This window comes from Orcinus orca, chromosome 6 (assembly GCF_937001465.1).
Source record: "Orcinus orca chromosome 6, mOrcOrc1.1, whole genome shotgun sequence".
Classification (NCBI taxonomy): Eukaryota; Metazoa; Chordata; class Mammalia; order Artiodactyla; family Delphinidae; genus Orcinus; species Orcinus orca.
In genome coordinates, this window is record NC_064564.1 from 48875412 (window position 1) to 48947500 (window position 72089).

At 42.5% G+C, this 72089-nt stretch overlaps 1 long non-coding RNA gene across 1 annotated transcript; it reads left to right on the forward strand.

The window, feature by feature from the left end:
• The first annotated feature begins 11518 nt into the window (after positions 1-11518).
• On the forward strand, positions 11519-44404 carry LOC117203373 (uncharacterized). The gene is made up of 6 exons (XR_004486106.2): positions 11519-22845; positions 27595-27686; positions 32349-32380; positions 32625-32804; positions 36487-36538; positions 44030-44404. It is a non-coding gene; the product is annotated as an uncharacterized LOC117203373 (long non-coding RNA).
• Positions 44405-72089: the final 27685 nt, after the last annotated feature.

Consider the following 72089-nt stretch of genomic DNA (forward strand, 5'->3'; position numbering starts at 1 on the left):
TATCACAGATGAGGAAGTTGAAGTTTAGAGAGACTAAGTTACTGTACTTGACCAAGGTCAAACAGCAATAAATTCAAGGCTCCTTTTAAGTCACAGTATAAATCATTTTACAAGTTAAAAATACAAGAAAGTATATTTTACTTAATTGTCACTTCTTAGAAGTAGAATCAGTCAGTCAATCATGTTGATTCAGGACCCACTACTCAAAAGGGTGCCCTAGTCCCTGACCAGGCTCAGTTCTGGATTTACCTCAAGAAAGGCTTCTATTACCCCCTTATGCTGGCACCTCCCTCCACCCCCCACGATCTCCTCCATATCACCGTGTATTTTAGCATCTCCACACTGTGCTATAATTGCCTCTTGTTCAGACAGCCCCTTTAGATTGTGAGCAACCTAATGGTGGGGTAGGGATGGGTCCTGTTCATCTGTCTGTCCTAACACTGGACACAAGACCTATAATATAGTAGCTGATCAGCAAATGTTTGTTGGATGGAAACAAAGTGCTCAGAGAGCCAGCCAGGTAAGTCTTAGGATGAATGAATTCCAGATTATTTAAGTACAGACGGGCCAACAGGAATTTAGCACAAAGTATTAGGAAACAGAAATCTCTCCTTTTCTGAAACTATAATGGACCCACAGGTGCCCATACGGAAGAGATTGTTGATTTTTTTTTAATGGAGTTTTATGGATATATGTGAACGCAAAGTTCACATTGTGTCATTCTTTATCTGATGCCTTCTCTAAGGGAATGTTGGTATGTAGCACCAATCAATAAGCATTGTATGCTAGACAATTTCTGGGAGATACCAGGAAGTATAGGGGGTTGCTTGCCCTCCTCAAGATTTGTGCTAGGACATTGTCTTAGTCTGTTCAGGCTGCTGTAAAAAAATACCGTAGACCAGATGGTTTATAAACAACAGAAAGTTATTACTTACGGTTCTGGAGGCTGGAAGTCCAAGATCAGGACGCCAGCATGGTCGGTTTCTGGTGCGGACCCAATTCTGGATTACAGATCCCAACTTCTCCTTATACCCTCACATGGTGGAAGGGGCAAGGGATCTCTCTGGGCCTCTTTTATAAGAGTACTAATCCCATTCATGAGGACATCACCCCTTATGACCTAATCACTTCCCAAAGACCCCACCTCCTATACTATCACCTTGGGGGTTAGGATTTCAACTTATGAATTTGGGAAGGCCACAGTCGATGTAGTTTTCAAAGCACTATCTCAAAATGACTAAAATTTTTCGCATCAGTCAGAAAGGGACCTGAATAAAAGATGTCTTTCTCTGGGTTTATACAACTGCTCTGGGATTGGGTTTTAAGTATCAGCATAAACCTGGCCAGATTCTGAAGAGGGACTCATGCCAAGTTTTATTAGTTCAGCCGTTTGTCATTCGAGTGTCTGCATCCTGTCTGTCACCTTGGTTTAAGAAATAGACATGGAAGCCTCAGGAAACTGAATATCAAGAAATCATTTATGGCGCTAGAGTGTGATTTCATTCTCCTTATCATTTTTTCCAGGTACCTGCTACACTGCTGTGGAAACGGAAGTAAACACTGTCCCTCTGTTTGGCACAGGATCTTGACATATATCTATTTGCAGAGGATTGATTGGGTCTAGAGTGTTTCATTATCACCAAGGGTTTCAGGGTTTGAAGTGTATGTCCTGTTAGGATAAAGTTTTTAGGACCAAGATCAACTGCTTGCTAAGAGGCCACAGGAGGAGCCTCTCATCTTTAATAATGGCCTTAAAGTAGAGTCTACTAGGGTCTGTGTGTAGAAAACATGCACCATGTGGAATAAAGAACCGTCAGTATTTATTGTTGGCAGAGTCACATTCTGTCTGTTTGTTCTCTTCACAAACACAGATTGTTTAGAGAAGAAGACTGACTTATGGAGGAGTCTGACCATCTCATGCACTTCTACCTTTTGGCTTCATAGCTGGGGCTAAAGACATCTGTCCTCCTGCTATTCCAGGCATTTATACCCTTGACCAGCTGTACTGTGAGTTCCATAAAGGTGGCAACTTATCTTTGATTGCTTATAGAGTTCTCCACCTATTATAACATTCTGAATACAGAGAGGTGTTCAGTAAATATGGTGGCCAAATGACCAAGATATTTGGAAACCCATTTTCAGTGGAGACACAATGTCAATATGACCTTTATTCTATAGTGAGGAACAGACAGTAACTAACTATTGTTTCCCTAGGTGTTCTGGTTTACACTAGTTGTTTTGCCCTGCCCTCCGTTCCCATCCCTTTCTGTTCTTTCCCTTCCCCTTCCTTTCCCTTCCCTGTCTTTCCCTGCCCTCCCTCCTTCCTATCCTCTCTTTTCCTTTTCAAGAAAATATATTTGAACTGATCCAGAAGGATTTCTTAAGGAGATGAGCGTTGAGAGTTTAGAAGAGCAAGATGCAGGAAAAAGACACAGGTTCTGCATTGTTTGCCTCTCAATCTTTGAGTTTTAGTTTTGGTACTTGTAAAATGGGGATATGATACCTATCTTGTGAAGTTGGTCGCAAGAGTTAGAGATCTGTATAAAGTGCCTGACATTATTAATAATTGGCATCAAAGGAACTCAATAAATGGTATAAATTACATTGCTGATGAAAAACTTGGAATGGAAATTTACAACCCTTTTTTTTTTTTTTTACTAAACTGAATACTATGTTAGTCATTTTACCAAACTCTTTAAAAAGGCAGTAGAGTACCACAGAATGGCCCCAATTCCCATCCCAAGAATGTCTTCCATACACTTTTGCAACTGACAGGAACAGACCCCCACAAGGAGCACACTGCAGTTTGTGGTGTGCAAGTAACTCAAACTGTAATCATCTATTTTCTCACATTATTCATTCAGTGTTTTACATTTTTGAGTGTGATAAACCGAATTCTTCTTGCTTTTAAATGAGTGTTTGGAAAGCAAATATTTAAATCCCCAATATTTGACTGTATATGGGTGGATCTCTGGGTGAATGACAAATGTGAAAGTTGCTGTGAAATATTAGCTGGATCCTTAACCTACAGTTAGTAACAAACAATTGATGGAGAACAAAGGCCTTACCTATTTGACATGCTTTAGCCTTTGAAGGGTAAATATGACAATGAAAGCGCTGAGCATGATTATATTCAGAATAAGGAAAACAAATTTCTCAAGCCTCTTTTTCTTAATTACCAGTTTTCAGATGATGTGACTTTGACACAGGATATTTCTACTCAGTGCACGTCTCAAAATATCTTGTACTAATATAGCCTTTCATTCAAACTTTTAAAAGATTTGATTCATCAGAAGGAGGTTTGTTATAAGAGAAGGATATGGAATTCAGTGATGGGCAGACCTGAGTTTGAAATACGGCTACACCATTACTAACAATGTGATCTTGTGGTGTAATAAAAAATAAATAAATGTGTGGTCTTTGCCCACTGTTCCTAAGGCAGAGCTACTAAAACCCTTGGAATTTCCTGTCTTTTGTAGGCTACTGAGATGACTTGTGGGAGAGGGAAAGCCCTAGATAGTCATTACAGGGTTAAAACTTTCATCCCCAATCCCTCAACTTCCTGGGAGGGAAAGGGGCTAGAGATTGGGTTCAGTTACCAATGGCCAGTCATTTAGTTGATCAGTTTTACAAGACGTAATGAAACCTCCACAAAAACCCCTAAGCAATGGGGTTCAGGGAGCTTCTAGGTTGGTGATACATTGATGTACTAAGAAGGTGGCAAGCTGCAGAGGGCATGGAAGTTCTGCAACACCTTTCCCCTCTCACCATACCTTGTCCTACGCATCTCTTCCATTTGGCTGTCCCTGAGTGGTGTCCTTTAAGTATAGCATTTTCCCGAGTTCTGTGAGTCCTTTTAGGGAATTATCAAACTTGACAAGGAGGTAATGGGGACCCTTGAATTTGTCATTGGCCGGGCAGAAGTGTGGGTAGCCTAAGTACCCCATTTATAGGTGGCATCTGAAGTAGGGGGAGTCTTGTAGGACTAAGCCCTTAACCTGTGGGGTCTGCACTAACTCTGGTAGTTTGTGTCGGAATTGAATTGATTGTTGGACACCTAGCTGGTGTTGGAGAATTGGTGTGGAAAAATGACATGTGTGGAAAAACACAGATCTTAAGGAAGTTTGTTTTTTTTGGTTTTTAACAATAGTGAACTTTGTTTTATAATCTCTAAAAAAACGGGGGACATTATAAAACCTCAAAGTGTAGTACCATGTTTGTTATTTAGTAACTGTACATAAATGTTAACTCCCCTGCTTCATTTTTCTACCTGATCTTTTTTTTTTTTTTTTGTGGTACGCAGGCCTCTCACTGTTGTGGCCTCTCCCGTGTGGAGCACGGGCTCCGGACACGCAGGCTCAGTGGCCATGGCTCACGGGCCCAGCCGCTCCACGGCATGTGGCATCTTCCCGGACCGGGGCATGAACCCGTGTCCCCTGCATCAGCAGGCGGACTCCCAACCACTGCGCCACCAGGGAAGCCCCACCTGATTTTTAAGGGAGTGTCAGACATCTGTACTGTACTGTTTAGAATGTGGTGGAGAACATGGCAAATAAATGACTTATGACTCTAAATTACCTAGTGGAGATATGGAAAGGAGAACTACAGAAACTTGACATAAAATAGAAAAATGTAGAGTTATCTTTCAAAGTACATTAATGTTTTAACAACAGATTGACCCAAATAAGAACTTGATAACTTGAAGGGAAAGTTCTCATTGCATGTTATCCCAATCTTGTTGAACTTTTTTTTTCTTTTTCTAATGACTTGGATGCAATTATGAAGGGCTTACCTGGCAGATATATTAGGAGAGAGAACATGTGTGTTTGGTCAGTGAGGATATGCAATAATTCTTCTTAGGCCCAGAGCTATGGACCAAAATCAAAAGGGCAGAATTTCTCTGCAAAACTTTTAATGCATGTCTTGACACTAAGGTTTGTTGTAGATTCCTACTCTGGTGTGGTCAGAGCCCATCCAAAGTATTGTCTCATAGTAGGGGCTGAATACTAGGACAGAGTGCCCAGAGAAGAGCAGCTAGGTTGAAGAAGGGGTGGAGGAGGGGGGCTGTGGAAGCTACACCAGTTAAGGAAGAGTCCTAGGCCCTGAATTCTTTGACTAAGAGAACAGGTATCTTGTTGATTTATTTAAATGGCTGTCATGTGCAAGGAGAGACAAGCTAATTGTGGTCACTCTAGAAAACAGTATTAGAACAAATAGGTTAATAATATTGAGAGATAAACCCAGTTCTAATTAGGAAAATGACTTTTCTGATAATTGGAGGAATTCAAAAGTTGAATAGGCCACCTCAGAGTAGAAAGCTCCTCATTGCTGAAAATTTCCTACAGAGGCTGCATGATACAATGAAAAGGAGGCTGAACAGGGTCCCCTCCAATTCCCACTCTATGAATCCTCTGAATTATTTTTAATATGTTGAACCACATTAAGAACAAACAAAGACAGACATTTATAATTCAGCTAACTTCGGCAAATCCAACTGGTTTAAGTTCTATCCTATATTAGATTCCCTTCCAAAGAGAGGATATCCTGACATACAATGGGTTAAGTGCACCACTCAAGGCATATACATTCTCATTTCTTGATCGACTTCTCTCTTGAACTATTCACTGATTCACCAAATCACTGTCATTGAAAGCACCTGTCAATAAGTGATCATCCCTAAAGAACCTTGCAGTGAAATATATGTTCTTTTATTGTTTATCTTACACTGTTTTCAATGTATGTATATTTAGACTTTTAAAAAATGGGGAGGAATATTTGTTGAGGCGGACAATGCTAGTTGCCCATCCAGTATTCATTTCTTCCTTCTTCCTTGCTAACAGAATCCAGATAGTTTTCCCAGCTCCAGAAAAGAGAATAACTTTCCCAGGCTTCCTTGCAACTGGGGGTAGTCAGGTGATACTGATAATGAGATTTAACTGGAAGTCAGCTGGGGACTTTTCAAGGCCCATTCTTGCCTTGAGCATGGGTTCATGACTGGAGCTAATACAGCTATCTTGAGACCATAAGGGGAAGGCTAAGAGAATTTTAGAGACATCAACCCTGACATGGCTGAGCCATTGAACAAACTTCAACAGCTGCCTTGCTCAGGACTTCTTGCTATATAAAAACAATAAACACCGATTTATGTGTTTAAATCACCACTTTTGTGTTTTCTGCTATTTGTAATTGATAGTTTTCCTAATTGATCATTTGACCATGGCCTTTATTCAACTAAAAGAGCTTTGGCCAAGTGCTGTATGAAGTGCCAGTCACTGGATACAAAGGTGAATGACACATGGGCCCTTGAGAGATCTCAGCCTCAGCCTCAAGGTCTAAAAGAACCTTGGGCAGCAGCCTGATGTGAAAAGTTAAACGCTCTGTGTCTTCTTTCCATTTCTTTTCTTGTGGGCTAGAACTGTGAGATGGATCCACCAGAGGGATTAGAGAACAGCTGGGTCAGGGAGGGTGGCCTGGGATAACTTAACACCTGAACTCTGCTCTCATCCTGTGTTGCTCTGAGGGTGTGGTGCTGAGATTTTGGTGGCATCGGTACTTGGTGCTTTAGCTGTTGAGAGAGAAGAGATGTAGGTAGTGTTTACATCGATTTGATGAGACAAATATCATTAATTTTCTGAGTACTTTATTTAGCTTTATTTATTTAAAAGGTACTTTACCACTGTAAACTGTGAATAAGATATTTAAAGATTTGTGTTTAAAAACCATATTTTTTGTAAGATGTGTTTTTGAAGTGACAGTTTATTCCCAAATACCTTTATGATTGTATATTAATTTCTTCAGGGAAGATGATAAATAGATTCTTTTCAAAAATTATATATAAACCATATGCTTAAATACCCTCTAAGAATAACAATTTTAAGAGAAATCCTAAAATGGAAATACACCAAGTTATCATCTAATGCCATTGAACGTTGAAATTTTGTGTGATCAAGATCTTCTTTCTACTTTTCTGACTTTATTCTAATTTTATTGTAATTAGGAAGTGTTATTTTTATACTCTAAAAAGCATGAGTGTAAGGAATTATGTACCAAGTCATGACAAATGAATTGACATAGAAACAGCAGAACCATTTTTAATGTATTTATATAAACAGATCTGTGTAATTATCATTAAGCATCATAAAGAACAGTTCTGTTTACTCAGATTTAAGTTGAATTTTATTACAATGTACAACATCGTAAGTTATATCACATTCTACAGAGAATGAGATAATGGTGACATGAAAGCCATTACATTTAGTTTATCTGTATATTACGTATCTGTGCATTAATACCTATCTATTAAGCAGATGGTGCTACATATCCAAAGCTTTGGTATCAGTAACCTACAAATGCTGACACCTTGTTTCTGGGACCTTGAAAGCAGAGAGGTGACTATATTCTCACTTATCCTTTTCATGTAATAAATTCCAGAATCTTCTGTTGAGTGAATCTTTCCGTGAATTTGATTCCTGAATTGAATTCTTTTTTTTTGCTGTATGCGGGCCTCTCACTGTTATGGCCTCTCCCGTTGTGGAGCACAGGCTCCGGACGCACAGGCTCAGCGGCCATGGCTCACGGGTCCAGCCGCTCGGCGGCATGTGGGATCTTCCTGGACCGGGGCACGAACCCGTGTCCCCTGCATCAGCAGGCGGACTCTCAACCACTGCGCCACCAGGGAAGCCCCCCTGAATTGAATTCTTGATCCTTGAATCCATAAAGCCATTCTAAGATCATCATGAAATCATGTATTTTAGAGTTTGAAGTCCAAACTTTTAAATTGAAAAGATTAAAAAAAAATAGGGCTTAGTGATAAAAAAACATCTTATTCAATTATTTTTTAAGCACTGATTTCACTCTTGTTTGAGGTACAAAGATGATTGAGTGATGGGTCCTGCATTACCAGAATTTAGTACTGGGGAGTGGTTCCAGTGGAGGAGAAACAGGTAAACTTGGTTCATGGGAAACCAAAGGAGGAAAGGGTCCCATGTTAAGACTAAAAATATCCATTGATGGCAAACGTGGCAGGAAGGAGTCACTGGGGACCTTCACTTGAGTAGATTTGTCAGAAGGGTGGAAGCAGAAATCAACTTGTGGAGGAGCAGAGAGGGGAGGAAATGCCAGCACTGAATTTGGGAATCTTCTCCTTCAAGGGTGAAGGGGGTGCTAGGACCAGGATTCAAGTGTTCTAACTCCCAGGTTGTTACTCATTCTACTAAAGCATGTTGAAAGTTTATTGAATGCAGAATTCCATCAAGGTTAGAATTTAGTAATATGATTTTATATTCCTCAGAAAGAGCAGCATGTTCGATCTTTATAACCCCTTGACAGAGTTCATGGACCCCATTTCCTAACCACGTGCCAGGCTCCACAGCAGCAGGCATGGAGAGCTCAGCACAAACAGGGACTCTAGTTTTATGTACTATTTACAGGTTTATGTGCATGGTCATCTTCCAGCCCCAAGTAGTGTTTTATTTTCTCTAAAAGTAAACCACAGACCTCTTTTCTGCACCTGCCAGTGCATATACTTCCAATGCATGGCAGTTCCCACTCTCTCTCTCTTGAACTTTGGAAAGTTTAGCTTATTGGCCAAAGTAAGGCCAGTTAAGCTAGTCACTTCCAACAAGCCATGCCCTTCCATTCCTGTCAAATTGTCTATCCTCTCTAAAGCCCAAATTCCCTGATTACTCCACCGTTTCTTACCTCTGGTTCCTCCAAATAGTAAAGCTCCTCTGGACTTTTTCCATTGTGCACTCAGAAACGTTTCCTTGCTTTGTTAACAATTACTTATACCCCCAACCTTTTATCAAAATGCTATTCAGCAAGAATTTATAATCATCATCTTCCTCAGGGTAGCTTCTGCCAAATTGTTCTGCCATGAAGGTTGGTCTTCCCATCAACCCCCAATTTCTTGGACCAGGAAGGAGGGTGGCCACTCTCCCGAATTTCCAAAGAATTTCTAGGCTACTCCAGTCTCCCTCATTGAAAACATCTCCTGCTTTGAGGATCGAGTTTCCCAGTTCTATACCCTCGACCATTTTCCTTCACTGTTGTCCACCGGTGTGCCTCTCTTCCACTGAAACTTTGAGATAGGGGTGTAGAGTTTTTTACTTTCGTGCAAGCTCTCTGAGTATCACTGTCCCCAGCTGCTAAAGAAGCCTGCAGTGCGAAAGCCGATGCTTCCGTTGGCCACGCAGGCATTTCTGTTCCCATTTTGAGCCGGACTGTGAGGGGGAAGCCAGTTCTGGGCAAGCCCTGTATGCTTTCAGCAGCACGCTGTATGCCAAATGGCAGATCCTAAGTCACTTTCTCTCTGAAACGGCCCTGGGGCTCCAAGGAAACAGGAGACTTTTCACATAACTCCAGCTCTATTCAGGTGGGCTCTTCAACTCTCCTGGACCACAGTGAGAAAAAGAAGCTGTTTGTTTCAGGCTGCCTCCAGGGCTCAGATGGAGCACTATAGTATGACAGCAGGTTTTGAAAAGAGCAAGAATATTCCAGCTAATCAGGGAATAGTTGGTTAGCAAGTTGAAAACAAATCTTTCAGTAATAATATTATTAATAAGGAAAAGCCAGCGAGTTCCAGGAGGCTCTGATAACAAAGCACGAATATGTTACAATTTTTGGTGAAAGGAACTCAAAATAGTTTCTCTGTAGTTTCAGCTGCTTGTGAGTCTGCCTTTTCTCTCGCAGCTCAGCATTATCTGTGTTGTGTCAGTTAGGTTTGACCTGTGAGGGAAGATCTTTGCTTTTCATTTCTGCCAGCTGCAGGAGTTTCTTGCTGGGCAGTGCTTTTGCTTCCTCCCTTTTAATGGTTGACCAGAAAGATAAGTGTTGGAGGTGAAAGAAGGAATCATCTTATTCAGAAACCAGAATAATTCTGAGAGTCCATTGAATGGAGAGGCCAGAAAAAGGGTCTGCCTTGGACCTTCCCTATCTTGTTGGCTTTTATTATCCAACAACTGGACTGGGGCTGGGGGGAAAGCAAGGAAGAGACGGTTTTTCTCTCCAAAATTTTAAATTTATCTCTCAGGCACATACAGCAATTCCAAAGAGAAAACAGCTCTTTAAAATGTCGTAATCAGACAACTAAAAAGCTTGAACTCTAAGTTCTAATTTTAGCTTTGATTTAATTCATACATGTTATAGCCAGAAAGAAACTTAGGGGTACTCACACAGCAGAACCCGTCCATCATTTTTTTTTAGAACATCTTTATTGGAGTATAATTGCTTTACAATGGTGTGTTAGTTTCTGCTGTATAGCAAAGTGAATCAGCTATGTGTATACATATATTCCCATATCTCCTCCCTCTTGCATCTCCCTCCCACCCTCCCTATCCCACCCCTCTAGGTGGACACAAAGCACTGAGTTATCTCCCTGTGCTATGCAGCTGCTTCCCACTAGCTGTCTATTTTACATTTGGTCGTGTATATATGTCCATGCACTTCGTCCCAGCTTACCCTTCCCCCTCCCCGTGTCCTCAGGTCCATTCTCTACGTCTGCGTCTTTATTCCCATCCTGCCGCTAGGTTCTTCAGAACCGTTTTTTTTTTTTTTTAGATTCCATACATATGTGTTAGCATACAGTATTTGTTTTCCTCTTTCTGACTTACTTCACTCTGTATGACAATCTCTAGGTCCATCCACCTCACTAAAAATAACTCAATTTTGTTTCTTTTTATGGCTGAGTAATATGCCATTGTATATATGTGCCACATCATCTTTATCCATTCATCTGTCTAGGGACACTTAGGTTGCTTCCATGTCCTGGCTATTGTAAATAGAGCTGCAATGAACATTGTGGTACATGACTGTTTCTGAAGTATGGTTTTCTCAGGGTATATGCCCAGTAGTGGGATTGCTGGGTCATATGATAGTTCTGTTTTTAGTTTTTTTAAGGAATGTCCATACTGTTCTCCATAGTGGCTGTATCAATTTACATTCCCACCAACAGTGCAAGAGGGTTCGCTTTCCTCCACACCCTCTCCAGCATTTATTGTTTGTAGATTTTTTGATGATGGTCATTCTGACCAGTGTGAGGTGATACCTCATTGTAGTTTTGATTTGCATTTCTCTAATGTTTAGTGACGTTGAGCATCCTTTCGTGTGTTTATTGGCAATCTGTATATCTTCTTTGGAGAAATGTCTGTTTAGGTCTTCTGCCCATTTTTGGATTGGGTTGTTTGTTTTCTAGATATCAAGCTGCATGAGCTGCTTGTATATTTTGGAGATTAATCCTTTGTCAATTGCTTCATTTGAAAATATTTTCTCCCATGCTAAGGGTTGTTTTTTCATCTTTTTTATGGTTTTCTTTGCTGTGCAAAAGCTTTTAAGTTTCATTAGGCCCTGTTTGTTTATTTTTGTTTTTATTTCCATTTCTCTAGGAGGGGGGTCAAAAAAGATCTTGCTTGGTTTATGTCATAGAGTGTTCTACCTATGTTTCCCTCTAAGAGTTTTTATAGTGTCTGGCCTTACATGTAGGTCTTTAATACATTTTGAGTTTATTTCTGTGTATGGTGCTAGGAAGTGTTCTAATTTCATTCTTTTACATGTAGTTGTCCAGTTTTCCCAGCACCACTTATTGAAGAGGCTGTCTTTTCTCTATTGTATATTCTTGCCTCCTTTATCAAAGGTAAGGTGGCCATATGTGCATGGGTTTATATCTGGCCTTTCTATCCTGTTCCATTGATCTATATTTCTGTTTTTTGTGCCAGTACCTTACTGTCTTGATTACTGTAGCTTTGTAGTATAGTCTGAAGTCAGGGAGCCTGATTCCTCCAGCTCCATTTTTCTTTCTCAAGATTGCTTTGAGGTCTTTTGTGTTTCCATACAAATTGTGAAATTTTTTGCTCTAGTTCTGTGAAAAATGCCATTGGTAGTTTGATAGGGATTGCACTGAATCTGCAGATTGCTTTGGGTAGTATAGTCATTTTCACAATGTTGATTCTTCCAGTCCAAGAACATGGTATATTTCTCCATCTGTTTGTATCATCTTTAATTTCTTTCATCAGGGTCTTATAGTTTTCTGCATACAGGTCTTTTGTCTCTTTAGGTAGGTTTATTCCTAGGTATTTTATTCTTGTTGTTGCAGTGGCAAATGGGAGTGTTTTCTTAATTCCTCTTTCATATTTTTCGTTAGTGTATAGGAATGCAAGAGATTTCTGTGCATTAATTTTGTATCCTGCTACTTTACCACATTCATTGACTAGCTCTAGTCGTTTTCTGGTAGCATCTTTAGGATTCTCTATGTATAGTATCATGTCATCTGCAAACAGTGACAGCTTTACTTCTTTTCCGATTTGGATTCCTTTTATTTCCTTTTCTTCTCTGATTGCTGTGGCTAAAACTTCCAAAACTATGCTGAATAAGAGTGGTGAGAGGGGCTTCCCTGGTGGCGCAGTGGTTGAGAGTCCACCTGCTGATGCAGGGGACGCGGGTTCGTGCCCCAGTCTGGGAGGATCCCACATGCCGCGGAGAGGCTGGGCCCATGAGCCATGGCCGTTGAGCCTGTGCGTCCGGAGCCTGTGCTCTGCAACGGGAGAGCCCGCAACAGTGAGAGGACCGTGTACTGCAAAAAAAAAAAAAAAAAAAGAAAATAGTGGTGAGAGTGGGCAAGCTTGTCTTGTTCCTGTTCTTAGTGGAAATGGTTTCGGTTTTTCACATTGAGAATGATGTTGGCTGTGGGTTTGTCATATATGGCCTTTATTATGTTGAGGTAAGTTCCCTCTATGCCTACTTTCTGGAGAGTTTTTAAGTATAAATGGGTGTAGAATTTTGTCAAAAGCTTTTTCTGCATTTATTGAGATGATCATATGGTTTTTCTCTTTCAATTTGTTAATATGGTGTATCACATTGATTGATTTGCATATATTGAAGAATCCTTGCATTCCTGGGATAAACCCCACTTGATTATGGTGTATGATCCTTTTAATGTACTGTTGGATTCTGTTTGCTAGTATTTTGTTGAGGATTTTTGCATCTGTGTTCATCAGTGATTTTGGCCTGTAGTTTTCTTTCTTTGTGACATGTTTGTCTGGTTTTGGTATCAGGGTGATGGTGGCCTTGTAGAATGAGTTTGGGAGTGTTCCTCCCTCTGCTATATTTTGGAAGAGTTTGAGAAGGATAGGTGTTAGCTCTTCTCTAAATGTTTGATAGAATTTGCCTGTGAACCCATCTGATCCTGGGCTTTTGTTTGTTGGAAGATTTTTAATCACAGTTTCGATTTCAGTGGTTGTGATTGGTCTGTGTATATTTTCTGTTTGTTCCTGGTTCAGTCTCGGAAGGTTGTGCTTTTCTTCGAATGTGTCCATTTCTTCCAGGTTGTCCATTTTATTGGCATAGGGTTGCTTGTAGTAATCTTTCATGATCCTTTGTATTTCTGTGGTGTCAGTTGTTACTTCTCCTTTTTCATTTCTAATTCTGTTGATTTGAGTCTCCTCCCTTTTTTTGTTGATGAGTCTGGCTAATGGTTTATCAATTTTGTTTATCTTCTGAAATAACCAGCTTTTAGTTTTATTGATCTTTGCTGTCGTTTCCTTCATTTCTTTTTCATTTATTTCTGATCTGATCTTTATGACTTCTTTCCTTCTGTTAACTTTGGGAACCCCTCCATCTTACCCCTCCATGAGCAAATTGAGACCCCAGGAGAATATAGCGACTTGCTCAAGGAAATGCAGCTATGCTCTTTTCTCATCAGTATCATCTTTGTAGCATTTTCCTCCCAAAAGCAAACTCAAATTCTCTAAGATTCATCCCACTTAAATGGTAAAATTCTTTTATCCGTATTAAAACTCTTACAATTTTTATAGACTAATTTTTCTGAGAAGTCAGGACACCTTATAGTCCTTTTCTCTCATTTCACAACATATTAAGTCAGGGACATAGGCTCCTGGGGACAGTTAATACTCAGAAGGTGTGGTATGACTTGTTCAAGATAAAAAGGAATTGAGAACATGAGCTGGAAGTGACTTAGAAACCAAATCTATATTTAATAGAAGTGACTTTTCGGAGGACACCCAGCAAAGAAAAGGCTTTAGATGTGCGAAATCACTATTAAAATCACACTATATGTAGGTTATCAGGGAGGAGGGCCTATTTGACTCTGTGAAACTTAGACCCAGTTTATTTTCTTACCCTAATCCTTCTGCTTCCACGTCTAATCAAGGCTAAACCATGCCACATATATCTTTGCTTTTAAATGATTTCCTCACTGTTTGTACTTAATACTTCTATTTTCTATCTTGTGTTACATAAACCAACCAAACCAACAAACAAATCGATAAATGAAAGGCCAATATCTAATTCTCATCTGTTTTGCTATGATGTATGTACTTTCTTCTGTCTTCAGTTGAATAGGAAACAGGGTCTCCATAAACCATCTGGTCTTTCGCTGGACTTGGCCAGGCAGACAGAATGCAGGGTCACTTCTCAGAGACAGAGCATTTGTTCTTTCGTACTTTCTTGACTGTTCCTTGATGAACTATGTTTGTTAAATCTTTCTGTTTTATTCCATATCTTTGTATTTGACCCTAAAAGCCAGTATTCTGCTTTGTTTTATGTTTCCTGTTAACAATTTCCCCTTGGTCTGAATGGAGAGTGCCACAGAATTAAAAACAATATGGGGATTGGGACAAAACATCAGTTGTAGGAACTGGAAGATTTATAATCTTAGGTAGAAAGTAATAGGAAAACCTTGCTGCAGAAAAAACAAACAAACAAACCCCAAAATAATCCCAGAAAAGTCATACAGTGATTTGAGATTTGTGAAACTGTAGCAATGTGAGTGGACATTACACTTGAAGAGAAGGTTACTGACCAGAGGATATGAGTGATGGATAACCTTCATTTTTAACTTCAGTTCTAGTTTCCTCTGGCATACATGTCAGAGTAGTAATACGCTCGTGGTGGTTTGTGTTGAGGGAGCAGTTTTGGCTTCTCTCTACTTTATTCTTATATGAAAAGGTCATTTCCTACCACTAGAGATGAGAATATGTCGATGGTGTTCTCTCTTTTATTTTCAGCAGTGTATCTATGATCTTTCCAAATGATTCATGTAGATAAAACATTAACATTATGGGGCGGGGGAATGTTCTTTCTTTCCTTTTTTTAAAGAGTTTTAAGTAGCAGTGGCTCCCAATTCTATAGTGTGACTTTGGGTGGATAATTGCTATAGACTACTGTAGACCTTTGTTTTCTTCCCCCTGTAGGGGATTGACTTTAACCGTTCTCCTCTGCCAAACCTTTGATCCGTGCATGACATTTCAACCCCACCACTTCCTGTGTTCTATTCTGCCAAAGAAAATTGCATTTTCTATTTCTGGATAAAGCATGGTTGTTTGTGTCAGTCAATTTAACACAATACAACAGTTCTTATCTGTGCAGAGGAAGCACTAATAAGATTCCAGCAGGAGATGTGTCCTGAGCCCATGACCAAGCCTCCCATTGGGCCCGGAAGACGGAAGCCACAGTAATCCATTACCGACAAGGCTACTTAGTGGTGATGTAGCACCTTTTTGTCTTGGAGACCTCCAGGTAGTAAGAAGTCCCATTTCCTGCCCTATACACTCATCCCACAAATGATACATGGGTGTGAAAGAAATCGGTTGTGTGGCAGAGTGGAAAGGGCAGGTATTTTGGAGAGTCTCACCTTGCTTTTTTGATCCCTGCTCTGCCATTTACCAGCTCTGAACCCTTAGTCATGTTACATACCTTTTCTGAGCCTCTGGTTCCTCATGGAAAATGAGGATAAAGATACAGTTTCTCACTTGCAGAGTTAGTAGGAAAATGAAATGAGGTAATGAACACAAGACTCTTAGCACAGGGCACACTCCACTGCAGGTGCTCTAGAAGTAGCTATTGTCATGAAAGTGCTCCTATTGGTAAGAATATATTGCATTTTGATGAAGTAAGCAGTTCTTACTGTGAGATGTCTTTTGGTTAAAATGGAGGTATGGACCTCCCACCTTTTTGTTCCATTGAGTAGATCAGCTGTGGGAAAAGTTTGATTTTTCAAAGAAATCAAAGAAATATTTGATTTCCCTGCTACTTATACCTTAATTCATTAAATCGTTTAATGAAGGCCTACTGGATGCTGTGCACTGTTCTGGATGCCTGAATCTAGAAGAAACAACAAAAAAGCAAAGAGGCGATGTGATGGAGAGGAAAGAACATGGGTTCCGGCATGGGCGAATGTAGCGTCCCATTCTGGCTCTGCTATTTACTAGTATTCTGTGATTTGGGCATGTTATTTAACATCTCTGAGACTAGTTTGTGGATTTCTAAAATGTGGACAATAGTACATGCCTCACAAGGCTGTGATAACAGATAAAAGGCAGTTGTAATCTGGGATGATATTCAAAATATTTACTAACCAGTATGGGAAGGGCATTGACTAATCAGAAAGAACCAGCTTGGGGCTTCCCTGGTGGCGCAGTGGTTGAGACTCCGCCTGCTGATGCAGGGGACACGGGTTTGTGCCCTCGTCCGGGAAGATCCCACATGCCGCGGAGCGGCTGGGCCCGTGAGCCATGGCCGCTGAGCCTGTGCATCCGGAGCCTGTGCTCCGCAATGGGAGAGGCCACAATGGTGAGAGGCCCGTGTACCGCAAAAGAGAAAAAAAAAAAGAAAGAAAGAACCAGCTGTAGAAAACCAGTAAACTAGTAGGTATCAGTGTATCAGTAGAATACAAGCCCTTCTAGACACCCTGCTAGAAGCCCAGTGCCTAGCATTTAGTAGGGAAGAGCCCAGGTTTTAGTTTGGGGGTTGTACTGTTTATATTTTTAATTTTCTATATATTATGATATTTTGACATCTTAAAAACCCTTCTGGCTGGAGAGAGACTGGCCCTTCAGGGACTAGCCAATTCTTAGAGATAGCAAAGGGCTCAGCCGGGAACATGCCTTTGATAAAGCAGGCTAACCAGTCCAGAGCCATACCTCCTCCATCTGACCTGGACACCCAGGATGCAATATTCTCCTACCCTAATCATCCCAGAGCTCCCTACCAGACAGCTAGGGACTGCCGTATAGCTTAAAGCCTGAAGATACTGTTCAAAGTAGCCAATCCTAAAATGTTTTCCCTGCCTTGCCTTTCTTGAGGAAACCCCCAGTTAAGACTCTGTTCTAGACTTTTCCTTCCTCCTGTCTTCTGCCTCCTGACTGACACCCAGTGCTCCCGCCTGAGACCCTGTGCAGCACATGGTGCCTCCTGTTTCTGGGTCTTGTAAGTATAATCACCTTAGTTTTCCTGAGCCTCTCCTGACTGACCATCACATAAAGAACAAAGAACAGGAGTGGATGTATAAACGATTGCCACACAGTCTGAAACGTGCTATAATGAAAGTGCATAAACGGGCAAAGTGAGCGCAGTGTAGGGAGCCACTAACCTAACTGGGGGAGTCCAGAAATGATAAAGAAAAGAAAAGCTGAGCATTGAAGGATGAGGAGGAGGGTGTGTCAGGACTGAGATAACCGTGCAGAGAGAAAAGCGTGCCCCACAGCATGAAAGTACACACACATACGACATGTTTCAGGAGGAATAGGGCATGGTGGGCTGGGAGGGGGTTCGAGGCTGGGCAAAGGATAAAACTGGAGATGTAGGTAGGGGCTTGATCTTGAAGGACCTTTGAAGCGACTTTGTTGCAGCGTGAGAAGCCATTGCAGAGAGGGAGATGGAGGAGGGAGGAAGACCAGTGAGGGAGGTGGCTGTGTCAGTCGGCGGTGAGACACGAGGCACTGAACTGTGGAGGGCATCCCATAGGCAAGCAGGGCACAGACACCTGAGATGGAGTCTAGTCATGGACTAGATGGAACCAAGTCAGTGATTGGATATAGTGGGGAGGGAAGGAAGCAGCTGAAGACAACTCCTGGGTCTAGCTAACGTGACAGCTGCACGTTGGCATTCCAGAAGAGAGAACAGTGTTGGGGTAAATCGCTTCTCTCCTGTTTGTGTAACTGCATCATTCCCCTGCCTACCAGGTCAAGGGACGCTTTTTTTTTTTTTTTTCATCTCACAGCTGTAAATATTTCATGCCAGTGGCCATGTTTCTGTTTTATTTTGGGAATAGCACTTCAACTGGTTTCTCAGTTTAAATGACTCAGGGACTGAAGGGCCATTTTTGTCTTCGGGGGTATGTTTGGTGGCGAAGATGGTAGACAGTTGGGTGTGGGTGAGGACAGGTAGCGCCTGAGGTCTTGCAGCTTAGAAGTAACATCTAGTCATTTGAGGATTACACTGCCAAAGGTGTGTGGGTGTATCTTTGAAGAAACAAAACAAAACAAAAAGCATGACCAGCAATCTGATCTATGCTAGGTGTCTATGAAAATCATTCTTTTATTTATTGCCTTACCTCTTGGAACTGCCTTACTGGCCTCAGAAATGACCCCTTTGTTAAAGTAAACTTCCCCATTGCTCTCAGGGGGTGGTTGGTCAACTTGTCAGTTGATGGGGTTTGAGGGGAGGAGTTTGGGGTCACTGTTCTGTTACACCGATTCATTTAAAAATTGGCCTTTTGAAAAAAAAAAAAAAAAAAATTGGCCTTTTGTTTCCTCTCTTCCCCATCCTTGGTGGCAGCCAGTAATCGTGCCTTCCCAGGGCTGAGGAGTGTGCAGAAAGCCCCTGGTTTGTGTGATCCGACAGGATCATTTCTGAACAGAGAGGCTGCACACAGCCCAGGCCCTGCTCTCCCCTTCCTGCTCTGAATGCTGAAACAATTTCAATGAGAAGATGGATTTATAAGAGGGTTCCTTTCTTATCATAATGGGAGCCTATCCAACTTTTTGATTCTAAAGAGGTTTGCAGTGGTATCTGGGGAATGTTCTTGATGGCACAATTTTCAGTTGTTTGAAGTTTCCATTTTTTAAAAAGCCTACTAAGAGCCAGGCTTCTTATGGCTGTATGTCATTCACTCCTCCTGCGGTGACTCCTGTGAGCTACATTTATTGAACTCTCCTGTGCGTCAGGCCTGCGCTAAGCACTTCACGTAGGTCGTCGGAATTCACCTTCACAGTAGCTCTGTGAGGTAGGACTGGGATCACCTCCAATCCTCCGACGAGGAGCCTGGAGTGTAGAGAGGTAAAGACACTTTGTTCAGGGTCACTTGGCTCTCAGAGGTCAGCTCAGGAGTCCAACCCAGATACTCTTAACTGCAGAGTTTGCACCCTTAGCCTTGCCGGGTAGATAATACACATGTTATCAGTTCTAAAAAAGATGAACCTGAGACTTAGAAAGGCTTAGAATCCAGAACCCAGGTCTCTCTGACTTTATATTGTTGTCCCAGGATACCAGTTGTCTCTGCTTATACCCTGTGAACAAAGCAAAGCTTTATATGAACTGTTTTATCACAAACTGGCCCTGAATCCTGGGATCTTCAGAGGGAGCTGATGAAAGTGGTATTGGTTTATGATGTGGTGATGCTTCTGGTCTTACATCTGATTGCACCATTCTTTCTCATCCTTGCTGATAGAAAGGACATAAAGTGAGAATATTCGCATCACAAATTATTAAGTATTAAATCTCAAAGTCAGTTTGGGCCACATTACTGATCGCTGCATATCAAGGGCTGTGTCATTAAGGCCAATATATGGGAAGATTGCTACCTCTTTCTTTGGAGTTTACAACCTTCAGAGAAACACCGGACAGCTATTTATTTTTGTATTTATGCAAATTACATATACATACAGAGTGTTAAAACATAAAAACAACATATGGGTTAAAAGAATTTCTGTAAGTGCTCCAGGCACCTCCAGATACAGAAATAGCATGGCTGCTAATAACATGGGCTCCTCAGCAAACAGAGATCGCAGCCTCAGCCACTCTCACAATCTGTGAGATGAGGGGCTCTTTTAGGGAAGGGTACCGTTCTATATTTACACGCTAGCTTTCCAGCTTCATTCATGCTGACAGATTGCCATTTTTAAAGCAGGTTGATCTGGTGGATGAGGGGAGACACTGGAGGTGACAGAATAGGACAGAGCAAACCTCGCTTGGAGGAACCAGCCTGTCCTTTGGAGGTGGAACTAGCCTAAAATACTGATCTATATCGTAAAGAAAATTTGACACACTTAGCGGAACTAGAGGCTCAAGCTTTCAAATCAGAAATGTTTAGAGGACTGCGTACAACCAGCTCCTAATGAGCCTAATCATCTCTCTTGCTCATCAGGCAGAACAGATTAAAAAAAATTAAAGAAAACCAAAGAGGGAAGATAAGAAGGAAGAATGAACTGAGGGCTATGAGAGTCCATCTGGTGCCAGCGTTGTGGTTTCATACCATATTGGTAACAGCCAGGGTACGCAGGCCTCTCACTGTTGTGGCCTCTCCCGTTGCGGAGCACAGGCTCCGGACGCGCAGGCTCAGCGGCCATGGCTCACGGGTCCAGCCGCTCCGCGGCATGTGGGATCCTCCCGGACCGGGGTACGAACCCGTGTCCTCTGCATCGGCAGGCGGACTCTCAACCACTGCGCCACCAGGGAAGCCCGAGAGACTATTCTTAATTTCTTGTCATAGATGAGGAAACTGAGGTTTTAGGGTTTAAGGGATTTGCCCAGGATCATGCAGCTAGGAAGTGGTACTTAGAATCTGTATACAGCTCTTTATGACACAAGGAGAAGCCAGTTCTTTTCCTACCGTAAGTGGAAAGCTTTCCTGAGAGGCCACAGCACTGCCAAATGGCCTTTGCAGTCTCTGGGTACATCTTGCATTGATACTTGGCAGAAACCGTGGAAACCAAAGGTGAGCAGTGTGGCCAGAGCCCGGCTGGGGACTCTAGTTCTCCCTCCTTGTGGGCTGCTGGGCAAGAAGGACACACATCAGGCTTCATTTGTTCTTTGCACCACAATGCAGCCCCAGTGCCTATAGTGCAGAAGGCAGTTAATTTTCCCAATATTCTCTAATTTTTGGCATGGACTGAATGCAGCCAGAGAGACTAAGCCAGGATTGTATCAAGGACTTCTGCCTGTGTCTGTGCGGAGGGATGTGCAGTTGCCATAGCAGCAATCAATCTGCTAAATAACTGGTAGCATAAACTGATTCAAAGGCAAAAAGACTGATTTGGGTCAGGGAATCACACTCTATAAAAAACAGCGTCTCTGTGACTTCTGAGGGTATTTTAGCCTTTATGGTTGGCCCTGGAAATGCACACTGAGTGAATGCTCAGAGGCAACAGGGGTGTGTGTGCCTCAAGAGATGAGCACTATGCTGCTTCTGGGTAGTTAGAATAGGGAATTCCGTGGAACGTGCTGTAAAATTGCTCTTCTGCTGCATAGCAATTCCCAGAGGCTTAGGACCAGTAACTAGCAAAAAGATCATGGTATCCAGTTACTGAGTTCTCCCCATGTCCTGGGATGCTTCTCAGTGCGTTACAGGCATTTGGTCAACAATCTTGCAAAGTGGGCTTTATCACCACCCATCCACACTTGTGGACACCGTTGTTAATATGCCCAGACTTGGGGAACCAGCCAGGGGCGGTGGATTCAGGATTCAATCTGAGATGTGCTTGATGCAGCTGCTAGGCCCTCTCCACCCTGCCACACAGCTTCTCTTCCTTGGACTTTTCTCAAAAGGAAAGGACATTTCTTCTTGGCCACTCACATAGCAAGATTGCAGTGTTCTGATTATGCTTTGTATATTGTGAAATGTTTGCTAATTATTTTTTTTCTTTTTTTTTGGTGATACGTGGGCCTCTCACCACTGTGGCCTCTTCTGTTGCGGAGCACAGGCTCCGGACGCGCAGGCTCAGTGGCCATGGCTCACGGGCCCAGCCGCCCCACGGCATGTGGGATCTTCCCGGACCGGGGCACGAACCCGTGTCCCCTGCATCGGCAGGCGGACTCTCAACCACTGTGCCACCAGGGAAGCCCTACTAATTATTTTTAATCCCACATGAAAACTAAGTCTTAGGGCAATAGGACTTGGTATTCCCAGAGCTAGCGCTGCCCAGTTTGGGTGATTCAGGTTGTCATACTGAAGGGAAAAAAAGAGGCTATTTTTTCTTTTACTCTGGTTTTTAGAACAGTACCAGGTATCCTCCTATCTCCATTTTGGTGTAGCCTAGCTCCTGGGTAAACCTGGGCTAGGAGAAAGCATTTCTGAACCATAGTAAGAGGTGGCATGTTATAAAGCAGAAAGCAGTGGCTTGATGTCTGTGTTGAGTTACGGGCTCTTCCACTTTCTAGCTGTGTGATCTTGGGCATTGTACTTCTATTCTTTCAGCCTAGTCTCCACTCTGTAAAAAGGGGATGATAGTGATGGTGATACCACCTAACTCTCAGTTTCCTAGAATGCTCTTTGGAGTGAGACAGAGGTAAAAATTGCCACACAACCTTTAGGAGTAAAGATGCCTGCGGATTCCTTTGCATCAAGGAGTCTATTCCCTCATCCATGAATCCCAATTTTTAATTTTTGTTCTTTTGCTTAGTGGCTCTGAATTAAATGTTTGTAGAATGAATAAAGTCTAGGAAAGCACTTCAGAGAGTGCCTGTCACATGGTTATGGTTTAATAAATATTAGTTTCTTATTTAAACAAAGCTTAAAAATTATTCGATCATCCTTCACCTTTAGATCTAGTTTGTAGGTGCTAGTTAGACTTGGTACTCCAGAGGAATTTGAGCCCTGGGAGCCCAGAGGAAGGAGATTAAGCCTTGCCTTTGTGTTTTCTGTTCCCTATTTCTGACTCCGTGACTGAAAGTCCAGAGGTGAGCCGAGCACTGTGAACTGAATTCCCGTCTGGAAGTCTCACCTTTCCAGGGTCCGCTGCCACAGAGCTGGCTCAGGAAACTCTGGAAATGAACTTCATGCAGTGTGCAATTTGACTCTGCCGTGCCAGCTGGAATACACCTTTAGGAGCTGAGTAGGTGAGTTCATTTGGGGGATCCTACTGTTTTTCAGCCTCTCAGCTGAACAATCATTTCTGGTAAAAATACAGTCTTTGAGCCAGCTCTTTTCCCATGGACTGTCAGTGGTTTATAAACATCATACAGGCAGGGCTGGGCTGCATTTTGAGCTTGTGACCTGGAGGTGAAAGTTCTGCCCATTCCTTCTGATCATTCTTCTTCATGAGGTGGTAGTTTTGCACTGACTTACAGCCCCTCTGGTTTTCTGTGCAGGGCCCTACTGCAATTTGTGGCTTCAGAATAAGTGCTCAGTGTTTTTCCTGTGTGTGGACATTGATTTGTTGTTTTTTTTTTAAACCTGGAATACAAACGGAACCTGTGCCCGCTATCTGAATATCTCTAATTAGAAGACTTGCACAGATCTACCAATTGACTTTCATAGATTGAACCCAAGTCTGCCACTGCGTTGAAGGGGAAATGAGATTTCCTTGCCTCCCAAGTTATCTTCAGCATTTTGTCTGAATGCAGACACATTTCCCAAATTCAAGATACAACGGTAGGTAGGGAAGAGTTGCTGAGAGCCCGGGGGCAGGATGCAATCATCACACAGGTAAATTATCTGTGCTGTGAGAAAATGGAGCAGTAAATGAACCGTGAGTCTCCTGCACTGGGAGGTCATGTATGTTCCGGTGCCACACCAACCTGCTTCTCTGATTATGGTTAGAATCGAGGCTGCCATTCATGCCTTCCCTTTTTTTTTTTGTTCCTTTTCTCTTTATATTCTACTGAGCTTTGTTTTACTTCAGCTTCTCTGTATTCTACCAATTAAGCCCCAAATTGGCAGCTAAGACAAAATACAAATGAAAGGAAGGGGGCGGTGAGAAAATGGACAAAGGCAAATGAGAATAAAGATGAAAATTACTCCTATCTTCCCACGCCGTTCCCCTCCTGGTGGCTGCGTTGAGCAAAGGAGAGACTGAGTGTCGCATGGCAAGGAACCAGTAACTTACCAGGGTTGAATCCCTGGGCCTTCTTGACTAAAACTGTGCAGGGGGCAACGTCCATTGTTTGAGCACGTTTTCTCCCCATCTCCCCTTCGCTGCTCCGGAGCACACCTGGACTCCCCCACGTGTAACAGTATTGAGCAACATCGATCAAGGCTTACTGTATCCCAGCTTAAGAAGCACGTTTCCTAGGGAGACCAGGTTTCAGACTTCGCTTGAAAGGATGATTATGGATTTTGGAGGCAGATAAAAGGGGAAGGGCAGGCCTTAAGACGGGAGATTATGCATAAAGGCGTACAGCTGGAGGTTGTTCCGGATACCCGTGTGATGCAGGATGGTTCTAACAGAGGATTGATGGCGGGCGGTTGAAGCTGAAGTTAGGGAGGTAGGCAGGAATGACGCCATGGAGAGTGAGATGCCGATATTAGGGGTCTGGGACTTTATTCTGTAGACACTGATACATGAAGGACATTATCAGTGTCTAGTGAAACTATTTAGGACATCTGCAGCTCACCCACTCATGGCCTATAAAATCATAGTCTACTCTGGAGGACCCTGTTTCCTTTCTCCCCCTGGTGGGTATCACTTAAGGTTGGTCCACTGCTGTAAAAACACACCAAAGCTCAGTCCCTTCGTGCATTTGCTCCCTCACATTTAGTCTAACGTGGGTCAGAGCAGATGTGTGTGCAGGGTTGGGATGACTGTGCTCATCGCAGTCATTCCTGGTCCCAGACTCCTGTAGGAATGCCATTCACATTGATTATTGGCCAGAACCCAGTTTCAGTTCTGCACTTGATCAGTTGCAGGGCGGGGGCTGGGAATGGGAGGAGGGAAGGTGGTGCCAGGAAAAAAGGAAGTAAGGTTTGGTGAACACCTAGCTACAGTGTACATGCATATGTCTATAGTTAACAAAGACTTTCACTTTTTAAGGGGGTCATCACCCAACCACAAGTTGGGTTTTCTGGTTTGGGGACATCCCATTGTCACAACTATTTATTCCTTTATGAAATTCAACTAATTCAGTTTGGGTTTATCGTCTGGCTTATTCACCTAGATTTTCTATTTCGGCTCCTTATAAAGAATTTGTTTTTTCATCTTTGTCCCTTCCCTACTTGGTAAAGCTCTTACAGAGTAAAAGTGTTTCTACCTTCTACTTTCACTCTATTGTAGAAGTTATGATTGTGAAGCAACCTTCAAATTGCAAATGCGAAATTGAATAGTCTATCGAAATAGTTTTCTCTATTAATTTAGTGGAATCTTAAATAGAAGGTAAATCAGAAGCCTGTGAAAGGCTGAAAAACAGGAAGACAGCGTGTTCAGATCACATTTATAATAGAAGAAACTGCAAAAATTATTTCAGTTTGATTGTATTTATCTTTAAAAACATGTGACTTTATTGGGCCTTTTATCCTAATCTGCATGTGTAACATTTGCTGTTTTCACCCTGTGCCCAACAAACTGATCAGTCTGTCAAGTAAGTCATAGATTTCGTTTTGTTCTGTCACCTCCACACGTTTATTTAATTCTATGCAATCAGGAATGTGTTATGGAGAACATAATTAGCACGGCCAATGGACCAGCAGTGAGAGTGGTGCATCTCTGTGGGGTGGGGGTGGGTGGGGGAAGAGATGCTGCTGGGTGAGGAAATAGATTTTAGTTTCAAATTACACAGGGACAGTTGTAAACCCAAAGGTTAGGAGTTGTTAAAATACAAAATATATTTGATAATATCATTTGACAGTAGGGTTTTCTGGTTTCTCTCTTTATCCCTTCCATCCTCCTTCTCCCCTCTTCCCTGGCAGCCCATCAGTTTGGGAGAGTCACAGTGAGAGATGAGGCACTAGGCAGCCCCTTTGCCACAGGATAACTTTCCCTCAAGAAAAGCAGGTTGTTAACTCCTGTTCATCCTTCAGGTCTCAACTCAAGTGACACTGCCTCAGGGAAGGCTTCCCTGACCAGTGAGGCTGGGTGTGGAGCTCCTGCAGCCCACTTTCTAAGCATCCACGTTCTCCATCCAATACGGAACATGCTTCATTGTCTCATAGCAGTCTTTTTTTTTTGATATTTTTAAAATTAATTTTTATTGGAGTATAGTTGATTTACAATGTTGTGTTAGTTTCTGCTGTACAGCAAAGTGAATCAGTTATACCTATACATATATCCACTCTTTTTTAGATTCTGTCCTCATATAGGTCATTACAGAGTATTGAGTAGAGTTCCCTGTGCTATGAAGAAGTTTCTTTTTTTAAAAAATTTTTTTTAAAATTTACATTGGAGTATAGTTGATTAACAATGTTGTGTTAGTTTCAAGTGTACAGCAGAGTAATTCAGTTATACATATACATGTATCTATTCATTTTCAAATTCTTTTCCCATTTAGGTTATTACAGAACATTGAACAGAGTTCCTTACTGTATAGCACAGGGAACTCTGCTCATAGTACTCTTAAAGTTGTCTTCCTGCGAATGATCCATTGTCATCCTTGTACCTAGCACAATTCTTGGCACATGGTTGACACTCAACATATGTTTGAATGAATGAGTGAATGAATGAATGAATGTGTAGTGTAAACAGGAGATACTTTAGAAACAGGCACACCTGGGGTTCTCCTTTGACTCTGCTGGTTCTTAGCTTCAGGTTGGTGGGTAATTTATTTAATCTTTACACGACCCAGTCACCAGAGCTGCAAAATAAAGATGGTAGGTCCTAATTGCATGGTGGTTGTGAGGATTAAGTGAGACAATGGACATGCAGCCCCTGTGAGCATTTCTATCACAGGCATGCAAATTAAGTATCAGTTCTGTAGTCCGTGGAGGGTTTGGAGCAGGAAAGTGACAGCATGAAAGTGGTGCTTTTTGAAAGATGGATCTGGTGGCCTGGTGCAGAAGAGCCAAGCGGGGGGGGTGAAGAAACTGCTGCAGTGTTCTTAGCGTGAGGAGAGGAGGCCTGAACTTGTTTATAGTTACAGTCTGAGATGCCATCTCTGGGTGGGGCAGGTCACTTTGTTGAGCTATTTAAGTGGCACGTGAATGTGACAGCCACTCAGTGAGCCACCTTACTGAGCTGTTGGCCATTTTGCCAACAGGTGCTGGCTTGAGTTAGTCAGGCTCATAACCAAATGGGGAACAGGGATTCATTTAGACCCTCTTAAAAAAATGAGTTTATTTTAAGGATATCCTGCAAATGAAACAGGAAGACTGTGAGAATCCAAGACAGTTACTCTTTCCCTCTGGACTCTCCCCACTTCACTGTCACGGTGGGCTGGCTTCACTCTGTATATTTACTCTTTTATTTCTTGCTGATGACTTTCCAAACTCCTCTCGTCCAAATCCCACAGGGTAGCTGTTTGTCTTAGTTATCATTACCCTGTTTAGAGTGTCTTTTGTGCTAGACCAGCTCATGGGTCTTCAGCCTGGCTGGGAATGAACATCCTTTGGGCTTTTTATTCTCCTTTACAAAGAAAGCCACTGGGATAAACTAGAAAGGGACATTGGGGATGGAAGATAGCATGACCGCCATGCTTAGGACAGAGCAGTTGAGAGGGCATCACAATGTCCCTAGTGTTATTGGAAAAACTGGTCCTATCTGTTGGCATAAACATAGGCCTGCTGTGATGGCAGGGGCCCAGCGACATAAGCAAGAAAAGGAATGTGGCTTCAGGAACATCTCACAGAAAAGGTAAACAGGAGATCATCAGACAGAGTATCCTGTGAAAAATGCATTTAGTACTTCAAGAAATAATTATTGGTGACTTCTTTGTGCCAAGCACTGTGCTAGGTACTGAAGACACGGTGGTGGACAAGACAGAGCTCCTGCCCGCGTGAAGCTTACATCCTAGTGCTGGAAGGCAATGAAAAGGTAAGGAAATAAATACGTGATATAATATCAGGTAGAGATAAGGCTAGGAAGACAAATACGGTAGCATAAGAGATCACTGCATAAGGCTGATCCCCAATCCCATTTACTCTTCCACATGGACCCAAAGATAGACTGTATTTCCCCAATTTCCTTGCAGTTCAGCTGTGACCATTTGACTGAATTCTGGCTGTTGAAATGTGGGAAGAAGTGATGTGTGCCACTTCCAGCCCTGACCCATAAAAGCTTCCTACTTGCAGACCTCTGGGCTCTTTTCCATTTTGGCTGGCTTGGATGGAGACAACTCCCAGGACAACCTTGGGCATCCTTTGTTAAAAATAGTGGAGCCACAGGATGGGATCACTGCATGGAGGAAAGCTGCCCTACTAGGCATGCCTGCATTTTATAATTACGTGGGTGAGAAATAAACTTTAATTTTGTTAAACCTGTGGTTCTCAGAGTAGGGTGCTTTGACCAATAGCATCAGCATCACTTGGGATCATGATATGAATGCAAATCCTTGGGCTCTGCCCTAAACATACTGAATCAGAAACTTGGAGGGGTGGGCCCTGCTGTCTGGGTTTTAAAAAGCCCTCCAGATGATTCTGATACATACAGTTTAGGACTGTTCTAAACCCTGGAGGTTCTGGGTTTTATCTGTTACATCAGTTGGTATTATTTTTAACTAATACAGAGAGTAATTTGAGTGGTGGGGGTAGGTTTAGCAATTTGAAATGGAGTCCTCATGGAAAGCAATTGCAGTGAACTTGAGGGAACAAGTCTGGTGTATTTGCATAAAAAAGGAGATCAGTTTGGTCAGAGTAGAATGATTATGGGGAAAGGGCTGGAGGGAAATAAGATCAGAGTAGAAAGCTGAGGCCTGATCACATAGGGTCCAAGAGGCCAGGGGTGGGGCTTTAGATCTCTTTTAAGTGCAGTGTGATTTATTTATTGAACAAACTTTTTGTGAGTGATTTTTTTTTTTATTGTGGTAAAGTATACATAACATAAACTTACCATTTCAGCCATCCTTTTTTTTTTTTTTTTTTTGCGGTACACGGGCCTCTCACTGTTGTGGCCTCTCCCTTTGCAGAGCACAGGCTCCGGATGTGCAGGCTCAGCGGCCATGGCTCACGGGCCCAGCTGCTCCGCGGCATGTGGGATCTTCCCGGACCGGGGCACGAACCCGTGTCCCCTGCATCAGCAGGTGGACTCTCAACCACTGTGCCACCAGGGAAGCCCCTCAGCCATTCTTAAATGTACAATTTCATGACATGAAGTACAATCATGATGTTGTGCAACCATCACCACTGTGCATTTCCAGAACTTTTCTGTCATCCCAAATAGAAATTCTGTATTCATTAAACAGTAACTCCCCATTCCCCTCTTCTTCCCAGCCCCTGGTAACCTCTATTATACTTTCTGAGTTTGCCTATTCTAGGTACTTCATATAAGTAGAATCATATAATATTTGCTCTTTTGTGTCTGGCTTATTTCACTTAGCATTAATGTTTTTAAGGTTCATCCATGTTAGAGCATGTGTCAGAATTTTCTCCCTCTTTAAGGCTGAATAATGTTCCATTACATGTTCTGTTTATTCACTCATCTGTTGATGGAAATTGGGTCATTTCCCCCTTTTGGCTATTGTGAATAATGCTGTTATGAACATAGGTGCACAAGTAGGTCTGTGAGTCTGTGCTTTTAATTCTTCTAGGCCAGCAGACTTTGTAAGTGCTCTGGTGCTGTGTCCTGAGGCTGAGAAGGTGTGTAGGATGTGACCTGGTCGAGGCACTCACTACAGTGAGGGAGGAGACAAGCAAAGATCAATCGTGATCTCTTCGAGTGATAGGGTTTGCTCACATAAAGTGCCTGGGAGGATCACCAGGTGGTGTCAGGGAAAGCTTCCTTCCTGGAGGAGGCTGTGCTGAGCTCAATCTCAAAGAAAAAATAGAAATTAGTCAGGTGAAGAAGAGAGGGAGGGGCATTCTAGGGAAATGGTGGGGCACTGAAGCAAAGAGGTGTGCATGTGTAATCCTCTGCAGAAGCCCACGCTGGCCTCACATGGATGAAGCACTGAGGGTGAGATGGGAGAGAGAGGGGTAAGAGATGAGGCTAAAGAGATAAGTGAGGGCCTGGCTGCACAGACCTGGCAAGGGAAGTCAAGGAGCTTGACACGAATCCCTTAGGGCAGCAGTGCTTCATCTTGACTGCATTTGAGAATCCCTCAACAGCTTTAAATAAAAGAAAACCCTCCAATGCGGAGCCTGAATTCCACCCTCATCGATTCTGGCTTACTTGGTCTGGGTTGGGGCCAGGACATAGGCATTTCTGCAACTTCCTGGTATTGCCAACGTGTAGCCAGGGTTGAGAAGTACTGTCTCAGGCCATGGGAAAGCTTTTAGAAGGTTTTAAGCAAGAGAGTAACAAGATGAGATTCTTTCTTCACCCCTTGTACATATTTCAATGTAAAGTGAAGTTTATGGCTGATGAGGCCTTTGGGGAAAGAGGCCCTTTCCTGTTCTCTGAGCCTCAGTTTGTTCCACTATAAAATGAAGATGCTACTTCCATCCCTCAAGGGCTGTCTTAAGGAGCAGATGGAGAGTAGAAGATGACAGTAAGGAGCCCCAGGCAGGAGCCTTTTTATACAGACACAGCTTTCCATTTGTGTGGCAGGATCAGTGACCGGGGGCCGAATCCCCCAGGCCCAGCGCTGTCTGGGGGTCCAGAGCTTCTCTGGACTTGGCGCTCTGCAGGTATCAGTCAGACTTTCCTTAACGGAAGACTTCCTGATGAGCAGGATGCAGTTATAGTTGGTTTGACCGGAATGAGAAGTACAAGCCGATGCAGCTGTGCGTGATGGCGATGCAGGAGGGCAAGGCGGCACCTGCCTGCTGACTTGATCGCAGGCTCCATGCTGTGGTACCAGTTGTGTGGTGTTTGCTTGTTTCCATCTCAATCTGGAGGAAAAATCCTAGCGCAGAGCCCTTCAGCTGCTCCCTTCCCACCCCATCCCAGCAGGAAGACGGGTGACTGGGTTCAAGCAGCAGAGTGAGAAGCCAGATTCTGGTTTGTATCTTAGGGCATGGCACGGCAGCCCTTAATTTTCTGGGAGGGGAGTGATCTTTTTTTCTTTATCTTTACCACTCCTGGAGGGCGTGAACCATGCCTTTGGTCATTTTGTGCTTTGAGCACCTTAGGTGGACAGGAAAATGTGTGTTCAGTTGACCAGGGATCGGTTAGGATTGATTGTGCTGGAAAGAGGAAGAGGGGGGATGAAGATGACTTGAGTGACCTTGAGACCTACAGAGAAATTGGCTAGGGTGGGGTCTCTGTGTCTCTCTCTCCTGCTCACGCAAGTTAGCAATATAACAACCCAGCCCTGTCCTATGTTTGTGATCGTTGTGTGTTAAAGTTGCCTCCAGAGTAGTGAAATTCCAAGCCTCCCCTACCCACTGACAGTAGAGCAAGCTTGACGTGAGAGTATCTGGGGTGGGGCACCCAGAAACACCAGCCAGGTTGGATGTATACATCTAAATCTTGCATACCCTCGAGGCTCTTTGCATTCTATGTAAAATCTAAATCGTTGCATACCTCTGCTGTCTTCCATTCATCTAGATAATTGAGAGTAATTTGCGGGGGCATTCTAGATCCAATGGCCTAAATGTTAAAGAGGGCAGCGTTTCTGTTCTCTCCAGATCAGAAACTTCATCTTGTTAGCTGGATTTATTTTGAGGTTTTGTACTGTCCTTTCCCAATAAACTGGTTCTCCATTATTTTAAAATAGCATCATGGGATTAATAGTGCATTCAGGGCAAGCATTGCAGCCTGTGGCTGTCTGTGGGACTGTCCTGGAGCCTTGACCCGGCAGGGGGCCCTGTAATTCCTAACCTCAGTAACAGGGCCTGGCCATGCATGCACGCTCAGATGACGGGCCATCTGTGCCCTGCCTGGAGGCAACTCACAAAGCACCTCACTTGACAAATTAAAGGTGAGGAAGCCTCAGGCTTCCTTGCTTCTTATGAATGTGGGAATCAGTCCCTTTTAAGTCAGGCCAGCATGAGGAAATAGGAGAAAGGACGCTACTGCAAATATACCAGATATGTTTTGTATGTTACTTCATGGCATCCTCACTGACCTTGTGAGGCAGGTATTTTTATCCTTATTTTACAGATGGAGAAATCAGAATTCCAAATAACTGAGCAACCTACCGCATCTTGCACAGCTGGACTGGTGGCACACCGGATTCGAAGCCAGGCGTGATATGCTGGGCTCCATGCCTGGGCTTTTCAAAATGTCAACCATTGACATCTGGGGATGATAATTCTTTATCGTTGGGGGCTGCCCTGTGCTTATGGGATGTCTAGTAGTGTCCCTGTTTGTTATTCTAGATGATAATAGTACCCCACCCCAAAACCCCACATGAGACAACCAAAAATGTTCCCCTGGTGGACGCAATCACTCCAATCCCAGCTGAGAACCACTGTCGTAGAATAATACATATGTTTTGTCAATTCTCACAACAACCCCATATACTAGGTACCATTATCATTCCCCTTTTGCAGATAAATGTACAGAACCTAGAGAAACTGTGAGTTGACCCAGGTCAACTGGGTCCGCTTTGGGAATAAATAGCATCTCTGAGTGTCTTGTTTTCTTTTTCCCCAGGTTTAAAGTGGCGGATCCTGTCTTAAGACTAGGTAAGGGCAACACTAAAGTCCTTTTTCTTTGCCACTTTACCAGGAATTTGAAAAGCGTAGTGTTTGTGAGAATAACCTGGCGGGGGGGGAGCTTGTTAGAATTCATATTCCTGACAGATTCAAATCCAGTAGACCTGTGTGGGTGCGGGAATGGGTATGATAAAGCACACCCCCAGTGACTGGGGGTGCCGTGGTTCAGGGAACCTTCTTTGAGAAACACTCAAGTACTTTGCTGTGTTTCAAGTGACCCCAAGATAAAAATTCAGGAGAAAGAATGGAGATGACAGGTGGAAATGGAAGGGGTGTGGGATGAGACCTGACATGCCACTACTTGTAGAGTTCTGTTTAATAACCAAAGAGGGCGCCAAACATGTATTGCACCGAGTGACCTGCAGTGCCAGGATCTCCTGTAGACCTTGGGATGGTAAGTCCGATGCATTTGCATCACTCTCCATCCCCAGCTAAGGTTGACTGGGCTGCCTAGTTTGGAAGCTTAGTGCATCCTGAAATTCTAAAAATGGTTACATTTAAACAAAAACAGCTGTGTCATTTCCCAATTTCCGCTCTATTCAGATTCACACTCTGCCTTCTCGCTTCTCTTAGAGGCGCTGGGAGGGACACAAGGGTACACACACACACACACACACACACACAGCCGCCTCTCTTTCACTCTCACTCACTTGAGTTCATTCCTCCGTGGAGAGGGAGTGTTTCTAGTTTTCCAAAAAGGAATCACAAACAGGAGAAGCCACACGAGCCCAGACTACAATAAAATGCTACAATATGCTTTCAAGCTGGAGCGACTCAAAAGCTGGGAAGAGAAAGTGGCAGTATAATGCCTATTTTTATCTTCAACTATAATCTATCCACTTGTAGTTTCATAGCTGTCAGGAGGGAGAAAAGGACACGTAATCAGCCCACCGCTCTCTGCTCTCATCCTCCACCCGTGTGACACAGATGTTGCGGGGTGTGCACACACACGTACTTTTAAAACACTTGTCAGAGGGTTCAATTGAACTCACACCTGAAGCCAGGTTCCTCTTCCTTTTAGAACCCATCCTTTTGTCTGTTATTTCTTGACAACCAGACAGAAGGTGAAATGTAGGTGATGAAAACCCATATTCTGGATGCCTAGGAATAATGGTTACCATTGATTGATTGGAAGCAACCGCTGTGTACCTATTAGTCTTTTCTAGCCTTGGCCAGACTGTGCTACGGGTGTGTCCTAACCTCCTGGACACTCTTCACTCATCTGGTGACTGCCTATCCTTTAGAGAAGGCAGACATGGGCCGGTGGAGATAGCACAGCGTTGGGGTCAAGTGGCCTGAGCATCTAGCCTCATTTTGCTGTGCACAAGCTCTGTGACCTCTCTAGACCTCAGACTCCTCATCTGTAGAAAGAGGATAGAAATACCTCCATGATGGATTATTGAGAGAATTCAGCAATGAATGTAAACCCTAAGCTTTATCACGTGGCAGAGGCTAAGGACATGCTACCTGTTAGTAGGAGTGTTTCTGTCATTGCTGTTTTATTTGTATTAGTACTTTAGTGATGGTAGCAGCAGCAGCAGTAGTAGTGGTAGAAGAAGTCGTTTGGGGTTTGATTTCTACAACTGTTGTATACTTTGTTTTCAGTGGTTACTCGCCCGTGCTGGTAGCGTAGGGTATTACGTGAGTCTTCCTCATGCATTGTTCCTACAGCATCCCTACAGGCAAGTCAGAGGAGTGACTTCCTTTAGGTGTGATGGTAAGAATTTGAAAAAGTCTGTGATGCCCTAGTGTTTTCCCTTAACTTGCTGGCGGATAAGGGACTTAAAATCTTAACAGAAAAGCTGGCTCCCTTGAATGCTCCTGCCCCCAGAGGCTTCCTTTTAGCTGTTGCAGTGACATCTCAATGAGTGGAGGGGCTGAGAGTAAGTTTGGTGATGATTCTTCAGAAAGTCATGACATTGGAGCCACACAGAGCTTGCTTTACGCACTGCCCTGCCTTTTATTAGCCACGTGAACTTGTATATGTTGTTGAACCATTCAAGGACTCCATTTCCTCATCTGTAAAATAATACCTTCCTAGGGTTATGGTAAGGTTCGAAGTGTAAAAACGCTCTATAAACTCTCCGTGCCAGATAACCCGGGAGCTAGCTTTCGTGATTATTCAAGACGGCAGAGGCGTGATCCAGCCTTTTCGAGATCGAAGTCTCGGGAAACATATTAGCTCATTTGGACCCCAAACCAATTTTTGGAAATGAGGGACTAGGGTTTTCGAGTGTAGCCTGCGCTCCGCCCCCGGCCTGCACGCAGACCCCAAGCCACCGGCCGCACAGTCAGCTCTTTGTCTGCAAGCTCATTAATGCGGCCACAGCTTCCACAGAGGAGCAGCTGTTGGCTGGGGTCTGGCTCACTGAGAGGGACGCCCAGGTACTGCTGCTGCTCTGGAGCGTTTGCAGGATGCCAGATTGCCGCAACGGAGTGTCCATGTGCTTCTCTATTGTGATGCCTCAGGTCGAGAAAAAAAAGCCTGGACCCACCGAAAAGCTTTCACAGATTGAAAAGTGCACAGTTCGGGGGTGTTTAGCACTTCAGCACATGCTCTGTGACTGTGCATTCAAGGCAACGTGTCAGAAGAAATTAGTCTGCAGCGGCCACATATGTCAGCCAGCCGGTGGGAGCGTTTGCCTGACACCCAGGCTAGGGACACAGAAGAAAAGGCTGCTTACCTTCAAATCCCCTCAAGGTTAGCACATTGGTGAGGTTGTCCAGTCTCTCGTGCTCCACTCAGATATTGCTGAGGAGAAGCGTGAGTGTGGATAAGGAGGAATTAACTAGGTAGTGTGAAGAGAAGGTGGAATCTCGTGTCATTCACTCTTGTCAGGCAGACAGAGATGTGCATTGCACGCACTGTCACGCCTCCTACCACAGCCCTGCCAAGTGGGCAGTATTAGCATCTGAATTTACAGATGGGACGTTCAAAGCTCAGAGAGGTCTTGTGGCTTGAAAGTCATCAAAATCAGAGAACTCCCCCAGAGATCTCTCAGAATCTAAAGTGTACCGACACTCCTTCCCTTCCATGGAGCATGCGCTTATAAGGTGTTACGGTTGATTTTCTTTTCTCAACAAACATATCAGCACTTAAATGTTTGATTGTCATCTTCAAAGAAGAAACTCTGGCAGGCCCTATTCCGCAAGCAGCATTCACGCCCACACCTTACTGGATTCCTGTTGGGAGTTTCCTTCCTTCTTGTGAAGAGAGTCAGTAACAGTGAGTTACTGCCTCTTGCAGGTGGGTTTGACGAGTGGTCAAGAGGATGGTTAGGATTCTGTTGTCGAAGTCAGAGATGAGCTGAGGTCAAGGGAGCAGTGGTAGAGGCAAGAGCAGACGTAAGAGAGAATTGAAAGCACACAGTGACCGATTTGATGAGAGAGGTGAGGGGAGAAGCGTTTCCAGCTTGGGAAATTGTGTTGACAGCAGTACAGCAGCTTCCTAACTGGAAGTGGGAGGAAGAGGCACGATTTTCTTAAGGGAGTGGGGAGGTGGGAGTGGGCAGGATGTGCTCCCTTTAATACCTAAGGCATGCTGCTCTAGCATTTGAAGTTAGGAGGGCGTTCGGAGCAGCTGTTAAAGAGTTGGGAGTTGGTGGTAAATGAGCGATCAGAGGAACCGTGTGTGATGGTTAATTTTATGTGTCAACCTGACTGGCCTAAGGGATATGCAGACAGCTGGCAAAGCATTATTCCTGAGTTCATCTGTGAAGGAATTTCTGGTGGATATTAGCATTTGAACTGGTAGACTGAGTAAAGCAGATCTGCCCTCACCAATGTGCGTGGGCATCATCCAATCCATTGAGGTCCCGAATAGAACAAAAAGGTGGAGGAAGGGCAAATTCTCTCTCTCTCTCCCCTTGAGCTGGAACATCCATCTTCTCCTACCCTCAGACATGAGAGCTCCTGGCCTTCGGACTCCGTGACTTACACCAGCTGCTTGTCCACTCTCCTCCCGTCCCACCATCCAGCTTCTCAGGCCTCTGGCCTCAGACTGGGCATTACATCATCCACAACCCTGCTTCTCAAGCCTTCAGAATCGGACTGAATTATTCCGCTGTCTTTCCTAGGTCTTCACCTTGCAGACAGCAGAACCTGGGACTTCTTGGCCTCCATAATCACGTGAGCCAATTCCTAACAGTAAATCTCTCTCTTCTATATATATGTGTGTATGTATGTGTGTGTGTGTGGAGAGAGAGAGAGAGAAAGAGAGAAATATAAATACATATGTGTATTTATTTATATATATCGTATCGGTTTTCTATATGTAGAGAGAGAGAAATACACATATATATGTGTGTATATATGTGTGTGTGTTTATATATTTTTATATATCTCCTACTGGTTCTGTTTCTCTGGAATGTCCTGACTAATACACCATGAAAGGAGAGACAATGGATAGGAGAGTGAAAAATGAAGAGGAAGGAACATTGAAGCTTAGAGATGTTTAAAGGGCGTGTGAGGAAGGGGAGGGATGTTAGCAAGCCATGAGTTGCATCCCGTCTGTTTCAAGCATGTCCTTGAAGATAGCCAGATTTAAGGTGACTAAACCTTTGTGAGAAGAGGGAGGAGAGCAGGATCACGTTACTTAGGCTAATCATCTCATCCAGGCATGGCCGAATTAAAACCATCAGAGAAGACCGGCTGATGCTAAGTGGAAATCAGATGCTAGCAGGTCTGTGTGCACGCACAGATACACACACACACACACACACACGTGCACACAGAGCACCCCTCAGCCACACAGATGATTTGGGCCAGGTAGGCTGGACTCTGCTTCGAAGGTTAAATTTGGGAGAGAAGAATTCAAGCAAATATTCATTTCTGCTTTGCCTACTGATGGGATCTCTGTTCTCTGGGATTCCATGCTGTCAGCAAGTTCCGGAATAGCCTCAGAGCGTGGAAGGAAGTAGCAGCATGGTGCAGAGCAAGGGAATAAAAGCTCGCCTTGAATCAGCCCCCTGTTAGGTTCAGTGGCACCGACATGGCAGGTCAAGGAGTTCTCCCTTACGCTTGCGTGTCTCTCTCTTCCTCGGCTGGCTGTGTCCTATGCCAGACTGCGTGGACTGAGTGTGTTGATCAGGGGCCAGGGCTGAGGCCTGAAGGAGCTGGGACAGGGGAAGTCAAAGGCAGAGCTAGACCTGGACTCCTAAACACCGTGCACACTGAGCCAGGTGACTTCAGTTCTCTGGGCCTTAGTTTCCTCCATGTAAATGAAGGACTTGGTGTGACTCCACGTTTGTCCCCACTGAGAGAGACATCAGAGAATATCTGTAAGGCTTCATAGCATGTGTTAACATAGGCACTCACAACAGTGAACATACAGGTCTATTCAGACATACGTTTCACAAGTAACCCATTCTCAGTAATCTGAGATTCCCTAAACAAGGTCACAGTAGGGCCTTAATTCCTTTAATAGCTGAATCACAGAGGCTATTACCTGCAGCTGTTTTCTTCCCCAGATTTCCCTGTGCTCCCTCAGGGTTGCCACCCTTGTACAGAGGACTTCTCCTCCTTGCTTATTTGCTGCCTCTTTCCAGGAGGATAAAAAGCTGCTGCAGCCTTCAAAGCTGCTTGCCATAAATGTGGACATGTGATCGAGTAATGAGGTTCATGCTGAAATCCTGGAAGACCCAGAGAGATTGAGATTGACCAGACCTCAAAGTTCTACCTTCTCAGGGACTTGCTTGCTTGATTCCCCTAAGACCTAAGTATGAGCCTCCACAGCTCCTCTCTGTGGATCTGGCCCTACTAATCATCCAGCATCATTTTCTATCTCTGTCCCCTCTGTGCACCCTACCTCAGCCACCCTGGCCCCTTGATGTTCCTTGACGGTACCAAGCATACTGCCACCACAGGGTCTTTGCACTTCCTATTTATTCTGCATGGAGCAATATTGACTCTTGTCTGGTATCCCATAGTCTCTTCCTCATTTCTTTTAGGCCTCTGGTCTAAGTGTCATTTCCCTAAAGAAGTCTTTGCTGAACACCCCATATGAAATACCAACTTAAACATCTATTTTTCATACCCAGCTTTATTTTTCTTCATGGTATACGTGACACTGTCATATTTATTTACTGGCCATCTCTGCATACTAGAATGTCAGCTCCAGGAGGACAGGGGTTATATTCATTGCTTTACTCCCAGCACCTAGAATGGTGCCTGGCACAGGGCAGATTTTTTTCGAATGAATGAAAGAATAAATGAACAAATAGTTGAGGAGGCATGTGTGGCTCCGAGAGTCCTCTCTTTTGTTGGTACATACCTTCAACTCATTTATGTCATCACTGAGAAAGATAAGATCCTCATTTCCATGGAGTTTATGTCCTAGTGGTAGAGGCAGATAGTACGTACATACTTTAATTTCAGATGGTGGTGAGTGCTCTGAAGAAAATAAAGGCGAGAGATGGGAAAGAGAGTGGCTGGCTAGGGTGATGGAAATTCTTTTACATGGGGTGTTAGGAAAGGTCTCTGTTTCAGAAGATCTGGGCAAGAATTGAGGAAGTAGCAGGTGTTAAGCCTCTGAGGCTGGAATAAGTTCAGTGCATTTGAGCAACACTGAGAAATCCAGTGTGGCTGGAGCTTAGAGAATAGGAAGGGATGTGCTAGGAGCCTGGATTGGTGGTTCTAATCACCTAGGATCTTGCCAGCCATGGTAAGGAGTTTAGATTTTATTCTAAGACTAGACATCTTCCATGGAACCAGGCTGGCAGGATCACAGGTGGTTCAGGTTTCAGTGTCCACTGCATATACTTTGCCTGTAACTCCACTGAACTTGACCCTCCTGTTGGGTCTGGGTCACACAGTCCAGAGTCTGTCCTCTGGAGAGTTTCCTTTCTGAGGGCACATGATGTCCTTTTCATCATCTGGTTTTGGTTATAGCAAGACAGTCCATCACACAAGTTTTAAAATAAATATATTTGACATTGGGAAGAGTCAAGGTCCCATTCCCATATTTTCCGGAGGGCTTCCTTACCCCTGTGTGTGTTTTCAGATTCTTAGGAGAGGGCTCTACTTCATTTCTCCCTTAAAACCAATAGTTAAATCAAGGAAGCTGATGAAAGTCCAAAGTCTAAACTCCAGGCCATGGCCTTGAACTGCATGCTTGTGTACGTATTCTTTACTTCTCTCTCCCTCTCTCAGCTCTCAATATCTATGCTTTTTCTGGTAGAAGACCCTTTTGTACTTCCCTCATTGTGTTTCTACTGTAGGGTTGGTGACATTTGTCTACTTAGTTCAGCACATTTCCATGATTTTGAGCCACTTATAAGAACTTTTTGGCATGGGACTTCTAGAGATGCGCAGTTCATGGAATCTGAGACTTGGAAAAATCCTTAACGATCCCCACCTTTAAGTGTTGTTTCTAGTAGGAGCAGTTTATTGGGGTAATTGGGTGGCAAGTTATTACCATTTCTTTGCATTTAAAAAAAATTTTTAGGCCAGCACTTTAATACTCTTTCAGGTGGTTGATCCAAATCCATTGCATGGTAACAAACTGCCCAGTGGAATGCTGGGCTGGAGTGGTCTGGGGTTAGTCCGGAATAGCGGGAATCCTTTCAAAATTTGCAGAAGGATAAAAACCTGCCATTTTTAAGAAGATCATTTTCTCCAAAATTTCTCGCAAAACTCATTCTTAAACTTTGATGCCTGCTACCACTTTTCTGGTAGCAAGCACTAGCAGACAACCAAAGAAATGAACGAGCAGCAAATGAATATTAATGGAAAAATTCTGAAACAGTTGACCATGCTTGGTTTGACAGCTTGTTTCTTTGTGGACATGTGGGTCCCCAGTCTACATATAGAACTTTCCTCCTAGTAAAATTACTGGTACTTCATCTGATGGAGTTCACTGTGCTGATATTTTAAGGGGGTTGGCAGAGCATGGCATTTTGCAAAGAGCATCATTTCTTCCAGGTTCTTCTTTTTCATAATTTGGGAACCATTGAGTTTTAGGGATCAGCTGAGGTCCCTCTCTTAGAAAGTCTGCAAATAAGTTTCTGTCTCTCAGCCACCAGAACCTTAGAATGTGTCTGACTAGTTTCTAAAAGGCTGTATGAAGATGTGGCCACTTCAGAGTATTCAGGGGTGGACGTTCAAGTTCACGTGCTCATTTATTCAGCAAGTATGACCTACTGTGTTGTGCTGAGTTATGTCTGTTTTTAGCTCAAAATCACGTCCGTCTGTATCTAAGGTCTGACAGAGGAGAAGCTGGGAACCGTTATTTCCCAGGCTCCCCTTCCCTAAGCAGTTCCTAGTTAGAGTCTGCCAGTGAGAGTCACTCACGTGAGATTTCGAAGGTGGATAGAAAAAAACGCCATTATACTCCAGAGGCAGTTTAGGCAGATGTGTGGATAGATGGCAGACTCAAGGCTTGCAGGGGCTTCTGGCAAACCTGTGAATTACTTGCTTTGTGCTCTAGGCGGTGGAGATTATTGGTGTGGCCGTTTCTGAGTCCTTGATTCAGTGTTGCCGGCCTATGAAGGCAGCGGCAGCTTCTTGGAGGTTCTTGGCATTTGCAGCAACTTCTTGGGAACCACCTGTTTCACTGCAGCAGGCAGAAATTTTCAGTGCTGGCCTATGTGTACTTTGCTGCCCCAGCCCTGAAGCCGAATCCGGCCTCTGTACCCCGACACCAAATTATATCTTGGGGACAGAATTTTGGGTGAAGTAGAAAAGAATAGCTTTATTGCTTTGCCAGGCAAAGGGGGCCACAGTGGGCTAACGCCCTCAAAACTGTGTGTCCTAACCTGGAGGGGGTAGTGAGAAGTTTTATAGTAATGGTTCAAAGAGGGCGTGATCAGCTCATGGACATTCTTCTGATTGGTTGGTGGTGAGGTCATCAGGAGTCAGCATCATCGGCCTTCTGGTTCCAACCGGTCTGGGGTCTGTGTGCTTGTTGGCAGCATACCGTTAATTTCTCCCACCTGGTGGGGTTTCAGTATCTGCAAAACAGCTCCAAGATACTGTTATGTGTACCCCTTGAGGAGGAGCCAGGACCCTGCCCCAAGGCTGCACTATTGTTTCTCTTGACTGTTCCTCCCTCATCTCCGTATCCACTCCCTTCCCTAATTAGCAACTGTTTGAACCTGGTCATTGAAACTCAGGCAAGGTCATGGAGGCTGAATGAAGACTATTTCCTGTAATCAAGAAGTGGGGGGTTTCCCTGGTGGTGCAGTGGTTGGGAGTCTGCCTGCCGATGCGGGGGACGCGGGTTCGTGCCCCGGTCCAGGAGGATCCCACGTGCCGCGGAGCGCCTGGGCCCGTGGGCCGTGGCCCGTGGCCGCTGGGCCTGCGCGTCAGGAGCCTGTTGCTCCGCAACGGGAGAGGCCACAACGGTGAGAGGCCCGCGTACCGCAAAAAAAAAAAAAAAAAAAAGAAGTGGGGGACACAGAAAGGCTTTTGTGTCCAGGAGCCCCTCAGGGTCCTGCTCAGTCAGCTCTTTCATTGATGGTGCAAGCCTCCCAATCCGTGTATTCAAAGCCTTCATGTTTGGAACACTTAGAGGTTGGAGGTTTAGACACGGGTGTGGGGTTGGTCCTATTAGCCATTTTGACTACAGCTAACTTCCGTAGTCCCACAGGGTATCATCAGACGGGTCAGATTCATCCTTCAAGGCGTTCCCTGAGTGTCTAGTGGTTAGGGTTTGGCACTCTCAACCTTCAACCAGCCTGGTAGTCCCCTTTGACAACACCATCTTTCTGAAAGACAGTATCTCTCTATCACATAAATCTCAAAGGACTTGAGAAGACACTAATCTGCTCAAATTTGACATCCTTGGACTCATCAAACCCTCCTTGAACCTGGTAACATTTTCAACATTACCCATACTTGGGAAATAATTCCACTTGTCTTTTTAAATTTTTCTTTATAACTCAAATTTAATGTAAAACTTGAGTGGTATCACTCCAACGGTTCTTTCAAGACTTATCAAGTTAAACATACCGAGGCATGGTGAAATCAAGCTTTTCCTAGGAATATACTCCTGGCCAGTATCTGTGTCAATTATGGGACTTCAACCTGATCAGGGAAGGGTGCTGAAAGCAGTGATGGTACAAACTTCTACTACTTCCTCTACCTTAGCTCAACATGCACTTGACCGTCTAAAAATGGTTTCATCTTCACTGTTTCACAGAGCAAAAGCAGCACAGGAGTTCAAACAAAATAAATTTTAAAATAAATATGGGGCTTCCCTGGTGGCGCAGTGGTTGAGAGTCCACCTGCCGATGCAGGGGACACGGGTTCGTGCCCCGGTCCGGGAAGGATCCCACATGCCGCGGAGCGACTGGGCCCATGAGCCATGGCCGCTGAGACTGCGCGTCCGGAGCCTGTGCTCCGCAATGGGAGAGGCCACAGCAGTGAGAGGCCCGCGTACTGCAAAAAAATAAATAAATAAAAATAAATATGGAAATAGAATGAGGGGATTCGTTATGTAGCTTGAATGTTTAATGGATGTAGGCTCAGAGAGCAAGCTGGGTTGCTCTCCACCACTGACTAGTCCTGCTGAGTGGATCAAAATCTCTTCTGGATCAGCATCAGGATGGATGTGGATGTTGGCATTTGCCTCTGTGACTAACCGCCTCCCTCTTCTGATCAACACACTCTTCCTGAGTGTTAAAACATTCCATCAGGCTGTAGGCCAGTCACGTTATTGGGAGCATATCCAGGGCTGACGTTCCACTGCTGTACCACCTTCATGGCCCTACCAGTTTTTAAAATATTTGAAAACTTTCTTACTAGTGGGGACAGTCACTGCCCTGAGTCCTCCCATTGCACCCCACCATCCTACCACATGTCCCCGCAGTTCAGCAGTCTACAGGTTCATGATGTCTGGCACAGCAGGGGAGCTTCCAAGATCTGCTCATTCTCATTGGCTGATACCTGTTTCATACCTGCTATTAAATATTGTTAGTATCACCCCCAGAGTGCATTTGTTGATTGAAGAGTTGAAATCTCAGACAGTGACCTTATTTCCATTTCACTGTCTCCTACTCCCACCAACCAACAGCCTATCAGTAACATGTGTTCATGAAATCGTATCTACTTCTGGTTGAAAACAACCAGAGGTAGACCCCACAAGAGGCTTTTAATAGCCTGGTTAGATATTCCCTGGATCAGGGAATAAAACCTCAGAGAAGATTCCCTTGAATTCTTTTGTGTTGCAGAGAGTGAAACTATAGGGATGGGCCTTCTCTGTGGTTTGTAATATTACCGGACCCAGACATGGCACACAAAGCAGTCAGGGTGGGCCAGCGATAAAGAAGGCCCTTGAAACTTCAGTCCAGAGAGAGGGAAGGAAGGGGCATACATGGTCCTAAAAGTATTCTGGGTGCACAGGTAGGTGCACACTGAGGTGGACTTCCAGTGTGTGGGGAGAGAACATTGGCTTTGCTGTGACAGACCTGATCTGAATACTGATCTGGCCGCTTCAGGCTCTGTGACTGTGGGCACTTTAATCCCATTGGGTCTTCATGTACTCATTTAAGAATGGGGATAATTCATAGGTTGGATGTGGGGATCACATGAGGTAATTTGTATATGCAAAACACGTAACATTCGAGAGCTAAAACAAAAAGCACAAAACAAGCAACTTGCTCTTCAAATTTCTTATTCTAGGCAGTGAGAAGAGAAGCCTGAGAAGATGCTCCTGGCCTGAGGCATTCTTTGTGTTGTGATATTTTCCTGTTTCTGTGATGGCCTCAGTATATGAGCATATTGACTGAGGGCCTTCATATATTGAAAAGGTCATGTCCCAGGAGAAAGGCAACGAGCCCCAATGCTCTGCCTTATCACTTCGAGGAAGAGATGGCCAAAGAGAATGAACCTCCTATTCCTATCCTGGGGCCTGCTAACCCTGAGAAACCACCTCCTTGGAAAGTGTTCTGGATTTCCTTAGTTTCTCCAATGCAAACGAATACTCACCAGTGCCACAGAGACATATACTAAGGCAAGTGCAAGTTTACCAAGTTGCTACCTGAGTAAGCTCTTCCTTGCATGATGGCCCCTACCCTAATCTCACAGGCTCTATTCTATGGATTGTGGAAACCAGCAGTGGTAGACAATGCCCTTTTAATAGTAAAGGCTGCATCATGGGGTCTTCTCAGAACCTCTTGAGCAATGAAGCTCATTTCCTATGTTTTAATCTTCGGAATATATGATTATTATCTTTAAAGTGAAGGTGACAACTACGAGCAACATCAAATACCAGTATAGATTCCTTGATAGGAAGGCTGCTGGTATATTGTGCTTTATCAGGATTCTAAGGCTGCAATCAAGGCCTTGATTGATTAGCAATGTCTGTAATGGATATGGGAAGGGATGATGGCAGTGTACCTATCATGCATTTGCCAATCCTATTTTACTGATTCTTGTGCAAACAGTAACCTATTTTTAAGGTACAAAATAGCAGACTGAATGGATTAGAGAAGATTTTCTTAGAAAAATGATAAAACACAAACTAAAGAGATACTCGTCCCTAAGCAGAGTGTTTTACAACTTCAAATTGGAGGGTTCATTGTTATATGTGCAAGATGGATTTCCTGGTGCTTATGTCTCCATGCAATGAAAAGAAAAATATGTGTTAAGTGTGCATAATCAATACGTCCTAGCTTCTACCTCTCTCTGCTGAAGTAGGGTACATAGGCTTCAAATTTTCAATCAGTCTTTTTCTTTCCTTGAGAGTGTTCGCAGCAGTATTCTCTCCCACAATGGATGCATCCATTTCTCCCTTTTCTCTCCAGATCCTCATCTCCGTTGATGTCTGGAAGCCACTTGATGGTGTCTTGCTGCTCCAGGTACCCATGGACAATGTTTGATATCAGTGCCAAGGATGCCATCTGCAGATGCTCCGAAAGTGTAAATCCTCAAGGGCCTGTGGCAGTTGCTATTCAGTGGGGAGATGGACACATTTTGTATCTTGGGCACTAAGACAGCACTACACGTAGTGAATCCACAACTTCTGCTTCTGCATTGCAGCCCCTGTCTTCAGAGGGCTCACACAGGGGACTGGGTGGGGTCCAGAGGCCATGCTAAGCTCCTATCCCATCTCCCACAGGTGTATCCATGGTACTTCTTGCAGACCTACTTGTGCAGATTGCCAGTTGGTGGGCCTGTCTCCTTGGGACGTTAGCACTTGGACACTTAGTGTTCTTGGATAGTTTGGGCCATGAGTATTTAGTGATTTCAGGTTTTCTTTCTAATTCCTTACTTCCAAGTAAAATGTGGTTTTTACTGTGGCATACTGGAATATCTGGAGTAGTTGGGGTATGGAAGAAATGATTGACATTTAGTTTAGACACTCTTTTGTATTTTTCATATTCCCTTTTGTTTATTTCTACCATTTGTTAATTTCTTTTATTCATTCATTTATTCAACATTTACTGCACTGCTTGTATGTAGTACCAGGGAAAAATATTGAATCCTCAACTGGTAAATATGAATACTATAAGCTCTCTTTTCACAGGTTTCACAATTTGAGGGAGAAGGGGAGATAAATATGAAACGGAAATTCTATTGATGAGTGCAAAATGAAACATTACATCATTTAAGTCTAGAGAATAGCCCCGGGGAGGAAAAGATTAATCCCAGGCAGATGAGGGGGAATAAATGGTATTTCTGACTTTATTTTGCCACTCAATCCCAGACAGCAGTCTTCTGGACTTACGTTGACTTTGTCCAGCTCACAGAGATACCATTAACGAGCACGGGGCTGGCAGTATGGTTTAAAAACGAAAACAAATTTAACATCCTAAACTGGAGGAAATCTTAACTGAGAACTGCAAGGAAGAGCTGCCTTGGCATAAGCTATGTGGAATCTTAAAAGGGAGCATTGAGGCCAAGATTTACGTTCAACAGCTAATACTTTAGAGACAAGAGTTATATATACACAAGCTCCTGTTTGTCCCTTACGGATGCATATAAAGGTTGCATCTGTAACCCATGCTTTATTTACTTTTTTAGACCCTGACAATGTTATGTAAGGTGAGCATCAGGTCAAACCAAAGCACCAGGTCTGTCTGCTCACCCCATTGCAGGACTGAAAGGAAGAAGGAAGACTATGAAAGTCAGTTACCACATCGCCCCTAACTGTAGGGGTTGGTTAGCTGTAAATGTCAATCAGCCCAAACGAGGACCGTGGAGTAATTTGTTAAATAACTGAGTGAGCATGCCAGTCGGAAGCCCGCTGGATGAGAGCGCGGCATCAGTTGGAGACAAAGGAAATCGCTCGCTTGCTTTTCTCTGCATCGAGTGGGTCCTTGGAGGCTTAGAACTAGCTGGTCCAGAAAAAGCAGAGAAAGCAGAAGGAAGGAATGGGGGGAAGGAGGAGGCCAGTGGGCCTCCTGGAAATGTGAGGGGCGATAAAGAAAGGGACCCCTCGCCCACCCTGAGAAAACACACACGACCTGAGCGAGCGGAGAGTGGAAAGAAAGCCCCGGAGTCCCCAGAGAACTTGACAGAAAGCGTCTGACAGCCAGACCGACCGGCTGCACCATCTGCTTCCACGCGTCTCTCCCCAACAATGGGAACTTCTGCGGACCTTCTGCCCCGCCTCTCCCCCGCCTGGAGCACGCATTTAAATGAGGCCCGGTAACGGGGGGCGCCGCTGGCGCTGTGATCTCTCACACCCTGGGAGCCAGCCCGGCGTCCCCAACAGGAGGCCCCGAGGGGAGAGGTTGAAGTCTCGGCTGACCGGAGAGGTGATTATGGAGCTGCTCCCAAATGAGGCTGCTTCACTGCTGGTACTTGGGCATGTGTTGGGATAATTGTGCTTGAATACTTAATGCTTGATTGACTTGGCTGTTTTGTGTTTGACCATATTTTGAAACGCGATCTCACTGTTGGGGTTAGGCAATTAGCATCAAGACCACGGGTAAAACGGGGTGAAACGCAGTTCTATGGTGATTTCTGCTTCGTTCCTGGATTCAGCACAGAAAACGGAGTGTTCTACTGGGACTCATTTGCCTATATTTGGATCATCTGGAATTTTGATCTTAAAGAGGAAGTCTCTTAATCCTGAACTTCATGTAGCTGCCAACTTTGATCTTTGCATCTTTGGTTACAGCTAAGTTTTACTCGCATTCCAAATGACCTTTGTTGTCCTGCGGCCGTAGAAGAATAGAATAGGAGAGGAGAGGTCGGGGCTGAGGAAAGGAAAATTCATGCCAAGCACGAGAAAGGCTAGGGCAGAATGTGAGTGATAAGTTATGACACAGAATCCACAATTTCAAGATGACAGTTAGCTGACTGGCTTTGGTGCCCTGTCTGGTTCAGTTCCTTGGGAGTATGTCTTAATTATCTCTGTATCCCCAGCACCTAGCACAAGGCCTGGATTTTAGTAGGTATTTAGTATTTATACTTCTGGAACATGTATATTACAGCTAGCACAACTTCTAGGAAAATAGAGAAGGGCTATTAGCTAATTTTTAAAAATCTTTTTAATTTCATTTTTAAATGGTGAACTTAAGCATCACTCAGGCTATGTCTCATATTATTGGGATAAAGTGTTCCAGTTAAGAATTACCAAAGGCAGGAGCTGGATCTCACTGATTCAAGATCACTTTGGGGATGTTTGAAACTATTGGCTGTCTATGATAAAGGATGGCCAGGTTTCTCTTCACCCAATCTCATTCAGAGCACAAGCAGGTACTGATTTATTTAAAGAGAAGTAAGAGGAAGATTAAGTCTGGAGTAGTCAGATGACTAATTGGGTATCACTAATTCCATAAGTGAAGGCATCACAACCCATTTGTTAGATTTTATAAGAAAAATAAGAACAAGCACTGATGAAATAGATTATGAAACCTAGGTGATGAGTGTTATAAAACAATTCCACGAGTACAGAAAAGTGTGGTAGAGGTATAAGACCAAATGTTGATAACATGCGTGCAGTCTGTATTACCTTGAACATATAAGGACTCAATCTTAGCAAAGTGAAAGGGTTTGATGACTTTGGCTCAGCGGTGTGAAGTTCACATATCTGGGATATACAAACACAATTTATTTGTAAATTGATCATTAAAGTCCCTCAATCAAGGCACAACTTCTATGTTGTTCTTGTTCTCAATTAAAAATGAAGAATGATTCTTGGATTTGCATTTATTCTGTGTTCTTCACTTAGTAAAGACTTTTTCCTGTCCTGGATGTTTAGTCAACTTGTTCAAAATCCGTTATTTATACTTCTTCTGTCTTTGTTTCCTCATCTGTAAAATGGGAATTTTAATAGTATCTACTTCATAGAATTGCTGTAAGGATTAAATTAAGTAATATATGTAAAATGCTTATAATTGTGCCTGGCACTTAGTGTTTGCATATATATTTCCAGTGACAGTATTTGCAGCTATTATTTAATTTGATCATCTTCTTGTTTGTTGAGGATACAGTTTCATTCGTACTTTTCTGTTTAAATACGTGTGACTCTGCTTAAGAAGACTGTAGACTTCTCCAAAAGATAGTGCAAATTTATTATAGTAAATACTTTTGTAAGGTCACATAATGAAGTATAATAATTCTCAGTCACTGCCCTAAATTTGAAATTCTAATTATGTAATTATCATAAATTTTTAGCATCTGGGGAGCCTGGGTTAAGTATTAACAAGGCTAAGTATTTTAGTGCCTCACATAAGGCAGAGTAGAGTAGTGAATAAGCGAGTGCGTTTGAATCTTGGCTCTTTTGGTTATTAACCTCTTTGAGCCTTGAGATTCTTTTCTTTTAATGGAGTAATAATACCTACCTCACAAAATTGAAGAAAAGATGAAATAAGATAATATACGTAAAGGACTTAGTACAATGCTTGGCCTATATAGAAAGGACACAATAAATGAATAAGTGGTAAGTATAATTATTATAGTAATTATTATTATAGCTATGATCATCATTTTCTATCACAAAAGTTGGAAGATGTGCCCTTTTTTACTCCTCTTGGGGGAACAGCATTCAGGAGAAGCTCATGGGGGACAATTTGGCATCTTAGAGAGTATGCTGTGGTCTACTGCAAAGAATCCAGAGGACATAGATTGAAATTCTTGAGATGAATGGCAGGCTTCCGGTCCCTCTTGGAAGGCTCTACAACGCTGAGATTGACTAGGATCACCTGCTCCTTCAGTGCTCTCTCTCTTCCCCAGCAATCACAACTATCATCATAATAGAGGTACCGTTTATTGACTTCCTTATATATGCAAGGACTTTATTTGCATTATTTTTAATCAGCGTAGAAAATCTTATCTGCGAGCTAGATGTTATCCCAATTTACAGTTGTGTACAAGTCACTTAGCTAGTGGGTAGCAGAACCAAGGATTCAACCTGGGTCTTTCTGACCACTAAGCCTGCCCTTTTCCCATTGTTCTCTGGCACGGTTTACGACCTTAGCACCGCCTCCGACTCTAATCTTAACAAGGGCCTCTAAAAACAGTTATAAGGAAACATTTTTGAGGATAATTTTTTTCTCAACTTGAGTTGTGTTTTTCTTCCTACTCTACAGAGTACAAAATTACCAGAATCCACACGTATACCTACTTGTGAAAGTAGTGCGAGTCACTACTCTTGAGTGATATTACATATAGTTTGGCTGCAAGAAAATTAAACTCTATATGAGGAAATAGTTCCCAAGACCAGTAACTTTGGGGGCGGGGGGAAATGTATAAAAACAGATGCCAACAAAAGAGTGAAGCAAATTAGAAAAAAGTTTCCCAACCACAGAGAGTAAATAAGTATAATATTTAGTTAAACGTTCTAAATAGGTTGAGACATACTCAAGGTCGGTCACATAGTAAATTAGTAATGGAATCAAGTCCAGGCTTTGGATATTCATTCCAGTACTTTTTCCTGACACCTCTGCAGCTTCTCAGGTACTGGGAGAGAACAACCTTTTAACAAAAATGAATGGTGGAGGAAAAAGTGTTTAAGACAGTCCAGGAATAGTGTTAACTGGAGGGTCTCTAATTTTTGAGCCCTTTTGGAGGTTGCCCACACCCTTGAATCTATGTATCATGTGCATACACAGCATCTTTTGCTCTAGGTGTCCTCTCAGCCCTGAGCATACACTCCAATGGACACGTTGCAAGGATCATTGATTCCAGCTAAACACCTCTGCAGAGGCAACCTGAGGTGCAGCAAAATGTGTCTCTGGCAGCGTCCCTCTTTCTCTCTCATGGTCCTCTCCTTTTGATATACCTACTAGCCCTCTGGTAGCCCCTAAAATCCTCTTTGTATGTTTTATTACCAAACGTTTTGTTCTGATGTGTTAAGTAATTTTTATAAAATTCTACAAAAAATTATCTGCTAATAGTAATCACTTGTATTTGTATAGCTCATTACATTAAGTACCCACATATGCACTGTTTTCGTTTTCTCATTAACTCTGCCAAGTGGAGAAGACAGGTAGGTTATCCACATTTTACAAATAATAATAATACAAGGGGGCTTCCCTGGTGGCACAGTGGTTCAGAGTCTGCCTGCCGATGCAGGGGACATGGGTTCGTGCCCCGGTCCGGGAAGATCCCACATGCCGCGGAGCGGCTGGGCCCGTGAGCCATGGCCGCTGAGCCTGCGCGTCCGGAGCCTGTGCTTCGCAACGGGAGAGGCCACAACAGTGAGAGGCCCGCGTACCATAAAAACAAACAAAAACCAACAACAAAAAAAATAATAATAATACAGGGTTGGAAGGGTTAAAAGACTTGCCCAGAGTCACACTGGGCAGTGAGCAGTGGCATCACATGGAGCTCATGTCTTCTGAGACCCAACAGGGCATTCATCACGGAGATGCATTTCCTCAGAGGGTAGTTTCACTTGGGGAGAAGACATACCTGAAGATGGAAAGGTGTTTAATGCACAGACTCTGACCGTGTAATTTCAGGCTTTATGGCAGCAATGAGGGAAAGGTATGCCTTGGTGGCACCTCTTGATTTATACCATGGAAGCCAAAAACCTTAATGAAGGAAGGTCATCAGAAGCATCTCTCTCTCTAAAGTCTTATCCGCCGGTTAACATTTGACAAATACTTTTCTTCAGAAAAAAGTAAGTACATTTTTATGTGTCAGAGGTAAACAAAAGTCAGTATCAAGCCAAAATACTCAGCATTTCTTTTATTTACCATGTTCTAGAGCATTTTAATTAGAGGTTTTTAAGTTTTGAGACAGATGTTAAGCAAATAAATACATGGCATGAAATTTACAGGAAATTGGTGAGCAGCTAATGTGACAATGAAATTAATTACTGGGCGTATGTTGTGCATCTGTTAGTTCAAAAACTCAAGAACTTCCCAGGTGAAATCCGGGTGAAACTGGCCCCTGTACACAGAGGGCAAGAAGAGACAGAAGAAAGAGGCAGATCACTCCAGAATAGTAGGTGGTTTTAATAAGCAAGGGAACTTATGCACAAGGCTTGCCCTGGGTGGCCACAAGACGGGGTGATCTCCTCATCCACCTGCCAGAATCTTAAAAGTGTATTTAACTACGTTCAGTCTCGTATTCAGTCCAGATGGTCTTAACAACACCTTACTCTCCAGATTATGGCCTTGAAACAGCTCCTAGTGTGGGAATGGTGGGCAGAATGTACATTCCAAGGACGGGAGGGAGTGAGGAGCTTCCGACTTCCTGTGTCCAGCTTGCGGGTCAACCGGCGGTCACATCCTCTAGCTGACCTCCTTCAACGACGTCATGTTGGCTGTGGGTACTTTAGAAGATTCAATTGCATAATAATGTCTTAGGTTCTTTGGAAAATGAGGGCCAGCACTATAAATATTCTCAGGTGGATATAATATCCTTATTGTTAAGGAGCAAGCAACTTGTGTACCTCCAAGAAGAAAAGACGGCATAGCCATAGTTGCCAGTTATATAAACTTAGTAACGTAAGAGACAATGTTGTAGATAATTATTTTTCGTTTTTCATTTGTCTCAGGAGAATTTGTAATTGCTATGGAAGCATTTTTATGATGGTTGCTTTAAAATTCTTGTCAGATAATTCCAGTATCTGATTAATTTCAGTGTTGGTAGCTGGGGCTTGTCTTTACTCATTTACGCTGTGATTTTCCTGGTTCGTGGTATGATCAGCGATATTCGATTGTATCCTGGACATTTTGGATATTATTTTTTGAGAATTTGGATCCTATTTAATCTTTTTTTTTGGTAGGTAGTCCTCCTGTTGAGGTGTAGCTTAAGTGAGGGCTGGATGGGTGTGTATGTCCAGCTTCCTAAAGGGGCTCTGCCAATAGCAGAAGTAGAGAGCTGGCTCACATTGTTTCCGTGCAAGAGGATGCTCCCCACTTGGTCCTACTGATACCTTCCCGGTCAAGGCATCAACTTGTACCACCTTATTGCCTCCAAGCGTTGTAAGATTATGTCTTGCTGACAACAGAGAGGGGGAGAGCAGAAGGCTGGCTCACCTGCTTTGCTGCTACAAGGGAGAAAGGAAGCTCAGCAAGGCATCCTTGACAATGAGGGAGAGGAAGGGGGGGGGGATGAGTGCCAACTAAGCCACCTCATACCTTCCACTGATGCCAGGTAGGCATGGTGGTTCAGCTCTCCACCAGGCTCCAGTGACATGGATCGTAGGGAAAGTGAAGTGCCGACTAGATGTGACTCACTGTTTATTGAGTTTCATTGCTCCGCGGTAGGGATGGGAAGCCCAGCTTGCTGCTGGACCTCACTGATGCTATCCTGATGGAGGAATCTGAGTGTTACCAACTGCTTCTGTGGAGACGGGAGACGAATGGGGTAGAGTGGAAGATCGGCTTCCTACTCAGCTCCCCTAAAACCATGGGGTGGGAGAAATGCAGTGTTTCTTTTGGAGTTTGCCTGGAGTAAGGCAGTATTACCAAAAAGGTTTTCTGTTGATATAGGTTACCCCTTTCCTTGTATTTTGGCTAGGGGGTATAGGCTCTTCTTCAAGTAAATTTTTTGTCTGTTCATGGTGGTGGTTTCTGGTTTGAGGCTTCTGCCATGTCTGGAACATATGTTCTCGAATTCTTAGTTTTAAGAGAGAGGAACTCTGCCCCTCTAAGAGGTGGAAATGGAGCTACTCCATCTTGGAACTATAATAGAAGTCCCTGCAACCATTTTTAAAGAATTCTTTGACATTCAATTTGGTCAGAATATGTCCGTGGACCTTGCCGTAGGAGTACTGTGTGTGTGTGTGTGTGTGTGTGTGCATACAAAGATAACTTTGAATGTTTTAAATTTTCCTTCCCTAACACCTATTTATCATCTTTTGCCTTCCTTTCTTACACACACACACACACACACACACACACACACTTTTGTGTTGTTGTTGATCGACCCTGCAAGTTTACTTACACTTTTCTCCTACCCGCACTCCAAGCTTACTCTAAATCTTGCCCAGTAATTCTTTGACTTAGGGTGGCTGGAAAAAAGTCAAGAGCATTAACTTTTTTTCTGCAAAAAGCTTTATTATTTACATTTGGTTCACAGCTTGGGAGAAGGCCCCAGGGTGGTTAAAAAGCTGCCTAGTGGCTGCAGAGAGAGGCTTCAGGCAGAAGCCCTGACACCAGAGGGGTGCCAGAGGGGCTCCTCAAGGGCCGCTGGTCTGAGGAGGTTCCTATTCGTGCTCGAGGTTGAGCCTGTTGAGCAGATACTCTCCCAGCCCAGCCTGGGGGCCACCAGCTGGCGGAGATTAGTCAGGTGGGCGCCATCTTCTCGATGAGTTTCACCTGCTCACCCCCGGAAGTGGCTCTCCAGGAAGTCCGAGAGCTGGGAGTCTGCGCAGGCAGAACTCAGGGCGTGCAGCTCCAAAACGGCCCGGTTCACGTTCTTCTCCATGACCACGGTGGCTTCCATAGCGTCTGCGGTTTTACTCCACTCATGTTGGAACGGCTTCTGCACTGTATGTCCTGGAAGAGGGCACAGCTGCCGTGCTGGTTTTGTATCTTCAAGAGATGTATGTTTTGTACCTCCAATTTGCTGAAGAAGTGGTCCACGTCTTCCCGAGCCACATCGCTGTGGTCGAAATAGAAGCCCAGAGAGAGGTAGGTGTAGGGGGCCTGCAGATGCATGTTGACCAGGCAGTTCACTGCGGCCTCCACCTGGGTGGAATAATCCTGAGGAATCTGGGGAGGTCATGGTTGATCGACAATAGGGAGCTAAGCTCAAAAAACAGTGTTGGCTGGTCCTGGAAGCTGAAGGCGGCTGAGTGGTTGGTTCCAAAGGTTGCGATTGGAAAGGAGGTTGGAGGGTGGTCGGAGGCTGGAAGCAGGGGCGTCCCTGGGTCTGTTTCATCTAAACACTGTTGAAGCAAGAGATAGATCTTCCACTGCCAAGAGTATTAACTTTTTAACTCAGGTCCCCTCATCAGGTAATCCCAAACAGCTGTCCGTTATTTTGCATCAATTTGATCATTTCCTATGGTATTGAAATTTTGTCTTAGTGGCCTTGCATGGAGAATTTCTTGAGCTAAAGGCTGACTCTTCACCTTTGTATCTATAGCATCTGGGCTCAGTTCCTGGTACCTCCCAGATTCTCAGTGACTCTTTGTTGAAAAAGGTGTCCATATAAGCACATTTTCCATTCACCCCTGCCTCTGATTCGAATCCTTTCTTTGCACATCCTCATATGCAGCTTAATTTATATGAGAGAGAAAGGTATGGCCTACATGACGTTGGACTATCTCACTGTGCAATCTTGGTAGTTCAGTGTTTCATTTGTCCGTTGGGGTGTAATAAGCAATGTCAAAACTTGGTGGCTTAAAACAACAGTGATTTTGCAATTTGGATAGGGTTTGATCGAGCTAATCTCTGCTCCATGTGCTACCAGCTGGGGTGTTTTAACTGGGGCTGGAGGATATACTTCCCAAATGGCTCACTCACATAACTGGCAAGTTGGTACTGGCTGTTGGCTGGGAGCTCAACGGCCACCGTGAGCCAAAGGTCTTGATTATTTTCCGCAAGAGCCTCTCCACATGGATGCTTGGGCTTTCTTACAACATGATGGCTAGATTTCGAGATGTAGAAACAGCCCAGCCTTCTTAATACCTGGCTTAGAATACTCACAATACTTCTTTCTCTGCATTCTATTGGCCAATTTAGTCTTAGAAGATACAAGGGGAAGGAATGTAAGTTGTCCCTCTTTATGGGAGGAGCAGCTTGTACAGACAGGGAGGGGCAGAATTATTGGGGGCCATCTTTGGAGAGTAACTTCAACTTTCTGCCACAAAAGTTCTTTATCTGTCAAATATGAAATTGAGAGAGGGCAACAATAACACATACATCATAGAGTTGCTACGAAAAGTATAGGAGATGACATATATATTGCACTTAGAATGATTCCTGGCACACAGTAAGTAGTTGATACATTTTAACTAATTAGGATAATTTTTGTTGCTATGAGAATGAAAAATTCCTGCACGACACTAAGTTGGAGAAGAACATACTTTTTCCTCCATGGGAGTTATGATATCTTCTCATAATTCCAGTTAGACGATTTTACTGGTTAGTATTTCCTTTGACAGCTTTAATTACCATATTCTCTTTGATTTGCTTCCTCTAGACTGATTTTTTTTTTTTTTTTAAAGATCTCAAATCAGTAGCCCTCAAATGAAAGGAATAACCCCCAGTTCTGTAGTATAATGACTTGGTGTCTCTGTTGGAATCCTTTTTCTTTTTATACTTACTTGCAGGTATTTTTCTTACACTTTGAGAAAGCAGTCCTCTGTAGAGATAGAATGAATGATACAGGAATGACATGCCCTTGGAAACTGCTCCTGTTTCTCTCTTTGGAAACACGCGTGTGCAGAGTTAGTCCTTTAGGAAATTTACAGGTCAGCAGAGGTCATCAGCCAGATAAATCCAAAGAATAACCAGTGGGGGCGGATAAATTTCAAGCCAAGTAATCTCTGCATTAATGTAAGTAATTTTTTATTTCTACACCAGAGATGGGGATTGATGCTAAACAATATGAAACTACAATTATGTAAATTCACTATTTTTAGCCGTTGAAATGTTAGCCGAGTCAAACTTTTCATTCACCAGTGCATGGTGTCTTTGTAACTGTCTTAATTTTATATATAAAGAAAGCAATCAGGTTTGTGCCATATTCTCATAACACTGTTAATTTCCGTTCTTTTCTTTTGATTCTATGTCCAGACCTGTAATTTTTCCAAGTGATTAAGACCACAGGTTATTCCTTCTACAGCTGACATTTCCTTTCTGTGATTACTCATCTCTTTGGTTCTTTTAACAGCCATGTTTTATTAATGATCATTTACCGTGCAGTAATAAACTCTGTGTCATTTAGTTCTTCCGGAATTTTCTGATCCTTGATTACAGTGTAACATATTGCCTGATTAATTGCTCATCATTGCTGTTTTTAGCTTCTGCGTGCAGTAGTTAAGGTTATTTCTTCCCGTTTTGGCTTTTCTATCCCCTGAAGATTTTCATTTACAACAACCTTATTAGTTGTCTCCAACTTCTCCCACTTCCTTTTTGCATTCCCTGATAGCACAGAGCGTATACAGAATCCCTATGAACAGTTACCATTTACTTTTTTTTTTTAACATCCTTATTGGGGTATAATTGCTTTACAATGGTGTGTTAGTTTCTGCTTTATAACAAAGTGAATCAGTTATACATATACATATGTTCCCATATCTCTTCCCTCTTGCGTCTCCCTCCCTCCCACCCTCCCTATCCCACTCCTCCAGGTGGTCACAAAGCACCGAGCTGATATCCCTGTGCTATGCGGCTGCTTCCCACTAGCTATCTACCTTAGGTTTGGTAGTGTATATATGTCCATGCCTCTCTCTCGCTTTGTCACAGCTCACCCTTCCCCCTCCCCATATCCTCAAGTCCGTTCTCCAGTAGGTCTGTGTCTTTATTCCTGTCTTACCCCTAGGTTCTTCATGACATTTTTTTTTTCTTAAATTCCATATATATGTGTTAGCATACGGTATTTGTCTTTCTCTTTCTGACTTACTTCACTCTGTATGACAGACTCTAGGTCTATCCACCTCATTACAAATAGCTCAATTTCGTTTCTTTTTATGGCTGAGTAATATTCCATTGTATATATGTGCCACATCTTCTTTATCCATTCATCCGTTGACGGACATTTAGGTTGCTTCCATCTCCTGGCTATAGTAAATAGTGCTGCAATGAACATTTTGGTACATGACTCTTTTTGAATTATGGTTTTCTCAGGGTATATGCCCAGTAGTGGGATTGCTGGGTCATATGGTAGTTCTATTTGTAGTTTTTTAAGGAACCTCCATACTGTTCTCCATAGTGGCTGTACCAATTCACATTCCCACCAGCAGTGCAGGAGTGTTCCCTTTTCTCCACACCCTCTCCAGCATTTATTGTTTCTAGATTTTTTGATGATGGCCATTCTGACTGGTGTGAGATGATATCTCATTGTAGCTTTGATTTGCATTTCCCTAATGATTAATGATGTTGAGCATCCTTTCATGTGTTTGTCGGCAGTCTGTATATCTTCTTTGGAGAAATGTCTATTTAGGTCTTCTGCCCATTTTTGGATTGGGTTGTTTGTTTTTTTGTTATTGAGCTGCATGAGCTGCTTGTAAATTCTGTTTCCATCTAGCACAGAAGTTCCCAGATTGTAGTGTAACTTAGAAGCACCTAGAGGGCTTTTTATTTTATTTTATTTTTACATCTTTATTGGAGTATAATTGCTTTACAGTGGTGTGTTAGTTTCTGCTTTATAACAAAGTGAATCAGTTATACATATACATATGTTCCCATATCTCTTCCCTCTTGCATCTCCCTCTCTCCCACCCTTCCTATCCCACCCCTCTAGGTGGTCACAAAGCACCGAGCTGATCTCCCTGTGCTATGCGGCTGCTTCCCACTAGCTATTTTACGTTTGGTAGTGCTTTTTAAAACATAGATAGATTGCTGGGCCCCTCTCCCAGAGTAGGTCTGGGTGTGGACAGAGAATTCACATTTCTGACAAGTTCCCAGGGATGCTGATGTTGCCTCCCCAGCATCAAGCCTTGAGAACCGCTGGCATAGCAGATTAGCATAGCGGTTAAGAGACTAGGCTCTGGGTTTTGCTGATATGGGTTCAGATCACAGTTCTGCCACTTGACTTTCCAAATCACGTGACCTTGGGAAAGCTAAGGTCTCACAACTTAATCTTTGTAAACTGCAGTTTCCACATTTGTAAAATGGAAAGAGAACCAACCTTCTAAACTTGTAAGGATTAGGTGAATTGATCCATGGAAAGCACTGAGTACAGTGGCAAGATGTAAGCACTCAATAAAATGTTAGCTATTGGTATTTTTTAACCAGATGTGAGGAATTAATGTTCAAGCTCAATTACTAAAATTAAGAAAACGTGGCTCCTCTAACAAATTGGTCATTTATCTCTGGATCTTGATTTTTTTTATACTGCTGAGGTACAAATGCTATTTTTTTTTTTTTTTTTTTTAAGATTGGCCATGTGGACAGAAAGATTCAGTAGAAAGATCATGAGATTTGGAGTCAGGAAAATGCCTGGGTTCCAGTCTAGACTCTTGCTATTCCTAGCTTTGTGAGTCATAGCAATTTTCTTCATCTCTCTGATCCAAGTTTCCTCTAAATATCTTCTAAAGTGGTGATATAAATGGTAAGGACTGTTGTATGGATCGAATGAGCTAGATCATTTGAAAGTTTTTTTATTTTAATATTCAGTACAAGTATAGTTATTGTTATTTTTATTGAGAATAAAAGCATCTAGAGCAACTTTTTAAAAAGTTTTTATTGGGGTATAGTTGATTTACAATGTTGGGTTAGTTTCAGGTGTACAGCTAGAGCAATTTTTTATTGTACTTATTATCATCATGAAAATTTATCCTTCTGTAGAGTGACAATTATGGAAAACCTTTTCCATTGTAATTATTTTGAGGTGGTGGTGACTCTAACTGGGAATTGCGGAATACTTAGATACCTGGATATGTTAGCTTCTATTAGTAACCTAGCCAGATTCCTTTCTTATTGGCTGAAATGCTGGTTCATTTTTCAGACATCTTACCTGGAAGGAATTAACATCTGAATGACCATATTTCAAAATGATGCAAGAAAGAAAAAAAATTATGTTATATCTGATAATGATTGGACCAAAAGCATATTTAAGAAAACTTTGCCCCCAATGGTGTGAGTTGCTGAGTTTTGATAATAGGTTTTAGATGAAAATCAGGGGCTTATTTTCAGTTTGGGACTATAAGATTGCTTTCAGAAGAGGAAGGAAACTTCATTTAATCAAAGTTTTAATAATGTAGCACTAAACATTCTGTTAGGTGCTATGGGAGATATCAAAATGAGCCACACACACTTCATGCTTTGGATGCATTTTCTCTTGCAGAAAGCAAAACGACATACAAAAATCACTACATGCATCATAAAGAAGGTCAAGTCAGAGGGCTGAAAGCGTGTAAAGGAGGAAGAGATTATTTCTGGCTGGAGGATCAGCCCCCTCCCCCCTTGCAGGCCACACGCTGAGCCACATTAAGCCCATGTATCTGAGTATCATAAGGAACCTGGAAAGAACTTGGTGAGCACAATTTATTGACCTTCACAGAGGATTATATTTAAACCATCTCAGACAGATGAGACTCTATCCTCCACTGGGGGAAGAAATCCTTCCCTTGAAGGAGATTCTATAACCTTCTTTATGAACTCATTTCAGTATTTAACAGCCTTTGCTGGCTGCTGAGAAACCTGCTTTAACTCCCACATGGCCATCAGAATTTGTCCTCTCCGGACTTGCTGAACACAGACTTGTATCTTTATGTTAGGCAACCATCATCCTATCTCCAGGGACCCTCATGTCATTGCCTCATTAGTTGATTAAACAATTAAATAAAAAATCCTGGGGTCAGGATATAGCCCTGGTTAAGAGCATTGAGTGGCAGACAGTTTTGGACTAGAGTCCTGGCTCCTTCACTTTCTTGTCCTAGAACCTTGGGCAAGGTTACTTGAAACCTCTGAGCCTCAATTTTCCTACCCATAGAATGGGAATAATAACATATTTATCTCTTAGGGTTGTTGTGAAGATTAAATTTAAAAGATGTGTGTTTTGGGGCAAAGTACATGAAATCATTAATGTGTGACCACTTTGACCAATAAAAAATAGCAATCTTATGTGGTTCAAGCTAATCAATGGCTTAGCGAAGTACCTAGAATCTACCAAAGACTCAACGTTAATAGCATTTTTTAGAAACAAAAGAAAGGATTATTGTTATTTTTTTTGTTACTACATTGTTCTCATTAATATTATCATGGTCTACAATATCCAGGCCCAGTGCTGGAGGATATTCCTGCAGATGAACCATTACAAAATGGTGAGCACATTGATTATGGAGCTGTGTTTGATACCATAAGTGTGTGGACGATAGAGCATCTGGGTTGGCCTGCAGAAGCTAGAGAAGGCTCCAGAGAGGTGGCAGCATTTGACACTGGGCCTTGTATAGTGAGTTGGAGATTTCTAGGTAGAAAACCGATGGTGGAATCCCACACAGAAGCAAGAGCCTGCACCCAAGGCACAGAGGTGGGAGAGGATGTGGGAGATTGAGGAACCTGTCTGGATTCCATATGGCAAGTGTAAAATAGGACTCTGGGGGTGGAAGGAATTGAGAGCAGAGAGAGGAGGAGGGGCACGGCTTGAAAGAAATGGAGGTTTTATTGGAGAAGTGTCATGATGGGTTTTGCAAGTTTGAGAGGTTCTTCTGGAGATTTCGAAGAGAATGATTGGCCTGGAGAAAGTGTAGAAGCAGAGACATGTAAGAAGGCTAATGCAGCAGCCCAGCTGAGAGGTGGTGTAGGGCAGCAGCAGTGTGCTGGGAGGTGAGTGAATGAAAATGATGTATTTCCAACCTATGTTGTAAAGGTCCTAGTGATGGGAAGGCTAAGGGAGGAGGGTGATGGGGAAGTTGACTGCTGGGTGTACAGTATAGAAAATAGGAGGAGCAGGTCTAGGGCATGGGAAACGGGTGGGAGAGGCGTGAGAGGATAATGAGTGAGTCTGGGGGTATGTTGCATCCCCTGTATGTGAGAGCTTTCCATGTCCTCTGATTTCCCGGAGCCTGTTGTTTCTGTTCTGACTGCAGCACAAGGTGTTAACACTCTCATGGGCACCACAGGGACTCATGAGACCCTTCCTTGCTGGGGCATTTTGACAGCACAGATTATACTTTGCTTTTCTGAGGTCACCAGGGTCTTGCCTCCCCAAGGACATTGGTCATAAATCTGTGATGAGGCAGTGGTTGATAAGTAAAAAAAGTAGCTAACTTTAATGAAGGAATAGAGTGCTTACTGTTTTTAAAAAAATTTTTTTAATTGAAGTATAGTTAATTTACAATGTTAATTTCTGCTGTACAGCAAAGTGATTCAATTATACATACATATATTTATATATATATAGTACATTCTTCTTTATATTCTTTTCTGTTATGGTTTATCCCAGGATATTGAATATATTCCCTGTGCTATACAGTAGGGCCTTGTTTTTTATCCATTCTGTATATAATAGTTTGAATCTACTAACCCCAAATTCCTAGTCCATCCCTCCCCCATCCCTCATCCCCCATCCCCCTTGGAAACCACAAGTCTGTTCTCTATGTCTGTGAGTCTGTTTCTGTTTCATAGATAGGTTCATTTGTGCCATATTTTGGATTCCACAGTAAGTGATATCATATGGTATTTTTCTTTTTCTATGGACATGTACTTGATTTAGAATCTTGTGTTAATTTCTGCTGTACAGCAAAGTGATTCAGTTATACATATATACATTTTTAATATTCTTTTACATTATGATTTATCATAGGATACTGAATATAGTTCTCTGTGCTATACAGTAGGACCTTGTTCTTTATCCATTCTGTATATAAAAGCTTACATCTGCTAACCCCAACCTCCCGCTCCATCCCTCCCCCAACCCCTCCCCCTTTGCAACCACCAGTCTGTTGTCTATGTCTGTGATTCTGCTTCTGTTTCATAGATAGGTTCATTTATGTCATATTTTAGATTCCACAAATAAGTGATATCATATGATATTTGTCTTTCTCCTTCTGACTTACTTCACTTAGCATGATAATCTGTAGGTGCATCCGTGTTGCTGCAAATGGCATCATTTCGTCCTTTTTGATGGCTAAGTAGTATTCCATTCTGTATATGTACCACCTCTTCTTTCTCCATTCATCAGTTGATGGACATTTAGGTTGTTTCCATCTTTTGGCTATTGTAAATAGTGCTGCTATGAACATAGGGGTGCATGTATCTTTTTGAATTATAGTTTTGTCTGGATACATGCCCAAGAGTGGGATTGCTTTATCATATGGTAATTCTATTTTTATTCTCTGACGGACCTCCATACTGTTTTCCACAGTGGCTGCACCAACTTACATTCCCACCAACAGTGTAGGAGTGTTCCCTTTTCTCCACATCCTCTCTAGCATTTGTTACCTGTCGAGTTCTTAATGATGGCCATTCTGATCAGTGTGAGATGGTAACTCATTGTAGTTCTGACTTGCATTTCTCTAATAATTAGCGATGTTGAGCATCTGATGTCTTCGTTAGAGAAATGTCTATTTAGGTCTTCTACCAATTTTTGGATAGGGTTGTTTGTTTTTTGTTGTTGAGTTGTATGAGCTGTTCGTATATTTTGGAAATTAATCCCTTGTCAGTCACATCATTTGCAAATATTTTCTCCCATTCTGTAGGTTGTCTTTTCATTTTGTCGATGGTTTCCTTTGCTGTGCAAAAGCTTGTAAGTTTGATTGGGTCCCATTTGTTTATTTTTGTTCTTATTTCTATTGCCTTGGGAGACTGACCTAACAAAACATTTATAAAATTTATGTCAGAAACTGTTTTGCCTATGTTCCCTTCTAGGAGTTTTATGCTGTCATGTCTTATGTGTAAGTCTTTAAGCCATTTTGAGTTTATTTTTGTATATGGTAAGAGGGTGTGTTCTAACTTCAGTGATTTATATGTGCCTGTCCAACTTTCCCAACACCACTTACTATAGAGGCTGTCTTTTTCCCATTGTATATATATTTTTAAATTTTTATTGGAATATAGTTGATTTACAGTGTTGTGTTAGTGTCACGTGTACAGGAAAGAGCATCAGTTATACATATACATATATCCACTCTTTTTTAGATTCTTTTCCCATATAGGCCATTACAGAGTATTGAGTAGAGTGCCCTGTGCTATACAGTAGGTCCTTATTAGTTATCTATTTTATATATAGTAGTGTGTATATGTCAATCCCAATCTCCCAATTTATCCGCTCCCCCCCTTACCCCTTGGTAATCATAAGTTTGTTTTCTACATCTGTAACTCTGTTTCTGTTTTGTACATAAGTTCATTTGTACCCTTTTTTTAGATTCTACATATAAGTGATATCATATGATATTTGTCTTTCTCTGTCTGACTTACTTCACTCAGTATGACAATATCTAGGTCCATCCATGTTGCTACAAATGACATTATTTCGTTCTTTTTTATGTACCACATCTTTATCCATTCCTCTGTTGATGGACATTAAGGTTGATTCCATGTTCTGGCTATTGTAAATACTGCTGCAATGAACCTTGGGGTGCATGTATCTTTTCGAATTATGGTTTTCTCCAGAAGTATACCCAGGAGTGGGATTGCTGGATCATATGGTAGCTCTATTTTTACTTTTTTAAGGGACCAACATACTGTTCTCCATAGTGGCTGTACCAACTTACATTCCCACCCACAGGTTCTATGGTGTGTAGATTTTTTGATGATGGCCATTTTGACCAGTGTGAGGTGATACATCATTGTAGTTTTGATGTGCATTTCTCTAATGATTAGTGATGTTGAGCATTGTTTCATGGGCTTTTTAGCCATCTGTATGTCTTCTTTGGAGAAATGTCTGTTTAGATCTTCTGCCCATTTTTTGATTGGATTGTTTGTTTTTTTTGATACTGAGCTGCATGAGCTGTTTGTTTATTTCTGTTTTTATTTTCATTACTCTAGGAGGTGGATCAAAAAAGATCTTGCTGCAATTTATGTCAGAGTCTTTTCTGCCTGTGTTTTCCTCTAAGAGTTCTATAGGATCCTGCCTTATATTTAGGTCTTTAATCCATTTTGAGTTTATTTTTGTGTATGGTATTAGGGAGTGTTCTAATTTCATTCATTTACATGTAGCTGTTCAGTTTTCCCAGCACCATTTATTGAAGAGGCTGTCTTTTCTCCACTGTATATTCTTGCCTCCTTTATCAAAGATAAGGTGACCATAAGTGCATGGGTTTATCTCTGGACTTTCTATCCTGTCCCATTGATCTATATTTCTGTTTTTGTGCCAGTTCCATACTGTTTTGGTTATTGTAGCTTTCCAGTATAGTCTGAAATCAGGGAGCCTGATTCCTCCAGCTCCATTTTTCTTTCTCAAGATTACTTTGGCTACTCATGGTCTTTTGTGTTTCCATACAAATTGTAAATTTTTTTTGTTCTAATACTGTGAAAAATGCCATTGGTAATTTGGGAGGGATTGCATTGAATCTGTAGATTGCTTTGTGTAGTATAGTCATTTTCACAATATTGATTCTTCCAAGAACATTGTAAAAATTTCCATTTGTTTGTGTCATCTTTTATTTCTTTCATCAGTATCTTATAGTTTTCTGAGTACAGATCTTTTGCCTCCTTAGGTAGGTTTATTCCTAGGTATTTTATTATTTTTGATGCGATGGTAAATGGGATTGTTTTCTTGATTTCTATTTCTGATTTTTCATCATTAGTGTAGAGGAATGCAAGAGATTTCTGTGTATTAATTTTGTATCCTGCAACTTTACCAAATTCATTGATGAGCTCTAGTAGTTTTCTGGTGGAATCTTTAGAATTTTCTATGTATAGTATCATGTCATCTGGAAACAGTGACAGTTTTACTTCTTTTCCAGTTTGGATTCATTTCTTTTTCTTCTCTGATTGCCATTTCTAGGACTTCCAAAACTATGTTGAATAGTGGTGAGAGTGGACATACTTGTCTTGTTCCTGATCTTAGAGGAAATGTTTTCATTTTTTCACCATTGAGAATGTTGTTTGCTGTGGGTTTGTCAGGTATGGCCTTTAATATGTATTATGTATTAAGGCGTTTCCTTCTTTGCCCACTGTCTAGAGAGTTTTTATCATAAATGGGTATTGCATTTTGTCAAAAGCTTTTTCTGCATCTATTGATATGATCATATGGTTTTTATTCTTCAGTTTGTTGATGTGGCGTATGACACAGGTTGATTTGTGGATATTGAAAAATCCTTGCATCCCTGGGATAAATCCCACTTGATCATGGTATTTGATCCTTTTAATGTGTTATTGGATTCGGTTTGCTATTATTTTGAGGAATTTTGCGTCTATGTTCATCAGTGATATTGGCCTGTAATTTTCTCTTTTTTTGTGATATCTTTGTTTTGTTTTGGTATCAGTGTGATGGTGGCCTTGTAGAATGAGCTTGGTAGTGTTCCTTCCTCTTCAGTTTTTTGGAAGAGTTTCATAGGGGTAGGTGTTACCTCTTCTCTAAATGTTTGATAGAATTTGCCTGTGAAGTCATCTGGTCCTGGACTTTTGTTTGTTGGAAGATTTTTAATCACAGTTTCGATTTCAGTACTTGTGATTCATCTGTTCATATTTTCTATTTATTTCTTTCTGGTTCAGTCTTGGAACGTTTTACCTTTCTAAGAATTTGTCCATTTCTTCTAGTTTGTCCATTTTATTGGTGAACAGTTGCCTGTAGTAGTCTCTTATGATCCTTTGTGCTTCTGTGGTGTCCGTTGTAACTTCTCCTTTTTCATTTCTAATTTTATTAATTTGAGTCCTCTCCCTTTTTTTCTTGATGAGTCTGGATAAAGGTTTATCAGTTTTGTTTATATTCTCAAAGAATCAGGTTTTAGTTTCATTGATCTTCTCTACTGTCTCTATTTCATTTATTTCTTTTAAAAAATATTTCATTTATTTATTCATTTATTTATTGGCTATGTCGGGTCTTAGTTGCAGCACGCAGGATCTTGGATGAGGCATGCAGGATCTTTCGTTGCAGCACACAGGCTTCTCTCTAGTTGCGGCGCTCAGGCTTCTCTCTAGTTGTGGCACTTGGACTTCTGTCTAGTTGTGGCACATGGGCTTCTCTCTAGTTGTGGTGCACGAGCTCCAGAGTGTGTGGGGTCTGTAGTTTGTGGCACGTGGGTTCTCTAGTTGACGCGTGTGGGCTTAGTTGCCCCGCAGCATGTGGGACCTTAGTTCCCTGACCAGGGATCAAACTCGTGTCTCCCTAATTGTAAGGCGGATTTTTTACCACTGGACCACCAGGGAAGTCCCTCTATTTCATTTATTTCTGCTCTGATCTTTATTATTTTTTTACTAAGTTTGGGTTTCGTTTTTTCTTCTGTCTCTTGTTGCTTTAGGTGTAAGTTTAGGTTGTTTATTTGCGATTTTTCTTATTTCCTGAGGTAAGGTTGTACTGCTATAAACTTTACTCTTAGAACTTCTTTTGCTGTGTCCCATAGGTTTTGGATTGTCATGCTTTCATTGTCATTTGTCTCCAGGTATTTTTTGATTTCCTCTTTGATTTTTTCAGTGACCCATTGGTTGTTTAGTAGCATATGTTTAGCCTCCACTTGTTTGTCTGTTTTACAGGGTTTTTTTCCTGTAATTATTTCTAATCTCTTAGTATTGTGGTTGGAAAAGATGCTTGATATGATTTCGATTTTCTTAAATTTACCGAGGCTTGATTTGTGACCCAAGATGGAGAATGTTTTGTGTGCACTTGAGAAAAAAAGTGTATTCTGCTGCTTTTGGATGAAATGTCATTTGTCTCAAGGTGTTTTTAAGTTTCCTCTTTGATTTCATCGTTGACCCATTGGTTTTTTAGTAGCATGTTGTTTAGTCTCCATGTAATTGGTTTTTTTCCTCATTTCTTTTTCTGTGGTTAATTTCTAGTTTCAAGCCATTGTGGTCAAAAAGGTGCTTGAGATAATACTCTTAATTTTGTTGAGGCTTGTTTTGTGCCCTAGTATGTGGTCAATACTAGAGAATGTTCCATGTGTACTTGAATGTGTATTCTGGGTTTTTTTGGATATTATGTCCTGAAAATATTAATTAAGTCTGTCTGTTCTATTGTGTCATTTAGGATTTCTCTTGCCTTATTGATTCTCTGTCTGGAAGATCTGTCCATTGATGTGAGTGGGGTGTTAAAGTCTCCTACTACTATTGTATTCCTCTCAGTTTCTACCTTTGTGTCTGTTAGTATTTGTTTTATGTATTTGGGTGCTCCAATGGTATGGTATTTTTCTGACTTACTTTACTTAGTATGATAATCTCTAGGTCCATTAATGTTGCTGCAAATGGCATTATTTCATTCTTTTTTTATGGTTGAGTAGTATACCATTATATATATGTACCACATCTTTCTCCATTCATCTGTTGATGGACATTTAGGTTGTTTCCATGTGTTGGCTATTGTGAATAGTGCTGCTATGAACATAGGAGTTCATGTATATTTTTGAATTATAGTTTTGTTTGGATATAAGCTCAGGAGTTGGATTGCTGGATTATATAGCAACTCTATTTTTAGTATTTTGAGGAACCTCCATACTGTTCTCCACAGTGGCTGCACCAACTTACATTCCCACCAACAGTGTAGGATTCCCTTTTCTCTATACCCTCTCCAGCACTTATTGTTTGTAGACTTTTTAATGATGGCCATTCTGACCTGTGTGAAGTTTTTTGCATTTCTCTAAAAATTAGAGTGCTTACTGTTTTTAGGCACTGCTCCAAGTGCTTTCTGTCTAAACTTCGTTTAATTTTAGCAACAACTCTATGAGGTGGGTAGTACTTTTAACCCCTTTTTATAAGTGAGGACATGGAAGCTTGGGGAGGTTAACAGGTTCAAGGTCATGTAACTAATGAGTGGTGAAGCCAGGATGTAAATTGAGGGGGAGGGCTCCAGGGCCTGTGTTCCTAAATTTTATGCTGGGATATGTCATTTTGCCTAGGCTAGAGAATCCTAAAAGTGCCCTGTCCATCAGGGTGCTTTATAATGGAATTTTTTTGTTTGTTTTTTAAATCATTTGGTCCAAATTATTTTACATAGTGTTCTGAGGTTTGCAGATTCAAAAAGACTAATTTTTTCAAAAATTTATTTTATTGAAGTATAGTTGATTTACAATGTGGTGTTAATTTCTACTGTACAGCAAAGTGACTCAGTTATACATATATTCTTTTTCATAATCTTTTCCATTATCACAGTATATTGAATATAGTTCCCCATGCTATACAGTAGGACCTTGTTGTTTATCCATTCTATATGTAATAGTTTGCATCTGCTAATCCCAAACTCCTAATATACCCTTCCCCCAACCTATCCCCGACACCTGGAAACCACAAGTCTGTGAGTCTGCTTTTGTTTCGTACCTAAGTTCATTTGCGTCTCAAAAAGACTAATTTAAAATTTTTAATTTATTTTTTGGCCGTGTTGGGTCTTCATTGCAGCACATAGGCTTTATCTAGCTGCGGTGAGTGGGGGCTGCTCTTCATTGCAGTGCACGGGCTTCTCAATGCAGTGGCTTCTCTTGTTGCAGAGCATGGGCTCTAGGTGCGTGGGCTCAATAGTTGTGGCACGTGGGCTGTAGAGCACAGGCTCAGTAGTTGTGGTGCATGGGCTTAGTTGCTCCACGGCATGTGGGATCTTCCTGGACCAGGGATTGAACCCATGTCCCCTGCATTGACATGTGGATTCTTAACCACTGCACCACCGAGGAAGTCCCCAAAAGTCTAATTTTTAATCCATGGATTAAAAATTCTTTTGTCTAATCCATGTTCTCCAATGGGAATGATTCTGGATTTTGCTTCTAGATGATTGTATTTGGTCTGTTATTTGTTTCATTATAGATAATCTTATTGTATTTGGTCTGTTATTTTGTTTCTCTTTTTAGTTCGGGACCCCTCCTTAGGAGAAGTCAGAAAGGAATTATAGTTACAGGTGATATTTTGTCTCTAAGGTAAAGTAAATAACTTGCTTATTTTAAAATTTACTGAAATAGAGTTTTCTGGGGTTTTTTTTTTGCCAAGTCATCTATATGACATGCTGATATTTTGCATTGTTATGATCCCTCCATTTCTCCTTGCTATGGATGCGGTCTTTGTGTGTCCCCAGAATTCATATGTTGAAGCGCCAGTTCCTGATGTGATGGTATTTGGAGGTGGAGGCCTTTGGGAAATAATTAAGGTTAGATGAAGTCATCAGGGTGGAGCCCCATGATGGGATTAGTGTCCTTATCAGAAGAGGGACACCAGAGCTCGCTCTCTCTTTCTTTGCCATGTGAGGTCACAGCAAGAAGGCAGTGCCCTTTAAGCCACCCAGTCTTTGGTACTTTGTTATAACAGACTGAGGAGATTAGCACAGTCCACTTGGGGGTCTTCAGTAAGATGACTCATATCTCTGCTGTGGGCCACTACAACAGTGTGACAGTCCTCACTGTAACAAAATCCCTTACCTTGGTAGCAGCCCAGTAACTGACTGATGGAAAAACCAAGCTAAAGTTTTCTTTCCGTAGTTGTGCTTTTGTGAATTACTTAGCTAGGCTTTGTCCCTCCCTGTATTTAATTGCACTCACTGAGAAGAACTATGGAGTGTTGGCATTAAGAACCCTCTAAAAGACAAAGCAGTTGATTATTCTTATCATCAAAGTAGGTGCTCAGGGCTTCCCTGGTGGCGCAGTGGTTGAGATTCCGCCTGCCGATGCAGGGGACACGGGTTCGTGCCCTGGTCCGGGAAGATCCCATGTGCTGCGAAGCGGCTGGGCCCATGAGCCATGGCCGCTGAGCCTGCGCGTCCAGAGGCTGTGCTCTGCAACGGGAGAGGCCACAACAGTGAGAGGCCCGCGTACCGCAAAACAAAAACAAAAAGTAGGCACTCACATCAGCACACTAAGAAGCACTGCATAGAAATAGCTTGGTGGCAGAATTGCGCTCTCAAGGGTGGATATCTTCGAGCCATCCTTGACTCTCTATAGAGCAGAAAGGCAACTGCGTACTATGCTGCGGAGTGGGGAAAATGTTGAACAGAAGGATCTCACGTGAAATTCGAGTGGCCTTCAATGGTGGCTGTCAAAGAAAAGAGTCACAATGCTTTGCTTTCCTTCCCAATGATGGAGCTACTATCCTCAGGAAAGCCCAGTTTGCTTCTTGGCTCAGGTATTAACTGATAGTTTGAAGGAACATAATCTTTTTACCTACTTGCCTTCATATGCACTGTTTCCTCTATGAGGAAAGCCTGCCCCCCTACCCCAACCCTGCCCCCACCCTCACTTCTGGAGAATTCCTACATGACCTTCCTTACCTAAATAATAACAATGTTACTTCCAACCTTTTATGTAGTACTTACTATGTATCTGGTAGTGTAGAGGGTGAAGGGTAGGGCGGTGGGAATACCTGCTTCAGATGCAGCCAATAAGGAGTTGCATTGTCTACAGAGAATTGAAAAACAATATTAAAACCAAAAGATAATTCTGCTTTTTCTGACCAACCTATGTTGGCAATTCTAAACAATGTCAGTAATAAAATACTTCTCCCCACTGAGGCAGACTTCCACTGAGCCCATCTTCATCCTTGGTACCCACTCTGCTTAGGAAGGTGCTGGGCACACATTTATATATATTAACTTCCATAATTTGTCCCCATTTTACAGCTGAGGGAACTGATGCACAGAGATCGTGTGACTAATCTAAGTTTATACAGCTTGGTAATACTGCCTGACAGGTAAATGATGTGGCCACGGTTTCAGTCCAGCAGTATTAAACCATTTCACCTAACCACTAGACATCTGCCTGGTGGAATATCTAGCACATGTATAAATATACCTCTGTGAAGACACCCCTGATCCACCCAAGATATAATAGCTCCCTACAGGTATTCCTCAGCACCTGTTTATATTTCTCTTACAGCACTCACTGGGTTGCAGGGCAGGAGACAGAGAGCTCCCTGAGCCTAGCACGATGGCTGCCTTGTAATAGATGCCAAATGAATGACTGAATGAATGAGTGCAGTCTTTGGTCCCAGCGCTAGAGGGATTTACATATATTTATGTATATTATGTGTATATCATGGCAGATTGGTGGAAAGCTCTGGATTTCGGTTTGAATTCAAAAACAGCCTTCGGTTCTGACTCCATTACTAATTATCTCTGAGACCCAGAATCAGGCATTTAATACATGTGGATATTTGTTTCCTAGTCTGTGAAATAGGGGATGGAATATTCTATCAATGATTTTCAGTAGTGGGAACCTGTCTTCAAACTAAACTCAAGTGGATTTCTTTTTTTCCATGCAATTGCTAATAAGCATTTTTGTAGAAAAAAACTTTTCTTTTTTGTATAACATACTACAGAAAGCACACAAATGAAAAGTATACAGCTTAGTGATTTATCGCAGGGTCAGCACATCTGTATGACACCACCCACATCAAGAAACAGAATATTACCAGCTTCCTGGTACCTACCCTCCTAGTCAAATGTGAAACTCCCCTTGCTTCCAACATCACAGACTAGCTTTCCCATAAATGGAAAAATTTAGTATATATTATTTTCTGAAGTTCTCTCTTACTCAGCATATTTGTGGGCTTCATCCATGCTGTTGTGTGTAACTGCAGTTTATTCATTTTCCTTGCTGTATAGTATTTCACTGTGTAGACAGACTACAATTTACTTATCCATTCTCCTA